At 48.1% G+C, this 68,843-nt stretch overlaps 8 protein-coding genes across 9 annotated transcripts in view; 3 read left to right on the top strand and 5 right to left on the bottom strand.

Annotated features, from left to right (window-relative positions):
- LOC120641941 (ABC transporter B family member 19-like) overlaps positions 1-9,209 on the top strand; it is a 10,905-nt gene extending 1,696 nt beyond the window's left edge. Inside the window, exons 4-9 of the mRNA XM_039918276.1 lie at positions 5,303-5,562; positions 5,654-5,970; positions 6,057-6,280; positions 6,366-7,191; positions 7,273-7,514; positions 7,761-9,209. Of these exons, the coding sequence (XP_039774210.1) occupies positions 5,303-5,562; positions 5,654-5,970; positions 6,057-6,280; positions 6,366-7,191; positions 7,273-7,514; positions 7,761-8,969 (3,078 nt within the window). The 3' untranslated portion in view covers positions 8,970-9,209. The remainder of the gene's footprint in view (positions 1-5,302; positions 5,563-5,653; positions 5,971-6,056; positions 6,281-6,365; positions 7,192-7,272; positions 7,515-7,760) is intronic.
- An 8,858-nt stretch (positions 9,210-18,067) lies between these two features.
- On the top strand, positions 18,068-19,329 carry LOC120643142 (transcription factor ILI1-like). Its single transcript, XM_039919663.1, has 3 exons — positions 18,068-18,269; positions 18,529-18,700; positions 18,803-19,329. Exons 2-3 carry the CDS (start codon positions 18,542-18,544, stop codon positions 18,953-18,955), a joined length of 312 nt encoding a protein of 103 aa, XP_039775597.1. The 5' UTR covers positions 18,068-18,269; positions 18,529-18,541; the 3' UTR covers positions 18,956-19,329.
- Positions 19,330-21,149: 1,820 nt separating this feature from the next.
- LOC120640362 lies at positions 21,150-22,126 on the bottom strand. The gene is made up of 4 exons (XM_039916195.1): positions 22,004-22,126; positions 21,713-21,910; positions 21,465-21,638; positions 21,150-21,386 (listed from the first exon to the last, which is right to left on the bottom strand). The coding sequence occupies exons 1-4, from the start codon at positions 22,124-22,126 to the stop codon at positions 21,150-21,152; spliced, it is 732 nt and encodes a 243-aa protein (XP_039772129.1).
- An 11,589-nt stretch (positions 22,127-33,715) lies between these two features.
- On the top strand, positions 33,716-37,869 carry LOC120641940 (binding partner of ACD11 1-like). Of its 2 annotated transcripts, XM_039918274.1 has the most exons (6): positions 33,716-34,071; positions 34,699-34,766; positions 35,524-35,643; positions 35,971-36,046; positions 36,635-36,748; positions 37,235-37,869. In XM_039918274.1, the coding sequence occupies exons 3-6, from the start codon at positions 35,528-35,530 to the stop codon at positions 37,682-37,684; spliced, it is 756 nt and encodes a 251-aa protein (XP_039774208.1). In that variant the 5' UTR covers positions 33,716-34,071; positions 34,699-34,766; positions 35,524-35,527; the 3' UTR covers positions 37,685-37,869. The 2 variants fall into 2 exon arrangements, with proteins under 2 accessions (XP_039774208.1, XP_039774209.1); XM_039918275.1 differs by lacking the exons at positions 33,716-34,071; positions 34,699-34,766 and having other exon boundaries at positions 35,498-35,643.
- Positions 37,870-38,418: 549 nt separating this feature from the next.
- LOC120643141 (uncharacterized protein At3g28850-like) lies at positions 38,419-39,675 on the bottom strand. The gene has a single exon (XM_039919661.1). The coding sequence runs from the start codon at positions 39,673-39,675 to the stop codon at positions 38,419-38,421; it is 1,257 nt and encodes a 418-aa protein (XP_039775595.1).
- A 2,530-nt stretch (positions 39,676-42,205) lies between these two features.
- On the bottom strand, positions 42,206-46,372 carry LOC120641939 (probable pectinesterase/pectinesterase inhibitor 58). Its single transcript, XM_039918273.1, has 2 exons — positions 43,401-46,372; positions 42,206-43,218 (listed from the first exon to the last, which is right to left on the bottom strand). Exons 1-2 carry the CDS (start codon positions 45,085-45,087, stop codon positions 42,521-42,523), a joined length of 2,385 nt encoding a protein of 794 aa, XP_039774207.1. The 5' UTR covers positions 45,088-46,372; the 3' UTR covers positions 42,206-42,520.
- Positions 46,373-51,204: 4,832 nt separating this feature from the next.
- On the bottom strand, positions 51,205-63,169 carry LOC120641938 (DNA-directed RNA polymerases IV and V subunit 2-like). The gene is made up of 8 exons (XM_039918272.1): positions 62,910-63,169; positions 60,517-61,150; positions 59,750-59,950; positions 57,107-57,987; positions 56,714-57,005; positions 55,155-56,093; positions 54,652-54,923; positions 51,205-51,957 (listed from the first exon to the last, which is right to left on the bottom strand). The coding sequence occupies exons 2-8, from the start codon at positions 61,123-61,125 to the stop codon at positions 51,456-51,458; spliced, it is 3,696 nt and encodes a 1,231-aa protein (XP_039774206.1). The 5' UTR covers positions 61,126-61,150; positions 62,910-63,169; the 3' UTR covers positions 51,205-51,455.
- Positions 63,170-64,188: 1,019 nt separating this feature from the next.
- LOC120641937 (loricrin-like) lies at positions 64,189-68,501 on the bottom strand. Its single transcript, XM_039918271.1, has 2 exons — positions 68,010-68,501; positions 64,189-66,726 (listed from the first exon to the last, which is right to left on the bottom strand). Exon 2 carries the CDS (start codon positions 66,385-66,387, stop codon positions 64,387-64,389), a length of 2,001 nt encoding a protein of 666 aa, XP_039774205.1. The 5' UTR covers positions 66,388-66,726; positions 68,010-68,501; the 3' UTR covers positions 64,189-64,386.
- Between the last annotated feature and the right edge of the window lie 342 nt (positions 68,502-68,843).

Genomic DNA, 68,843 nt, shown 5'->3' with positions numbered 1-68,843 from the left:
AGGTAGTCTTTATTGGTTCTGTCTGCTGATTAGGAGCCAAAAATCTTGTATTTTATGCTGCAAGACACTGACCAACATGCGATTTGTTCTTTTTCAACTTTGTATGCTTTGGGAATCCTATGAGCCATTCGAATAATTGGTCGGGGCATTGCTTGCGGCTTTCTCCTTTCCACGGGACTTGTGTGCTCAACTTTTGGTGTAGTGGTGCTGCCGCCCCATTTTCTACGTCTCTGTGTATGGATTTTGATCAGGACTGGCTATTTGCACTAGGCTGATGGCTCAGTAAAAATAGCAAAAAGATTTTTTTTTTCCTGACTAATTTATTACTAAGCAAGTAGGTTTGGCAGGCTATGCCTAAGCCTAACAAAATGACTATTAAGTTGTTGTGTGAAGAACACACTGTTGACCTACTTGTTAGTATTAGTAGATTAGATTGTTGGAAAATTATGCGTAATAGTTCTGCGTGCAGTTTGAACTGCGATATCTCTTATGCAGGTTGTCAATTATGGTGCACTGTGTGAATAAAATTTAGTGATGCAACTTTTTTTGGATAATATCGTCTAATTCTGTTTTGGGTAACAGACAATCACTGGAAAACATGTAGCATGCAGTGTGTCGTGGGATTTTTAGGGTACCCACAGTCGGGTGGCGGAGCGCACCCGCCTATTCTCGGTGAGGGAGGACTCGGGGAAGTACTAGGCGGTTAGGCTAATCTAGCACGGAGGCAAGCACACATGAACTCACGATCTAGAGTGGTTCGGGCCGCCGGAGCGTAATACCCTACATCCACTGGGAGAAGTATTGTTCTTGGTTGTGTATGAACCTATCCTCTGCCGGGCCTTGGCCTTTTTTCAGCCTGAGACTCCTTCTAGCGGGCGCCCTCCCTTTTATAGATTAAGGGGTGCGGATACATTGGTCGTTGAGGCCCCGACAGGTGGGTCCAATGTGACTATGTAGCATACTGCGCAGAGTACTTAAATGTCTACAGTAGTTGTGAATCTTTTCTCTGATATGCTTCCATGCCCTGCTGGCGTTCTGACTCAGGGAGGTCTTCTCTTGTCCCGTCAGCAAGGTGCCCGTTGGGGAAACGTAGCTTGCGGCGTGGCCTGTTGAGGCTATTATGTAGGCGTCATAATGGGTGAAGCCGAGCCGTCGTGTCCATCTGTCATGGCAGATTGACAGGCGCGGCATGGGCGGCGCCAGCGGCTCCACTACACGTCTTGGTAATACACGATCAATAGTGTCCCTTGGTCAAAGACTTGCCTCGGCTTCTGCTATATCAATGCGGACGTCCACCTACCACAATGAATGCAGTTGAAGGTGAACCTTTAGTATGGGGACCAAGTGGCCTTATATACGTATATACGTGTCTGTGCTTGCAGACACGTGGCAGCTCCGGACCTCCCCGGGGCGGGGTGTCAATTCCTTCCCTTAGTGAGGGGTTCGGTTACTATACAGGCGGTCCGGGACCCCATGGGGGGTCCGGGACTCCACGGAAGGTCCGGAGCTCCCGGCTGTTCGGGCTGAGCGCCTGCTTTTCCCGAAACACGTGGTGCTCCCAGACCCTTCCCAGCCGGGGGACGGGTCCGGGACCGTTGTTGGGTGAACAGGGCTCCGGACCGCGGGGATCCGGCTGTTTGGACGTAGTCAAGGATAACCACAAGGCTCCTGCCTAGACACAGCAAGAGGGGGTACCCCAGTCCTGGGGTACCGACAGTGGCTCCCGGGCCCTCCTCGGGAGAGGTACGAACCCGCGGGTGGGGCCTACTATCGTGATGTGTTTTCACACAAACTTGATTGCGTCGGTGTGCTCATGCAGAGAGCGGGCACTCCGGACCCCTGAGGCCGGTACATCGGTTGCCAGGTTCAGGTACTAGAACGCTCTCCACAGGGCGACAAAGGTGTAGGCTTAGGGTGCGGAACCAAGCTAAGCGGCTACACAGACCTCGGATCACCCAGGGAGCAAGCACCACTTCCCGGACCCGGCTCTTGGCGAGCGGTCTCCGCCGGAGCGGGCCACCGGAGTGGACTTGAGTCGACCGTAGCGAGCGGTCTCCGCCGGAGCGGGCCACCGGAGTGGGCTTGAGTCGACCGTAGCGAGCGGTCTCCGCCGGAGCGGGCCACCGGAGTAGACTTGAGTCGACCGTAGCGAGCGGTCTCCGCCGGAGCGGGCCACCGGAGTGGACTTGAGACGACCGTGACGAGCGGTCTCCGCCGGAGCGGGCCACCGGAGTGGACTTGAGACGACCGTGGCGAGCGGTCTCCACCGGAGCGGGCCACCGGAGTGGACTTGAGTCGACCGTAGCGAGCGGTCTCCGCCGGAGCGGGCCACCGGAGTGGACTTGAGTCGTTGCTGACGATCCGATGAAATATGTCACCGGCCCTCAAAGTAAGGTGCGAGAAACCAAGCCTTATACTAGAAGGGTGCCCGGGACTTCTAAAGACAGCAGTCTCGGATACTAGAGTACTTGTAACAGGGTAGTGAAGTACGTAAACTTAGGGTACATTACCAGGCTAAGCTACGCGGAGCTTCTCTACCCCAGGATACGAATACTACTTCTCCGGAGCAGGTCCTTAGGGGTCCGAACTGCCTTCCAGCTAGAAGGGGTGTCCCTACCTGGCCACAAGCCAGCAACTTAACTTGGATTGTTAGCAATAAAAGGAAGATTCTGCTTAAGATGAAAGAATAGTTAAATCAAGGCGAATAAATGTAATCACAGTGGAGCCTAGATAAAACTGAGAAAGAAAATCCCCATTTATTATTGTGGTTGTCATGGTATACATCAGAGGTCGGGATTACGAGGTCGGACCTCTACCGCTCCGGACCGTCTTTTTTGCCTGTTTGTGTGATAGGGCCAGAGGTCGGGTTTACAAGGTCGGACCTTGACCGCTCTGGACTCACACGTAGGCGCCACGTTATTACAAAGGAGGAATTCTCTTAGTCTTATTTTAATAGTAACCTTCGGCTGCATCCCATACAGCATGTCCTTCTCTGATTGGAAGTGGTACCGCTACTCCTGGATTCTTCATAGTCGTCGGAGGTGAAGGCGCCCCGGATGTGTCTGAACTGCATCATCCAGCATCACCTCAGGAGCTCGGGCGACCATTCCTTGTCTAAGAGCTGTCATATGCTTGGGTAGCATGAGACAAATTCTTTGGCTTTGAATGGGAGAGGCCCCCCTGCCGTCGTCGTCTGCCACCGGGAGCCAGCCCGCCTGCCGCTTGCTGGGGCAGAACCTGGTCTTCCGGCCTGGCGCAGTAGGAGAACGGGTGCTCGTATGGACGAGCACGGGGCGTGGAGAAGGGCGGTCGTTCGCCGGCTTGTCCTTGGCGCTAGCGCCAGGGGCCCCGCGCCTGGTGGCGGGGTCCTGTCTGCGGCAGCACCAAGCACCTCGTGTGGTGCCGGAGACGGCACGACGACACGGCCAACTTCCTCCAGGATGGCCGTTGGCTCCAGGCTCCATGTTGAGAGAAAGCCTTGAGCCGACGCCATGCCTCCGCAGAGGAAGCGTGGCCGTTGCTTGAGAGAAAACCTTGAGCCGACACTGGGATGGCGCGGGGCGGCACGCAACAGGCGTCGCCCCCGCGCACCACCGTGCCGGCTCTGAGGCGTCGCAGTGGCGACGCACAGCAGGCGCCGCTGCCGTGCACCGCCGCACCGAGGGCGCTGGTGCCTCAATGTAGTGACATGCGGCGTAGGTGTCACCATGCCTCTCTTCATCTTCTCGCTGCTGTTGTAGAGGATGAGCTCAGCCTCGAAAGCTTGGAGATCTAGCCAACGCCTGCATCTTTCCCACGGACGGCGTCAAATGTCGTGGGATTTTTAGGGTACCCACAGCCGGGTGGCGGAGCGCACCCGCCTATTCCCGGTGAGGGAGGACTCGGGGAAGTACTAGGCAGTTAGGCTAATCTAGCACGAAGGCAAGCACACATGAACTCACGATCTAGAGTGGTTCGGGCCGCCAGAGCGTAATACCCTGCATCCACTGGGAGAAATATTGTTCTTGGTTGTGTATGAACCTATCCTCTGCCGGGCCTTGGCCTTTTTTCAGCCTGAGACTTCTTCTAGCGAGCGCCCTCCCTTTTATAGATCAAGGGGTGCGGATACATTGGTCGTTGAGGTCCCGACAGATGGGCCCAACGTGACTATGTAGCATACTACGCAGAGTACTTAAATGTCTACAGTAGTTGTGAATCTTTTCTCTGATATGCTTCCATGCCCTGCTGGCGTTCCGACTCAGGGAGGTCTTCTCTTGTCCCGTCAGCAAGGTGCCTGTTGGGGAAACGTAGCTTGCGGCGTGGCCTGTTGAGGCTATTATGTAGGCGTCATAATGGGTGAAGCCGAGCCGTCGTGTCCATCTGTCATGACAGACTGACAGGCGCGGCGTGGGCGGCGCCAGCGGCTCCACTACACGTCTTGGTAATACGCGATCAATAGTGTCCCTTGATCCAAGACTTGCCTCGGCTTCTGCTATATCAATGCGGACGTCCACCTACCGCAATGAATGCAGTGGAAGGTGAACCTTTAGTATGGGGACCAAGTGGCCTTATATACGTGTCTGTGCTTGCAGACACGTGGCAGCTCCGGACCTCCCCGGGGCGGGGTGTCAATTCCTTCCCTTAGTGAGGGGTCCGGTTAATATACAGGGTGGTCCGGGACCCCATGGGGGGTCCGGGACTCCGCGGGGGTCCGGAGCTCCCGGCTGTTCGGGCTGAGCGTCTGCTTTTCCCGAAACACGTGGTGCTCCCAGACCCTTCCCAGCCGGGGGACGGGTCCGGGACCGTTGTTGGGTGAACAGGGCTCCGGACCGCGGGGATCCGGCTGTTTGGACGTAGTCAAGGATGACCACAAGGCTCCTGCCTAGACACAGCAAGAGGGGGTACCCCAGTCATGGGGTACCGACACAGTGTTAGAGGAATATGGGAGTTGAGTTACCATTTTTAGCCATATGATGCAGATGATCAACTGTTAATAACACAAAGCATGCGCATGCTTTTGTTTCTTTGATTCTTTCCATATGGGAACCACATATGTAGCTTTTATAGAACAAAACTACATATATGTTCATATGCAAATCCCAATTGCCTTAGGATTTGTGCAATTTCACTTTTATTTATAATGATGGAGTACTTCTCTCTACTATGTTGCTACCAACAATAGGTGGAATAAACAATTTTGATTTGGTTATCGAATAACATTCAAATTATTTTGCTTGACGCTGCCTTTTGAACCATCTTGCAATTTATAAAAAATTAGTTGCTTGTAATCTACTAAAATGCTGACTGAAACATCCTTGAACAGGCAATTGCCCAAGTAAGAACAGTTTACTCTTTTGTTGGAGAGAGCAAAGCACTCAATTCCTATTCTGAGGCGATTCAGAACACACTGAAGCTCGGTTACAAAGCTGGGATGGCTAAAGGTCTTGGAATCGGATGTACTTATGGGATAGCATGCATGTCTTGGGCTCTGGTATTCTGGTATGCTGGTGTTTTCATCAGGAATGGGCAGACTGATGGTGGAAAGGCTTTTACGGCAATCTTTTCTGCAATCGTTGGTGGCATGTAAGTGAAAAAAAAGATGATGTTATGATAATTCTGTTCCATTTGTTTTCCCCTGTCCATGAGCTGATAACTGCTTAATTTTTTTCTGCAGGAGCCTTGGGCAGGCTTTCTCAAATCTTGGAGCCTTCAGCAAAGGGAAAATTGCTGGTTACAAACTGCTTGAGGTCATTCGCCAGAAACCGTCTATAGTCAACGATCACAAGGATGGAAAGTGGTTGGCTGAGGTCCATGGAAACATAGAATTTAAGGAAGTTACTTTCAGTTATCCTTCAAGGCCTGATGTGATGATCTTTCGGGACTTCTCTCTTTTCTTTCCTGCTGGTAAAACTGTCGCGGTCGTTGGAGGCAGTGGATCCGGAAAAAGCACTGTTGTTGCTTTGATAGAAAGGTTTTATGATCCTAATGAAGGTAACAAATGCTTTGCCTCAGAGGGCTGGTTTTCACATTTTGTGAATGTATAGATCCTTCTAATCTTAAACTTCACTGCATTGCAGGCCAGGTTTTGCTTGACAATGTTGACATAAAAACACTCCAATTAAGGTGGCTGAGAGATCAGATCGGTCTAGTAAACCAAGAACCTGCTCTTTTTGCAACCACTATCCTAGAGAATATACTGTACGGAAAGCCAGATGCCACTATTTCAGAAGTTGAGGCTGCAGCAACTGCATCCAATGCTCATAGTTTTATTTCTCTTCTTCCAAATGGCTACAACACAATGGTGCGTGTATATTTTCCCTCTGTCCCTCTTGCATGCAGTTGAGTGTAATCAACAAATATTAACTTTATCATATTATTGTTCACAGGTGGGTGAGCGAGGCACCCAACTTTCTGGTGGTCAGAAGCAACGTATAGCGATAGCTCGTGCTATGCTGAAGAACCCGAAGATTCTGCTCCTTGATGAAGCTACCAGTGCTTTAGATGCAGACTCAGAAAGCATTGTGCAAGAAGCTCTTGACCGTTTAATGGTTGGGAGGACGACTGTAGTTGTTGCCCACCGTCTGTCCACTATAAGAAATGTGAACATGATTGCTGTGATCCAACAAGGCCAAGTTGTCGAGACTGGGACACATGATGAACTCCTAGCAAAAGGAAGCACTGGAGCATATGCCTCGCTGGTCCGTTTTCAGGAATCAATGCGGAATAGGGATCTTGGAGGTGCATCTACCCGCAGGTCACGATCAATGCACTTGACAAGCTCACTTTCCACAAAATCTCTTAGCCTGAGGTCGGGAAGTCTAAGGAACTTGAGCTATCAGTACAGTACTGGAGCAGATGGACGCATCGAGATGATCTCCAATGCAGATAATGACCGCAAATACCCAGCACCACGTGGTTACTTCTTGAAGCTCCTGAAATTGAATGCTCCTGAGTGGCCTTATGCTGTGTTGGGCGCCATTGGTTCTGTCCTTTCGGGATTTATTGGTCCAACATTTGCAATTGTTATGGGTGAAATGCTTGATGTGTTCTACTACAGGGACCCCAATGAAATGGAGAAGAAAACAAAGCTATATGTGTTCATCTATATTGGCACAGGTATATATGCCGTTGTTGCTTATCTTGTGCAGCATTACTTCTTCAGCATCATGGGAGAAAATCTTACAACCAGGGTTAGGAGGATGATGTTATCTGGTATGTATTATCTCCATTCCACAATCAGTTTTTGTGGTGCCAACTTGAGTATAGTATGAATATCGACTCTGTTTACTGCAGCAATACTTAGGAATGAAGTGGGCTGGTTTGACGAAGAAGAAAACAACTCAAGTCTTGTGGCTGCTCGCCTAGCAGTCGATGCAGCAGATGTGAAGTCGGCTATAGCTGAGAGAATATCAGTCATCCTGCAGAACATGACGTCCCTTATGACTTCATTTGTTGTCGGTTTTATCATTGAATGGAGAGTGGCACTCCTTATTCTGGCTACTTTCCCGCTTCTTGTGCTTGCCAACTTTGCCCAGGTAATTTCTTGGCCTACTCTTAAGCGATCTATCTCTTCCATTCACTGTTAACTTAATATACTAGTACATCTATACTTAGTCCATGCACCCAATATACTAAGTCCATCTATAAGAACATATATTAGCTAATTTAGAAAAATCTGTCAAAATGAGAATAATCCTTAGATTCGCTCAGCTGTGTAGGAAATATAGAATGAATGCAACTTCATGTGTCTAAAATAACAATGTTTGTTTTTATGCTTTCAGCAAATTTCAATGAAGGGCTTTGCTGGTGACACAGCAAAGGCGCATGCCAAGAGCAGTATGGTCGCAGGTGAAGGAGTGAGCAATATCCGCACCGTGGCTGCCTTCAACGCTCAAAGCAAGATCTTGTCACTCTTCAGCCATGAACTGCGCATACCAGAGCAGCAAATCCTTCGACGTAGCCAGACATCAGGTCTTCTGTTTGGCCTTTCACAGCTCTGCCTGTACTCCTCAGAAGCACTCATTCTCTGGTATGGTTCTCATCTGGTCCGGTCACATGGATCCACCTTCTCCAAGGTCATCAAGGTTTTTGTTGTCCTTGTGGTGACTGCTAACTCCGTAGCTGAGACAGTGAGCCTAGCCCCAGAGATCGTCCGCGGAGGTGAATCGATCCGATCCATCTTTGGCATCCTCAACAGGGCAACAAGAATTGAGCCTGATGATCCAGAGTCGGAGCGTGTTACCACCATCCGAGGGGACATTGAGTTGCGGCATGTGGACTTTGCCTATCCATCACGCCCAGACATTCAGATCTTCAAGGATTTCAACCTGAAAATTCAAGCTGGGCGCAGCCAGGCTCTAGTCGGAGCCAGCGGTTCAGGGAAGAGCACTGTCATTGCTCTCATTGAGCGATTCTATGATCCGACTGGGGGAAAAGTTAGTATTGATGGAAAGGACATCAGGAGGCTGAACTTGAAGTCCTTGCGGCTCAAGATTGGCCTGGTGCAGCAGGAGCCGGTCCTCTTCGCAGCGAGCATACTAGAAAACATTGCATACGGCAAGGATGGTGCAACAGAGGAGGAAGTGATCGAGGCGGCAAAGACAGCAAACGTCCATGGCTTCGTCAGCCAGCTTCCTGACGGCTACAAGACAGCAGTCGGCGAGCGTGGCGTGCAGCTCTCGGGTGGGCAGAAGCAGCGGATCGCCATCGCCAGGGCAGTGCTCAAGGACCCGGCCATCCTGCTGCTGGACGAGGCAACAAGCGCCCTGGACGCGGAGTCCGAGTGCGTGCTGCAGGAGGCGCTGGAGCGGCTGATGAAGGGGCGAACCACCGTCCTGGTGGCGCACCGCCTCTCCACGATCCGAGGGGTGGACCGCATCGCGGTGGTGCAGGACGGGCGGATCGTGGAGCACGGCAGCCACTCGGAGCTCCTGACCCGGCCGGAGGGCGCGTACTCGCGGCTGCTGCAGTTGCAGCACCACCGTGTCTGACGGCGCTGTGCAGGAGCATCCTCTGATTAAAATACCTGATGACACCTTCATTTTGGAGGCTGGGATGGCCGGAATTTTTTTTTCGGTTGGCGGTGGTCGTACGGATGTAGATACTAGGGCAATCGTGTATGTGTTAATGCTGTCAATCGCAAGATTAAACTTGGAACCTGTGATCTGTATCTTCTCCCCGGAATGTACGGTGCGACTCTTCTTTTTATTAACGTCCCCCCTTTCTGTTCTCGCATTCTTCTTCAGTTCTTTGGGTTTACGTGCGTCGTGAAATGAATGGTTATGTGATTCTGAAGAGGAATCGATCAAGATGCCCCACAGCCAAGCGCATTCTATGTTCCAGGGGACCCAGCGTTGGTTGATTCCTCACCTGCACGGAGGCCGCAGGTCGTATGATCCCCGAGAACTGTCGCAGTCGGAGTCGGAGCCGAGCCAACATCAGCGTCCCCGGCGGGCATGGCGCGGTGGCGACGGTCCTCCTGGCGGTCATGGCAGCTCCGGAAATGGGACGGAGAGGAGGCAGCAGCTGAGGCTACCCGCACTGGGGGACGGTAAACCGTCCGCCAGTATCATTTACCGGACCGGAGGGCTGCAGCGGGGCACGGTAAAAGCTACGCAAGCGTCCCGGATGAGCGCCCCTACGCTATTCCTACCGCACTCCCAGGGCAACGCCATCACGTGGGCCCCTTCCTCCGCCGCAGCATCTTCCAACCACCGCTCACTCACGCGGTCGCGCCAACCCGCGGACCTCGCTGGAGACAAGGAGGGAGACAAGGGCGAGGCCACCCGGAGGACCCGCCGCCGCCGCCGCTCGGGGTGCCGCGCCGACCTCCGCCGCAGCAGGGGCGCCGCCGCAGGAGTCTCCGCGGGGCTCGCGGCCGCGGCCGCGTGCGGGATGGGGAGCAGGGGCGGCGGCTCGCGGACAGAAGGAGTAGAGGAGGTGCGGCGCAGCTTGCTCCCGGAGCCCTCCGCCCCGCCGGCTGCCTCGTCCTCGCCGGAATCAAGCCGCCCTCCGCTCCGCCATGCGCCGCCTCCGCCCTCCGCGCTCCGAGCAGAGCCGAGGAGCCCCACCGAGGCCCGCCCCGCCGTCGCCGCGCAGGCCGCCCCGCCGCGCGCGGGGCTCGAGCAGAGCCGAGGAGCCCCGCCGGCGCGCACAGGGCTGCCCCGCCGCCCCGCAGGCCGCGGTCCCCTTCGACCGCGCGCTCGCCCGCGGAGACGCGGCTCGCCCCGCGGCCCCCGCTCGCGGAGGCGCAGCTCGCCGGCGGGTTAGGGAGGCGCGGAGTTGGCCGGAGGAGAGGGCCAGAGAGAGCGGGGCGAAGAGATGGGCGAGCTCAGCCATGGAGGAGAGAGGAGAGGGAGATGGTGCCGAGGTAAAAGAAAAAAGAAAAAATCTGACGCGTGGTCCCATCTGCCGGTAGTTGATATAGAGTATACATATAGAGTATGAACGAGTGTAGCAAAATTGAATATAAAGAAGAGAATCTTGTTGACTAGGATGAGAATAATTTTTTAGGAGATGAATTTAAAGGATGACGAGCGCGGATAGCCTGAGGGGCGCTCCTGTATAACTCGTGGAGGATGTATAAGCTATATATATATAAAGTCTATTTGGATCAAATTAGTTTCAACATTTTGAAAAAATAATTCAACATTTGAAAATAGTACATTCAACATTCTTTAACTATTTCAATATCTCAAAAAAGTAGATTCAACAAACTAAAATCTAGATCAATATTTTTTTTCAATCCATCTTCTCCGACGCGGACACGGAGAGGGCGACGGCGGAGGCGCATGAGAGGAAGGAGGAAGAAGGTTAAGGTTGAGTAGAGCTAACAGATGAGATGGTCTGTACGAATCTCAAACACTGAAAGATGGAGAAGAAAAAATCTTTTAGAAAAATTTCCGACAGCTGAGAGAGTCAAGTTCGGCCCACACATTGTGTTTTCCTAGAGGCCCCGCTCGGGCCATACGCTGAAAGGTTGCTGTTTCTTAGGCCTATGCAGCCTGTTGGCCTAATGTAGAGTCCAAGCTGATTTTTTTTTTGAACGGGCAAGAGCACTGCCTTTCAATTAGAGCAACTACAATATATATAGACTAAGTAGGATAGTTTTTGTATAAGTAGTCTATAGCTATTGTTGTTACCATAATATATATGGATCTGTCATGATAGAATCTGAAATGAGAGAGAAAAAGATGGAAGAGAGAGTAATATTTGTTTATTCTTTATGGGTATATGGGTACCTTTTGCTATGGACTGCTATATGAACCACTTCTACAATATTTCAACTAACCTGTAGTGAATATTTTAATGCTATGGACTGCCTTATGACAAACATTGTGGTTGCTCTTAAGAGGAAAGGAGTTTAAAAGTACAAGAACAAAAATAGAAAAGGGGCCGGGTACCCCTGCTGTGCAGCCTGGACAAGAGTCCTAGGTGCAACACACAAGCACGGACGCAAAGTAACACAAGGACTCAGACCGGTATTAAAGAATGTGCCCGCTTAAATTATTCTAAGCACTCTTTTGTCCTTTCAGCTACCTGTCGTGCCGAGTGGATGTTGTCGAAGATACAGTAGTTTCGCTCTTTCCACAAATTCCACATGATGTAGATGGCTATTCCATTGAAGTCTCGCCTCCGATCGGTCGGCACCCTCGAAGTTGTCGTCTCCCACCATTCAGCGATGCCAATATGGTCACTTGGTGGATTTGTTCTGGACAATCGTGAAGTTCTCCCAAGTGGCAACCCGAGTCCAAACCATCTTGGCGAAGGGGCAGAGCAAACAGAGGTGTTGTCCAGTTTTCAAGGGCCCGTTACAAAGCGCACATGAATTTTGATGGGGCCATTCACGTCGCGCCAAGTTATCTACCGTGAGAATTTTGTTTTGGGTGAGGATCCAAGTGAAAACTTTGCACTTATTTTCTGCTTTAGCTTGCCAAATGAGTTGATTTTGAAGGGTGCTGTAGGAGCCTAGAAATTGTGCACGGTATGCTGATTTTGTTGAAAATTGTCTATTGCTCGTCCATTTTGAGGTGATTTTATCGGGGACCTCTGGCAGCAAATGCACATCCTGCACATGAATCCAAAGTGAGACAAATTCTTCAACATGTGTGGCAGATGTGATCTTACCCCGCAGTGCCTTGATCCATGCATTGTTGCTCAATTCTTGCTTCGCCGTTCTGTTTTTTTCTTTTCACTAGCGCAAATAAGTGTGGCGCAAGGTTCCTCGATGCCTCTCCACCCAACCAGCTGTTGTGCCAAAATTGCGACTTATGACCATTTCCGATGGTAACAATAGTGGAGGCGTTGAAAAGGTTCCTCGGTCCAAGCTGATTTGTCCGTTTCCGGTCTTTGTACACCGTCAACAAAAATCGTAGCTTAGCTTAATTTTCCCTTGATCACTGTCCGTCCTCGTCCATAATCATTGAGCACAGCACAATTAGGCCCGCAATTAATGAAGGGTTCGGTGGGCCCACCTGCACTTTGCGTGCCAGCCAAACTAGGCGTCTTCGGCCGCTGGCACGTCGAGCTCCTCCGGCCCGGCCGCAGGGGGGCGCCGGTCGTAGCAGCCGTACATACACACCCTGCCGGTACACCTGGTTCCTCCGGTAGGTGGCACGTAACGTAACCTGGCGCGCGCGCTGTGCGTGGGGCTCCTCCGATCCGTCGCCTCGCCCGCCGCAAGACGACGCCGGGTGAGCGCCATGGATTGGTTTCCCGGTTTCCCCTGCGCGCGGCGTACGTACTTGCAGATGCAGCGGCGGCCGCTCTCCGGCCGTACGCACGGAATGCGCATGGCGGAGCAGCGCGCGGTCGGGCTCAGCGCAATGATGGGGGCGGGCTCCGGCGGCCGCTTGACCGGCCGGTTGGCGGCGGGTTGCTGGGCGGCGACTGTTTCGGCCGATCCGCGGGGTATCCGGCGCACTGTGGCGGCGCAGGTCGGCGACGCGGCCGCCGCGGCTGGACGGGGACGGGGAGGCCGGAAGTGGAGGCCTCCCGAGCAACGCGCAGGCGCGTGGGCACTGGTCCCCCCGGCGGTGGTTGAGACGGGTGTGGACTCAGCGCCGCGGCCTGCTACGTGCTACTCCTACAAGCTACGCCGCTACGGCACGGTACCTGTGCGCCAATAAGTTGGCGACGCTTTCGTTGGGCACACGCGCTTTGTTTTAATTTGCTCCATCCAGCTAACGCGCCCGGCACGGTATCTTGGTCGTCCCCATCGGTGAGCACGGCGCCGATGCCGAACCGAGTCGAGCGCGCAAGGCAGAGCAGGGACACTGTGCCCCGGGTGGACGGGGCGGAGCCGCGCACAGCGGCGCGAGTCAATGCGCCAGCACGCTCGCAGCAAGTTGGGTGGTTGTCCCGTGGCCTGGAAGAAGCCAGCCAGCCAGCCCGCCCGCTCGATCGGGCGGCCGGTTCCAGTTTCTCCGAGTGACCGCGATCGCCACGTGGACGCTTAATTCTCAGCTCTCGCAGACCACGGTATCGGTCGGTGGCGACATGCATGGGTATGCTGCAGCAGGTTCCTGATCCGTATCCTTTATTAGCTAGTACAAAAGCAACGTACGTGATGGGCCTGAGAGAACCAGCCGTAGTCCACCCGGTTGGAAAGCCTGCACATCATGGAGGTCGACGTCGATCGGTGTCGACACGCTCTCAGGCCCCAGCCGAGACCGCCGGCCGGGCCGGCCTCCGTTTCCAAACCGACGCGTGATCGGGTGGCACGGCACGCGGCACGACGTGGCGGACTAGCTAGTAGCTCGCAACAAAAGGTACATACACTTGGGCGGCTAGGCCGAGCGCCGACTGCATGCTGCTGCTCTGGGTACGGCGAGCGACCCGTGACGGTACATGCCGGGCACGGCGAATCAGCCGAGACCGACCAGCCCGTGCGTGCGGTACGAGCCAAGACGCCGCGGATGTATCGGGCTCCGGCAGAATCGTTAGATATTTGTCAGCTGTTTTCTAAGCTATTAAAGGTTCAATCAAATTTATAGAAAAGAAGTACAATATGTTAGTTTAGGTCTTGTTTAGTTGGAGCGCAAAATTTTTTTGCGTTGGAATCTTGCTAATTTGAAATACTAAATAAAGTCTATTTACACAACTTTTTGCACAGATGGGTTGTAAATCACGAGACGAATCTAATGATGCTAATTAATTCATGATTAATCAATAATCAGCGGATGGTTACTGTAGCATCACTGTTGCAAATCATGGATTAAGTATGCTCATTAGATTCGTCTCGCGATTTACAGCTCATCTATTCAAAAAGTTTTGTAAATAGACTTCATTTAGTACTCTATGCATATGTCAAAATATTTGATGTGACGATTTTTTTGCGTTTACGGGTTTATGGGGTGGGAACTAAATAGGGTCTTAAAGCAAGACTTATAATAACACCGGTTGCCGGCTAAAAGAACTACCATATCATACAACGTCTATAATTCAGCTGGCTCATATTATGATTTGGCTGAAAGAGGTGAACTGTATTTAATATAGAAATACTTAATGCTTGTATATGCATACGATCTATTGTGTTCAACATCTATGTGGTCAGCACACATATATACCTGGCACACGGATAAATCAGCACACGGGATCGGAGGATGACAAGACACATCTAGCGCATGTACCCATACGTTTTCGTCTCGAGCCGCGTGATTCAGCCAGCAAAGAGCCGGCGAGTAGTGGAGCGCCCGTTCCTCTTTCTCTCTCCACTTCTCTCTCCACTTCTCTCTGCCAGCAGAGATTTTTCTGACGTGGATGCTCATTTCGCCCGTCTCGTTGGCACCATAATATTTGCTACTTCACGACCGACCGGCTCAATCAGAAGAGAGACAAAATCGATGTACCTGCACTGCAAAATTTGACTCGCAGTAACTCACTGGTCAGAAGTCATCAAAGCCGATCTCCCTCGATCCGTGGCACATGGATACGGACTGCCCAGGGTATGGCCTCAATCAGAAGCTCCACCTCCAGCGCGCTATGGGAGCCAAGTACTCTCTTCGTTTTAAAATATAGATCATTTATTTTTTGTAGGTCAAATTTAATCACTCATCTTATTCTAAAATTTATACAAAATATTACTTTTTTGTTGTGCTTACTTTATCAATGCAAAGTTTCCAAAAATAATTTAAATTTGACTATATTTATATAATTTTTTTGAATAAGTTGAGTGATCAAAATTACTATCGAAAAAATCAAATAATCTATAATTTGAAATGGAAGGAGCAGACACACCTGTGTGCCCCGCAGCCGCGCGATTAATAAACGAGATGGGCTCGATCGACTTCACTGGATCCGGGCTCGTCGGTAGGTACGTACGCACGGCACACATGGTCGGCGCGCTGCCGCACGCCGTGGCCGGCGTTCGCCCAGCGCTCTCTCCGAGGTGGCGAGGCCCACCACCACCACCACCGACGGCCGACGACGCCGCGCTAGATCTTGCGGAGTTCGTTACCGGCTAGCAGAAGAAACGATCGAACCCAACCCAACCGCCGGCCGCGCCGCGCCGGCATGTGCCGTGATGCGCTGCCCGCAAGACAGACAGGGTGCAGACGAGATGCGTCATGCTCCATCCAGAGGGCACGGGGTGCCGTGGGGATGGGGAATTCGGGATCGGATCGCCAGATGCCATCAGCCCCAATCACATCAGGAGGCGGGGGGCGGCCATCTCGGAGAGAGCGTTAGGTTCTGTCCTGCAGCCAGCGTGGTCCTTGGCTTGGAGAGATTCTGCCGCTCTGGTTCGTTGGTCTTTGTCTTGACCGAGCTGGGGACAAAGCGTCGTCCTGTGCCATGTTGTGGGCTGGGTGCGTGCGTGCCGTGGCCGTGGCCGGGCTCGCGCTTTGTTTAGCTTCGTCCTCGCTTGCTCGAGAGAGGTGCGTGCGGTCGCAAACAAATCATGGCGCCATGATTGCCGTTCAAACGTCGTCGCCGGACGAGAATCACCCAATAATTCCTTTTCTTACTACTGTAGTAGCTAGCTTAGCACTGTGACCACTCTCTCTGTTGTCCTAGCTCATTTCATCTCTAGGAGCCGACGGCCGACCGATCCTAGCTAGAGGTCAAAAAACAGAACCTCCCGCTGACAAAAAGTGACTGCACTGTGAATGTTATTCAGCTTCAGCAGAAGCTCACTGCACCTCTCTGGCTTCTCTGCACATATACCTTCTGAACACGAGTGGCTTCTCTGCATACAAGAAGACTGATAGCGGCGCATTCAGGTGTTCGCCATCAGGCAGGGACCCCCCTGGACTCTTCCAAGTAGCACACCGTGTGCGTGGGGTCGCGTACACACGGACAGCAACACACAATCACTTTCTTTTAACTGATGTTAAGTTGTTAACCTGTCAGGCCGGGGGTTTCGTTTCCACATATATACGGTTCACACTTTCAGACAAGGCCTAGGCAAGACACAACTACTGCATCACGAAACAAAACGCGAGACCGACCGGTCGAGCAGCCTTTTTAACTTTACACACACCCTGAGGATTGGACTGACTGACGAGTGACGACTGATGCAGTTCACCTAGGCCGCTACAGACCAGCAGCAGGTTCTTCCTCCGGACCCCATTTCGCACGCCGAGAGCTCCTCTCCCTGTCATCAGTCATCAGTTGTCGCTGTTGTTATGGTTTCAGGTCGCCATTCCGGGGGGAAAAGTTTAAGGCTACCCATAAGGCTCTGCTGGGCACACTGCACTGAATTCACATACAGCATCAGGCAGGAGCCTCCGAGATCACTGAAACAATGCATGTTGTTGACTAGCTAGCTCCAATGATTCCAGGACCATCTGGTATGGTATCCAGTATCCACTACTCTGCCGATCACTATGCAGCGACGTGTTCCGCTGGGTGATCGTCACCCGGAGCGAAAGCTCTAAAGAAAAACTGGTCAAACTTGTATAATTGGGATCTATATCATGAGGCGGTGGACGGATCGGATCCGAAGGTGGTAGTTGGTAGATTTCTATAAGCCCAACTGTTGCCCGGGACTGTTCCAGACAGTTGAGGTGTTGGGAGATCTTGCTGTGACGATCGACCACTAGTATATAGCTAGCTGCTAGTAGCCATGAACACATACGTGGAGTCAGTTCGTGGCACCAGCATGTATGGCCAACCCCACATCTCGATCGGCCGGGCTCGGGCATTTGGCAGTAGTTCTGCAGGAATCCACGCACGAGGCAAGCAAGGACTTTTGCAGGGAACGTTTTGTACTCTTTCCGTTCTAAAAGAATGTAAATCTCGTTTTTCGAAAAGTCAAACAATTCTAACTTTGACCGAATTTATACAAAATAGTACTAATATATGTATTACAACATAAGTATCTTTAGATTAATCATGTAATATATTTCTATACTACATCAACTCGGAGACATAAATGTTAGTAATTTTTTTTGTATAAATTTAGTCAAAATTAGAAGTGTTTGACTCCTCGGAAAACGAGATTTATATTCTTTTTAGGATGGAGGGAGTAATCACCAATTCACCACCACGCAGCTTCAATTCAGACAACCCTGAGTACAAATTTTCCAGCATCCCTAGATGTTCCAACTGTTTACAGAGCAAATCATCATCAGTAAATAGTCGTAAACAGTGTACTAGAGTGGTACTAGTAGTACTTGGAGTTGCTTAATAAACCCTCGAAAATAAAGCAGTTTTTATTTTTTTCCTGGTTTATTTTACATTTCCGTTCAACAACAAACAGGATGCTGCTGCTAGCACCGATCGTGACTAATAATCTAATGAATTGAATTCAGGGGTCGATGCCCTGCTGCTGCATGGATGCTCGGCAGATCCAGGAGATGGTGCCACACAGGCGCTCATGGATAGTATTATACAAAAGAAAACCCACACATAGTACTAGCTAGAGACAGTATTTTCAAAAAAAAAAGTACAAGAGACAAATCCGGAGGCCGGATTAATAAAAAGTGGAGGAGCCAAATCACTTGGTTGCTCCTCCATGCTCACACACAGCAGTAGCCATCCCCATGCATCCGCCACTCCTTAGCTTCCTCTCCGGTCATACCTCAGCACGTCTTGCTCGCACATTATAACTCTCGCTTTCTCCCTCCGGCCTGCCCCCCTCTCTCGATTGCTTCCCCCCATCCTCCATCACGGACCGCAGCCCGCCGGCCATCTCCTCATTATATATAGCTAGCTCTGCGCTCTGCTACCGCCACTCACCTGCCATAAAAGCAGAAGCAGCTACTCTAGCTAGTCAGCGAGCTCTCTAGCTGCATCTTCTACCTGCTTCCACTCCACTAGCTAGCTAGATAGCTCTCTAGCTAGATATATACTCCCTCCTTCCCCGTTTATAAGGCATACACGTATATCAAGATTCAAACCTTCTCATCTTTGACCAATAATTTAACTATTAAATTTTTGTTTTTATAATGCAAATTTCATATGATTGGATTCATAATCAAATATAGTTTACAATGATTATAAGCTTATAATCAAAAGTGATATAATATATGATAAATAAATGGTCAAAGTGTTGTTTAGAAGACCGTGTCATGTTCCACCATGCCTTATAAACGGGGAAGGAGGGAGTAATCGGTTGAGTATGTCCAGCAGCAGCCGCAGGTCACGCACGCGGCGTGCGGGGAGCTCGCTGTCGTCGTCGTCGTCGTCGAGGTCCATATCGGAGGACCAGATCTCGGAGCTCCTGTCCAAGCTTCAGGCGCTGCTCCCGGAGTCTCAAACTCGCAATGGCGCGCATAGGGTAAGCACGCTCTGCTGCAGATTTGCTAATTTGCCATCTGATTAAGGTAGCTGGAGCCCTCGAGCTTACTCGTGGAAACAAATGATCATCTCTCGAATGCAGGGCTCGGCGGCGAGGGTGCTGCAGGATACGTGCAGCTACATCAGGAGCCTGCACCAGGAGGTGGACAACCTCAGCGAGACGCTCGCCGAGCTGCTCTCCTCCGCCGACGTCACCAGCGACCAGGCCGCCATCATCAGGAGCCTCCTCATGTGATGTGATCTCCCCCGGTGGCAAAGCTCGGTGTATGTGCGCGCTCATGCACGGCCGCTCGTTAGATCTCCAGGCGTGCCTAGCTAGCTAGCTACCTTACCTTCGCAACTGCTCATTAGCTGCCCTGGCGCTTTCTAGCTACTAAAACTAGCTACTACTGCTCAAGCACGCACATCTGTAACTAGTGAGCTATACTCATTATTAGCAGCTTATAGCAGTGTGTGATTCTTGTACTTTGATGTAAGCTTGCATGCATTGTGGTCATCGTCTCTACCTCGCTCGCTCGCGATTGGTTTGGCTGTTAATCCAAGTTGGATGTGATGTGAGAGGTTTTGCAAATAATGGGAGACGGACAAACAGGCAAGATGTTTCAATTATGGAAGATATACATATATACTACTACTAGCAGGCCGGCTAGAGGTTCATGTGTGTTGATGTACTTTGGGGTGGCTAATTGGCTTTGTTTAATGCAGTGGTGCTTTAATTAAGTTTGCTAGTACTTGGCTCTGATGCACGGGCGGTTGTTTTCTTGATGGGCCACATACTAAAATTATTGCGACTCTTGGACTTGATTGCGTGAGGTTGCAGTGCCCTGCGTTTTTCTAATAATGTTGGAGTTTACAGTTACAGGGGAGGGAAGATTGGTGCCCCATCCTCGTTTTTCAGCTACTTTAGCGTACTAATACTATGTATGCTGAAAATGAAATTGTTCAAGTAAAATGGATGGATGCATGTTTTTTCTTCCTACAAAACATAGTACTAGTATCACTACCGGATTCAGCCGCTTTGCCGAGTGCCGGTTACACTCGGCAAAGGCCAGTTTCCACTCGGCAAACTCTTTGCCGAGTGTAACACTCGGCAAAGCCTCCCACGGCACAGTGGTCTTTGCCGAGTGTCGGATTTCGGGCACTCGGCAAAGACTTTGCCGAGAGCCTTGGCACTCGGCATAGGAGCCACGTGGCACGACCCTGGGCGGCATCTTTGTCGAGTGCCTAACGGCAGGCACTCGGTAAAACGGCCGCCCAGAGTCCCGCCACGTGGTCGATTTGCCGAGTGCTGGGTCTGGCACTCGGCAAACTTTCAAATCTTTGCCGAGTGCCTAACGCCAGGCACTTGGCAAAACGGCCGCGCAGGGTCCCTCCATGTGGTCTCTTTGCCGAGTGCTGGGTCCTGGCACTCGGCAAACTTTCAAATCTTTGCCGAGTGTCAGGACTTTAGCACTCGGCAAAGTGGATGTTCTGCTGACATGTGAAGACCACTTTGCCGAGTGTTTTTGCATAAGCACTCGGCAAAGTTGGCACATTTTTTTTTTCAATATAAATACAACAACAATATATATAAATGCAGGGACATTACAAGCAGTTATAACAATAAATATATAATCGACAAATACGAGAATAGCATTGATACAAATAACGAGTCCATCACATATATCACAAGTCCGATAGACAATACATCACATAGAACGAGTCCATCACATATATAAAGTCCAATACATAAAATATGTCCACAAGCTAAGAGTCCATCGACGCGCCAAGTCCACTAGTGTACAAGCTACGAGCAGGTGTCACTCACGGTCAGGTGGGGGGGGGGCAAGATTGCCACGGAGCCGCCGGCGAGTTCTGGTCCAGAGGAGGGTCGTTCGATGCGTTCCATGACTGATTCTGCAAATAGAAACACATAATTTGAGTAATAATAACAAAGATATAATAATTAATATCTACAAACAAAGCATACTCACGGGAGTGTCAGAAGGTCCTGCAGTAAAGTAAGGCTGAGCCGGTAAGGTGAAGGGAGGAGGCGGCATCGCATAGTTCATCGACGCGCCAAGTCCTTGCATCCAGGTGACCATGCTGTGCAACATAACCGACTGCTCCTCCCTCAGCTTCCGCTCCTGCTCCAGCTTGGCCTCGATCTCCTTTCGGCACCTCCTCTCCTCCTCAAACTTAGCCTCCATCTCGACCTACAAGATTTAAACCTCCATGTTACAATAAGAAGCAAAGTTTCATTTTAATCATAGAACGGCAACTAAATCTAAACTAACCTGTCTCTGGTGCACGCTGGCCACTGAAGTCTCAGGCCGTGGGCGTATGGGCGGGGTCGAGTCGGTGGTACTTGCCCTAAGATGCGAGAGACTGGGCGTACTCGCCGTGTCGACCAAGCTGTTGGCGATCAAGTACCGCCCGTGCTTCTTCCCTTATCCCGCCCTCATGATGGCTTCTCCGGAGTGTGGCGCGGTGGTCGGATCCCAAGTCTCCCCGTGGAGCGCCCTTTCCACCTCCTTGTATGCATTGATGCGCGCGTGGATGCTTGGGTTTGTGTAGGCCTCTGGTGGAGCCGCCGGGTTGTAGGCCACGTCCGACGTCGCCCTTCCCATGTGAGACATGGCGTACGCTATGAAGTCGTTGCAAGACTGGCCTGGATGAGACTCCGACTGCCAAGAAGTCAACAAGATGATTAGTAAGAATTAAAAATATAGCTTTAGAAAGAATGAAGAAATTAGTGAACTTACCCAAGTATTCTTGTACTCGCCGAGGCTAAGGCTCCCTTGATGATGTGCCGGACCCGGCATCATCAAGCGGCGCTCCCGGCATAAGGCGTGCTGGCGGGCCCAATCCTCGCTGATCCACTTGTCCACCATCATAGACCAGCACTCGGCCTTGTTTGCGCACCAGTTCGGAGGCACCTAAACGTAATGAAGTGCATGACATATTGTAATAACAAATACAGGATAAATGAGTAGATATGACATTTATTTACCCTTAAGTACTGGTCTCGCGTGAGAAAGATGTCCCTTGCGGCTGGTTTCTTGACACTCCTCTTCTCGAACTCGGCGCAGTACACAATGACGGCCTGGACACGCGTCTCGTAGTGCATGTCATTCACCAGCTTGTAGCAAGCCTGGTGAGCCCGCTCGTTCACCCGGGCCTCATAGCCTTCCTCGCACCTGTAGAAATGCTGCATATATACCCACAAGATAATTGCAATCATTATTCCAAAAATTGAAACATAATGTGATATTTCTAACAATTTAGTGCGAGGATGACTTACCCACAACTCCCCGACCACCCGCCTCGCTTTGGTGGTAAAGTTCCTTCCTTCGCGATCAGTAGCGTCCGGGCTGGCCATGTAGTGGTCCCACGTGTATGCCGGCTCCAGCACCCCAGCATGCATCACGAGCCCGAGGAAGTGCAGCCGCACAAAAGACCCAAGATACCATTGGGCTTCCGTTTGTGCTCACCAGGCTGCACAAAAAACAACCCCCTGCAAGAGTGTTTAAGGTAAAATTTTAGTTAGTATTGCAATTTTAAATATATGTAATGCATAATAAATAAGTACTAACATACTTACTTAGGCTCTAGTGACCGAATCATCGGGCGTCTCACTAGAGGTATCGGACGTCGCGGGAGTTGCGACGGTCCACGCAACCACACCACCCGCTCATCTCCTGCCGCCCCCTCCTCGGCCTCCTCCTCGTCCCCCTCCACGTGCTCCTCCTCCTCCTCGCTCCCCTGGTCCTCCAACCTCTCCTCCTCCTCCTCCTCCTCGTCCTCTACAGGAGAAGGGGTCCTCTCCCTCCTCCCCCTCCTCACCTTACCTCCTCCACCACTCCCACTACCTCCTCCTCCACCCCTCCCTCTCCGTCTCCCTTTCCCTCCCCCTCCTCCACCACCTTTGTGAACACTACGGCTCCCGAACCCCTCGGGTGCGTCGGACCCACTACCGCCTCCGCCACCACTGCCTCTGTACAAGGAGCTCAGCCAAGTCATCTTGTGACCGCCTGGCATCTTTGTTTAGTTATCCGAAATCAAAAGGAGTGAACGAATTAGTCAGGATAAACAATACTTGCAAATAAATGAAAATAAAGAAAATATAACTATAAATTAGCATAATACATATTAAATATTGCGAGTCCTACATGTTTTAGAAGTAGTCATCATAATCGGGATTAGCTGGATCGTAATCCTCATCATCACTATCAGCTATGTCAACATAACCAGCAGAATCCGAAGGAGGAATGTCGTCTTCACTGTCTCTGGCTAAATGTAGTCGCTCTAGTAATTGTAAGTCCTGAATATTTTGAACCTCATCTCCACCTTCCTCGTCAACTTCCCTTTCATTGTCGACTTCCATTCCAATCTCGTCGGACAAGTCTATCTCAAAACTCCCTTGTGGCCCCTCTTCTTGAAAAAACTCTCTATCATTGTTGTAATCTTCGTTGTTTGGGAGAGGTAGTTTGCCGTGTGGCGATACTTTATACACAACATCCCAACCCCGAAGACGGTGGTCGGTTTGGCACGGGTATGAGAGATAATAAACTTGTATGTCTTGTTGAGCCACAATGTACACATCTTCACCTTGTAACGTTGAATCCTGTCGAATTTCGACTAGACCAACACTAGGGGTATGTCTTGTTAATGTTGGATCAAACCAATGGCATTTGAAAATGACTGGAGTGAGCGGTACAGAACCATGAAACTTGAGTTCGTATATTTTTTCAACTCTTCCGTAATACTCGACTCCGTCTTGACCTGGCGTAAAAACGCCGGTATTAGTGGTTCTTCGATTGGGTCGACTCTGCTCGTATGTCATTGTGTGAAAGCGATATCCATTCACGTCATAAACATTAAACGACTTGACCCTGTAGCTAAAACCATCGGCAACCTGTCTCAACTCGGCACTCATGGACGAATCAGTTTGGCCCTGCAAGCGTATGCAGGATAGTTTGTCATATAGTTCGAGGACAACGAAATGGAATAGAACTATGAATTCAAGACTACCTTCTGTTGAAACCAATAAATGAAATCGGGTTGTGAATTCCCCGCGCCATTTTTAAGAAGACTCTCCATTTCCATCGGGGTTGGAGCCCTTGAGCGACGCCAAAATAGTTGTTGAAATTCCCTGTATCAAAAATGACAAAGAGGGTTGGATGCTAAGTAGTGAAAACTTGTGAAACGGAAACTCGTGAATTGGGCACCATGTTGAGTACTTACACAATATACGGCTCCACCTCGGAAAGGTTGGTCAACACGTATAGCATGATACGGCGCCACTCTTCATGGTTCAAGGTCTTGTACCTCGCATCACTTGCACTTCCAAGTTGTCCTCGGAAGATGCTGAGACTCGATTCATTATCGCCATCATTGTAACGAGGGGGTGGATTATGCACGCTGGGAAGATTGTCACCATAGTATTTGGTTGTGAAGTTTGACACCTCCTCCAAAATATATGACAGCAATAGAAGCTTCAATTTTACATTTATTTTTGCATTTCGTTCGAATGACCTTCTGACATCTCTCAATTGGATAGCACCAACGGTACTGCACAGGCCCCCCCATCCATGCCTCGTACGGAAGATGTAGAAGCAAATGCTGCATCGGATTGAAGAAGGCGGGTGGAAAGATCTTCTCCAGCTTACATAGCAACACAGGGGCCACTTTTTCCATGTCCAAAATGACGACCCGAGATAACTCCTTGGCACACAGCTGGTGGAAGAAATTGCTCAACTCTACCAACACTCGCCATATATTATCAGGGAGATAGCCTCGAACCATTACAGGAAGAAGCCGCTCAATCCATATGTGGTAGTCATGACTCTTCATCCCGTTGATTCGCATCGTAGTCAAATTAACTCCCCTCCTCAGATTCGCTGCATACCCATCTGGAAATTGTAACTTTTGGATCCACTCTAGTGCTTCTTTTTTTTGGGGCCTCGTTAGGACGAAATCTGCCGGAGTCTTCCTCCATTGTCTCCCTGGTCTCGGAGTCTTCATTTCGTATCTTGGTCTATCGCACAATGTTGCAAGATCCACTCGAGCCTTGACGTTGTCCTTCGTCTTATCAGGAATGTCCATGACAGTTCCAAAAAGAGCCTCGCCCCAATTCTTTTCAGTGTGCATGGCATCAATATTGTGTGGAAGGAGGAGATCATTAATATAGGGAAGCCTCCACAAGCCAGAGACCTGAGTCCAGGAATGTTCTTCGCCATATCCCACAAAACCACCTGCATCATTGACCTGGAGAGCATCTATCTGAGCATGAAGCACGACACCTGTCAGCATCTGCGGTGCAGATTGTGTAACTACGACACCTTTCGTGAAGTTCTTAATGTCTCTTCTAAATGGATGGTCAGCAGAAAGGAATTGTCGATGTTTGTCAAACGACGAATACTTGCCCCCCTTTCTCAACCAAATGAACTGCAGAGTTGCCTGCATGTTGGGCATGGGAACTTTCCATGTGTACACCACCCGCAGAAAATGCCATACGCTGGGAGGTCATGCAGAGAGTAGTGGTACCACACATACATTCTGAAGTTTGTCTTTGTCGCTCGGTCGTACGTCCACACCCCTTCCTCCCATGCTTTGATCAACTCATCGATTAGAGGCTCCATGTAAACACTCATTTTATTCCCTGGGTGCTCAGGAATAATCAACGACACAAATATGGTTTGTCGTTGAAAGAGAACGCCGGGGGGGAGGAGATTCAAGGGAATAATGAACACGGGCCAACATGAGTACGATGCGGCCATCATACCATAAGGATTGAACCCATCGGTTGCCAGCGCAACACGTACATTACGAGCTTCTTTAGCTTTCTCATGATGAATCTCATCAAAATGAGTCCATGACTCACCGTCGGAGGGGTGCATCATCTTATCTGGGTTGTATCGAACACCTTTTTTGTGCCATGTCATCTATTTCGCGGTTTCCTCGGTCATATAGAGTCTTTGGATCCTCTGAATGAACGGAAGGTAACGTACGATTTTCACAGGAATCGTGAGCTGCCTCTTAGGCTGACCGTCACCAGCATCCACCTCCAGGAATCTTGAGGCTTTGCATTTTGGACAGTAAGTTTCAGCCTCGTGCTCTTTTCTAAATAAGATGCACCCATTAGGATAAGAATGTATCTGCTCATATGACATCTTCAGTGCACTAAGGATTTTCGTCGCCTGATACATTGTCTTGGGCAGAATGTGATCTTCCGGAAGCATGCTCCCAAAAACGGTCAACATACTATCAAAGGCATCTCGGCTCAGGCCAAACTGGGACTTTAAGGCCATAAGGCGTCCAATGCCGTCTAGCTGAGAAACCTTTGTTTGGCCGTGAAGAGATTTCTGTGCCGCCTCCAATATCTCGTAAAACGCCTTTGTGCTTGCCTCTGGCTCCTCCTCCTGCGGTCCTTCACCGAAATGTGCCCCCTCATAGTCGTCTAACATGTCTCCAATCCCACCAGCAGCATCGCATTCATCGATGCGTTGCCTCACGACCTCGTCCCTCATACGATGGGCTTCACCGTGAAAGATCCACCGGATATAGTCTAGCGTAAATCCATAATTGACAAGATGTTCGCCCATGACCTTCTTTGTCTTTCGTTTCTGGTTTCCACAACTCTTGCAGGGACACCACATGAATCTCGACCCTTCAGCTTGCGCCCATGCCCCTTCCAAGAACTCATTAGTCTTCTCAATCCATTCATTGGTCATGCTAGCTCGAGTTACCCGGCCGGTATACATCCACTCACGGTCATCCATCTTCCAAGATATCAGCGACTACTATCAAATTTAAATGCATGTAGACGTTCGGCTTAGACTCTAGTAGGTAAAGATAGGTCCTAATCCCACTCGACCATGCGTAGATGAGGTCAGTTTATATGATCCACTCCTATCCAAGACAGAATTTCGGCAGCACCTCCCCGCTGTTCTCCAGATACACGTCCCGAAAGAGAGATTGTGTATCCAAAGAACAACAGGGAGATGATGCCAAAACTCTGCCTCGGATCGAAGTGGACCATATAAACTAACCCCATCTACGCATACTCGGGCTGTCCAAAAACGTGGACAATTCGAAACAGATACGGCCATCAATATGCAAATATCTGCATACTTCCAACCGTATCTTTTTCGAACGGGAGACGCCTAACTTGTGTACGTTGATTTTCATTTCGTTATAAAAAAACTAAATTGGTCATAAAAACTAAATAAACATTTAACACCTACAATCCGCCCTCACAAATTAAACCAGTATACGTAAGCTAAAAAAGTCTAAATAAACTAAATAAACAATTAATCTCTAAATAAATTAACTAAACAATTTACAATTAATATGTACCTAAACTAAACAAGTCTAAATAAACTAAATAAACAATTAATCTCTAATTATATGTACCTAAACTAAATAAACTAAATCATTCTAAATAAACTAAATAAACAATATGCATATCTACCTAAAAATCTACATAAAGAATATAATCCTAGTCTAATATACAAGATCAAATTCAACTTAATAATTTACTTAAAAATTAAAAAAAAACACCTTAACCTGCTGGGAGGCTCAATGGCGGTGGGGAGGCAGCCGTCGGCGCTCAATGGCGCGCCCTCGGGCGCCGAGGAGCGGCAGACCCGGAGGCTGCGGGCGGCGTGGAGGCGTGGAGGCGCCGGGCGGAGTGGAGGCGCAGAGGCCGCGGGCCTCGGCCGCCGGGCGGCGCGGACCGGCCGCACTCGGCGCGGGAGGCTTGACGCGGTGGGGAGCCGGCGAGGAGAAGTGCCGCCGGCGACGGGGGGTGCGGGGAGGCGGTGAGACGAGGCGGCGACGGGATGCGTGGACGAGGGCGACGGCAGGCGTGGAGGAGGGCGGCAGCAAGGGTGCAGGAGGACGGCGACGTGGAGGAGGGCGGCGGCGTCGCGAGCGGCGGTGGCGCGCGCGGGGAGGCGGCGGTGCGGGCGGGGAAGAAACACAAGTGTGAGAGAGTGGTCGGAGCGCCGCGTCTATTTTACTCCTGATGCGCTCTTTGCCTAGTGTCGGATCGGCTCTTTATTCGTCCCTTTGCCGAGTGCCAGATCGGCAGGCACTTGGCAAAGCCAGAGTTTGCCGAGTGCCTAGCACTCGGCAAAATTTTTTTGTACCACTACTTGCAAAAAACAAAATAAATAAGATATGAATTAAAAATAAACATTATTCATGCATAATTATTTCAAACTCAAATTAAAATAATTTGAAATTCAAGTTTCATGATTTTTTGCAAGAAAACCTATTATTTCATGTGTTTCTAAAGTCAAATTGAATTTATATCAACAAATTCGTTTTGATGAGGTATGTATAAAAAATTTAGTGACTACCAACTAAATAATTTGCCAAAATAATGCAACAATTTATGGTTCATGAATTTCATGCAAAAAACCCTATTATTTCATGTGTTTAAAGAGCAAGTTAAAACTAAATATATTGATTTCCAATGTGTGCCAAAAATAATTTCATATATAGATAAGAAAATAAAAAATTAACCAAATCTTCACAGGACACATGTTTTGTTGTTATTTCTCTATATAAAAAGTTTCACAATGAAAGTCATATGCAACTTTCATTTCAAACACAAATCCAACCGGATACTACACATCTCTCTGAAACTTGTTCGGAAATCCTCCGGCTTGTAAGCAGTGTACCTTGACACGTGTCCGAAACGCTATCAATTTTTTTCCACTCTATCCTCGTATGAAATCAAGAGATTTGCACAAGTACCATAATTTTTGGACATTGTATGCTATTTTTGGTTTTTTCCGAACGTCCGTGCACACTGTTGTGATCAAGTTTCCTGATAAAGATGCTTCAACTTTTAAGTTGTTTCGCGCATACGGCATCAGTTTTAATTCACGTACATAAATATCAAATTTGCATTCATTGATTTCGAAATTTCGACCCACTTCTAATTTTAAATTAACTTCGACTGATTATTCCCAGCAAACAAAATAATTTACAGAATATAGTAAACCATTCAATAAAAATATTTTATATTACTAGGGGATTAAATTCTTATATTTAAGTAGAGAACAAAAAAATTTGAAGGCCAAAATTTTTTTAACAAAGTTTGCCGAGTGCTGGAGCCAGGCACTCAGCGAAAGTAGATTTGCCGAGTGCTGCATGCAGCCACTTGGCAAAATTGGGGCTTTGCCGAGTGCCAGGTAGAGGCACTCGGCAAAGAGTTAACGCCGTCAGCCACGCTAACGGGCGGCGCACGGCGAGCGCGCGTGCTGGGCACGTGCTAGGGCTTTGCCGAGTGCCGCCGGGCCAGCACTCGGCAAAGATCAATCTTTGCCGAGTGCAGGACGTTGCCGACGGCCGACACTCGGCAACGCACGGGCATGCCGTGTGCCTGGTTTTTGCCGAGTGCTCGCGGCCTGGCACTCGGCAAACCACATCTTTGCCGAGTGCCCGTGGTCTGGCACTCGGCAAAGACCGAGACACTCGGCAACTATCGGTTTTCCGGTAGTGTATGTACAATTGTGACTATCTCATCAAGTCCAATTTTCGGAGTCCACTCAGTACGTTCATTCCTCCATGCATATACGTGCATAGTTAAAGATTGAAAAATAATAATGTTGTTATTTTTATTTTTTTATTACTACCATTAGCTCCTATACTAAACTTATGTGAAAGTTCACCATATATATAACAGTAGAAAAAACATTATACATACTAAGCAGAATAATACAGTACATATATGTACGTCGAATATACTAGTACTATGAACTCACAAGAGTACAATAAAAATAATTTATTGCTAATTTGAAAAGTTTCTGATGCACTTAGGTTCAGATATATATGCATGCTCCTCCAAAGTATTTTAGTTTAAGCTTGGCGCATCAAGTATTTTAGTTTAATTTCTGGTAGTTTCCTTTTTGCAAACGTGCCTTTTCATTAAAAGGACGTTTATGATAAAACTATATCAAACAGAGAAATATTTTGGACGCAATCGAGTAAGTACGTCGTGCAAAATTATGCATATGTGGGTGCATGGACCATGCATGCATACAATCATATATATTATCTAAGTGGGGCGACAGGAGGCAGGAAATCAAAGATACACCGTACGACCATGACTGCAACCGTGCAACTAATCTCGTAATAGTACCTAATCGTGTAATCCACGGCCAAAATCTGGTTTGCCTGATTAATTAGAGACATACAAACGTTGCAGAAGAATAGGGGATTCACTGTTGTTGACGAGCTCTGAATTGCACACAGGCGTTCGTTTAGTTAATTAGTGCTGCGGTATCGGATACTGCGACTGTTTTTTTTATCTAGCTACTACAAAAGCACTCAACTGTATATAGGCCGACAATAACGAGAAATTTAACATGATGGGGAAAAGGCAACACTAGCCGTTGTTAGCCTGCTAATGTGGGAGGAAAATTTGGTTTGGTAGCATTGAGAGATCCGTAAAATACCACTAAAAGTGTTCGCTTTTGTAAAATATCATTGAAAGATAGAAATGTTACCGGAAAGTACCATTCTATTATATTTGTTCACCGAAAATCTTGTTTCAATTCTTTTCAACGCAAATGAAAGAAATGAAATGACTTTTTTTATCTCGGAATCATGGATATCCACTCCAATCCCTCCTCCTCTGAGCAAGTATAATGAAAGGATGTAAGCTGACTAAACGCTGAGGTGGAGAATAGAGAAGAGCAGAAAGAAGGGAAGCAGGTTGTAAGCTTACAGCCAGCTCGGACATAGGAACTAAGAAATTTTGTGAGAGAGACAAATAGATCATGTATTAATGGTGGAGAGCTAAACCACTGTATAAGTAGATTAAGAGACGAACTGTAAAGATTCTTACAGTCAGCAGTGAGCTAAATCATTAAGCCTGCTCTGAATCCTACCGCTGTCTAGCTCTCGATCCCGCCGCTCTCCCCCACGGGCAGCGCTGCCTCCTCCCAATGAGCAACGATGCCCCGCCCATCCCTCCTGGCGTGCCGTACAAGACCGGCAGGTCCAGCGTCACACCATGACCGGCGCTAGCCGCAAGCCCCGGTGCATCGGTTATCAGTTAAGCGTGTTTAATTTGGAGCAATTTCGGAATGGGTAACTGACAATGAAATTCTTCCTGTGTGCGTATGAATGAGAATAAAATGTGCAAAAAAAGTTGAGTGCGCATAAATGAGGATAAAATATGTAGAAAAAATATATTATTTTGTGAAGACAATCTATATCCTAGATAATCTGCGAGGGTTCGAGAGAGCGGAGATGGCAATCGAATTTCCTTCCCATCGGATTCACAATGCATCCCACTCCGATCCGACCAATATCAGCCATGTCCACGTCTTTCTTACCATCTCTGTTCCGCTGAGGGCTCCCACGTATACAAAGTCAAAAAGCCTGTCGCCCTTTTTGTGACAAGTTGGACGAGGAAACCGCGGACACAAGTCGTGACCGGGACGGACAAGCAGCATGCGTGCGTACCGTGTTGGGCCACGAGATCCCATGGGCCTTTTAGCTCGCTGTCTTCGGTCTTCCCCGGACCTGTCCCGATTCGGTCCACACGATGCAATCTCGCGGCGGCCGGGGGCCTCGCCACGAAGAAATCGCACGCACGCCGCGCAGATCGCGCAGGTAATTTGGAGACACTTCGTCGAATTAGGAATCGACCGGAAGCTTCATTCTGGATCTTCTTCATTGCGGAGAGATAGGAGAATCAGGCGATGGCAGCGATGGTCGGCGACGGCGACGGGCACCGGAGGCTCCTATACTGAACTTATGTGTAATTTTTTTCTTTCAGGGGTACCTAGTCAGGGGGTTTGGTTGTAAAAGTTCTGTATAAATAAAATCCAACCCTTTCTAAAAAAACTGAAGACGAACGCGCGGCGCGAGCCGGATGGAGAACGACGTCGTCTCACCTCCACGTTCCGGCGACCACCATCCATGGGCGCGACGCCGGGGCGAGAGCGTGTCGGCCGGCCGGCCATTTTTTTCAACGTATAGATACAGCTGGTTGACTTGTGTGCGCTAGTGTTACTAGATATGCAGCACACGTAGTATAGGCTGTTGGCTGCGTATCGATGTTGTACAAATTAACTGGCTAGCAGTGTTTCTCCTTTTCCTAATAAAAGCTTCTTTCCATTTAATTTGAGAAGACGGCGCCGCACATGCATACAATGCGTCTTATAATTTTATTATATATATATATCAAGCTTCTCTCATTTTTTTCGAGAACTTATGAGGAGGAGAACAATATTTTACTAAGAAGATGCAAGAACTTTACAGCACAAATTAAGTTGAACCGACCTAAAGCCGACGTACGTAGACAAATTACAACACCGCAAAGGATCGAGTTTATTCTCTCATTGTGACTAAGTTCAGTTTTATTCTCCGCAGGTGCTAGCAGATCGAGAGCATATATACATCTGGGATTGTGAGGGGCAACGTGTGATGGGTCCATGTACGTATATTTATTCATCGCGCAGGTGTTTGGCCGGGAGTAGTGGTAGACTGGTAGTTGCATGGACCCGTCAGTACGTCGGAGACAGGCCACCGAACCAAACACATGCATAATAAGGCCGGTCTCGGTCTCCAGACAATTTCGCCTTTTTTTGGTGGTTCATACTACTTTCAGACTCACGTACATACTTATCCGGCAAAAAGCATCATACGTCTGTCCTGGCACCCTGCTTTCGGCGCCATTCTACCTGCATGCATGCATGTACTCCCACAAAAAACCCCACGAAATGTACATTCAAGCCAACTGAAGAGCTTAATTAATTCAGCTGATGAGGCGACAATTTAGGCTTTATATAAATGGCTTCGTACGCCTTCAGTTCATGGGTCATTCCATGATCCTTGTCGGTCGGGTGGCCCGTCTCGATCTCTCTCCTTTTTAAGAACTCCTTGTTCCCTGTGTGGAAGGCAATGGAAGAGCAGGGTCGTCTTAGCCCGGATGCGTTTGCACACAATGTGCTTAATTATTGATGCATCACTGCAAATTAAAAGGTGTGGTGGATTTGGCTAGGAAGTACTATGACGAGGAAATTAAATGCTTGCCAAGGGACTCTCACCCTAAGCCAATGAAAGAGCTGGCAGCTTAGTTGCCGGCGCGGAAGCGGAGTCTGACAGTGATAATGTACTGAACGGTGTGTTTTAATTAATTTGATTTCTGAGCGTTAGAAAGGGATATCGGCTTTATCGTGTTCTTTCTACCCATATGTTGATCACGTGACCATGCATTGGAATGAAGCTGAGTAAAACAATGGTGTGATGATGCTTTGCTGCCTTTGCGTTGAAGATCTAATGTTAATTCTGGGATTTTACACTGAATTAATAGGATGGATCATATTGCATTGCCGTCAGTTATAACGAGGTTATCAAATACTCCCTCTGTTCCAAATTGTAGGTCGTTTTGGCAAATTTAGATACATAGTTTGTGTTATGTATCTAGACATAGCACATATCTAGGTGCATAGCAAAATCTACGTATCTAGATTTGCCAAAACAACCTACAATTTGGGACGGAGGGAGTAATATTTGGTTGTTCCATGGGACATATGTGAAGTAGCTGGGGGCGCTTATCACTGATTTTCTATATGGATTGCTGGAAAAGCATTGGTAAACATGGTTCTGTAAAAAAGGGTTATGAGATGCTCAAGGGGCTCCATGTAGGCACCACCCCTGACCCCTCAACTGTGATATACGAATAACTATGCATGTCCTTGGTTTCTATAGCACTTGAACATTATGAATGAAATATATAAAACCGTGCTTTTTCGGAAGACTTTTCATATATGCTCACGGTATTTTGCTCTGACGAGCCAGTGTAATCGAAGCCCATCCGCAGCCCAGCCCAGAGCCGAATTCGGGACACGTCTCTCGGCCCAATAAAAGCCCTTTCCCTTTGACGAGAAGTCGAAGCCGCGCGCCGCCGACGCGGGGACGCACACAGTCCAAACGCGGGAGCCCAAACCATGGTCCATGAAACCAGTCAACCACTACTGCCAGCCAATCCCCTCACTCCACACTGGCCCCAATCTCGAGAAGACGAAAACGCCGCCGCCCTTCGACACCCTTCCCCGTCACCTCTCCGCCCAACCGCCGACGTGAATCCCGGTGCGCGCGCGCGTGGGCGGAAGCCGCTTGCTTCGGTTTGGTGGGAGATCGAGGTCGCTCCCGTGTCCCACACGCTACCAAACGCCGCCCCGACGGGTTCCGCCGCTTTGGACTGGCTCGGCCTGGCCACTACCGCCCCATCTCTGCGCCTGTGCGGTGGGTGGAGTGCGGGTGCTGGTGCTGGTTGCTACAAGGATCGTCAAGCCTGCCCGGATTGAGGGGAAGTAGTAAGGGGTGTGTCCGAGCAGGGTAAGGTCTCCTGAGCTCGTTTCCCCCCACTTAATCGCGTGATGCTTGCTTCATTTCTAGTTAGGTCTGTGGTGATTTGCCGCGGGGGAACTGGGATTTCTGTTTCTGCTTGTCACCGGCGAGCCTAGATTGAATGATTGATGGGATTGTGTGGATACTGTATCGTTTTCTAGGTTGTTTGTGACATGCTTCGATCTCCCCTCTCTATATCGAGTTAGTTTGTGCCCGAATTTCCTTCAGACCTGTTCAATTCAGTTTCCGTTGCATATTCTGTAACCTTTGTTCTCTCTGTTTTCTTTAGTTTATCCATTTAATACGGATCAGCTGTGTGCTAGTGCCGCCAATATTTGCAGGAAAAATGTGAATATCGGTTGGTCTAGGGTGCATAGTTTAGTAGCTGAGGTTCTAGAGAGTGCTGAATGAATGTTTAAGGACTTTGGGCTGTAAAATATGGCGAGTGGTTAAGTTCTGAAAAAAGGAGTGGTAGTAGAAGGTAACATGTCTTAATATTTTGGTGTAGTAGGTTTACTGAAATGCTGCTGCATTGATGGTTGCAAGTTCACCTAATTGATGCTTCTCCGACAGTGGTGTTTGATTATTCAATGTAACAATGTTCTCCTATTTCAGGCTTTCCCTGTTAGCAGGAAGTACAACAGTCAAGACAGTACCAAGGTTGTGCTAATTCCCTTCAATAGGTAACTGTCACCTCTTATTGTTTATGCCTTCCTTGTTTTTGGGCTACTTAGGGAACCAATCTTGCCTCAGCATTGATCTTGTCATCAGATTTTTTTCCTTGCTGGCCAATTATAACAAGTTCAGTTTCATGGAACCAAATAATTAAGAACGAGAGTGGTTTCCCTTCTGTCAATGGCCATGTAGCATAAGGCGATCACAGTGAAATTCACACTTTAACTCATTGATCCCCATCCGAAAAGAAAAAAAAAGAGAGAATGTATGCACTGTTAAGAACAAATGTATGCGCTGTTAAGGTGCAATAGGTCACCTTGTGCTTGCATATTGTTTGCATTAGACTGTATAATATATGTCAATATATTGGTGATGCTATCACTTAGTTTTGTAAAGATTCTAATAGAAAGATGGACTTTTGAGTGGGCCAGCGATCTGCTGATGGGTGTATGACATATCCTTTCTGTTTCATTAGTATTGATCGTCGTGTAATATTTTCTACTACTGGTGGAAAGCAACCTATATCCATTTAAATTTTAGTTTTGAAGGAGACCAAACACTTAACTATTCTTTAGGACAGACAGATAGGATACAATAAGGTTAAGCAAAAGGTTCTTTCGTATGAGATACACAAGCTAAAACTTCTTCGTGCTTCTATTGATGTTATGTAATATACTGATTTGAGTCCGAAACTACCACACTTTTCGAATTTCACAAGTGTATCACAGGAAATACTAATGTTCTTTTCTGTTTGATGACCTCCAGAATCATGAGTGAAACAGGGTACACAGTACAAGTCACTAACCTCTCTAGCAGGGTATCTGAAAACGATCTTCATGAATTCTTTTCGTTCTCTGGTCCTATTGAGTATATAGAACTTATCAGGTGATTCTTTTTTACTTTTTTTTTTCTCAGAGAAAGCAAATCTGATGTATCTCGCCCATTTTTCATACTAGACAAATGTCATATTGATTTTCTTATTAAAAAGGATAATTGTTACCTGCGACATGTTCTATCCAGTCAAACACGACAGTCAAAATGCATTTGGTCCAAAAAAAAACCCATTGCATTCAGTTATTTGATATTATTTGATATACATGCACTGAACAGTTGTTTAAATTCACCATGCTTATTGTATCCTGATCTCACAATTCAAAATTTTGTTTAATGACATACCATGGTCATCTATTTCATGATGAGTTAATTTTACAGATCGGGAGAATATGGCTCTACTGCTTATGTGACATTCAAGGAACGCTATGCCTTGGAAACTGCAGCATTGCTTAGTGTAAGTTTTCTCTTTTTTTGACAACAACATTCTCCACAGAATTAACTATCTTGAATGTCTGATTCCTATCTTGATGTGTCTATTTGTTATGACTGCTTCGTGTTCCCTCGGTTGATTTACTGAGAAATTAACTTTCCTATAACATAAAACAGTTCCTGGATCTTTCTTTAGTGCATACGCCATTCAGATGAATTTTTCTTTCAGATTAAGTTTCTCTGAAATTTGTTTATACCGAAGAGCCCCAAAGCTTGATGTACACAAATAATTTTACCTTGCTGTCCTAGAGACCTAGACATCAACTGCAAGTAAATGTCATATGTGGATTAGTAGGGGTGGGTTAGGTCCTTATAACTGTAAACTGTTACCAGTAACAAATGTGCAGTGTCAGTCAAGATTGTGTATACACTATACATCTTTGGGCAGTAAACCCCCATCCTTTCAGTTTGATATAATCCTTTTTCTGCTTCACTTTTGAGTGATCTGGAAGCTTGCCACATGCCCATGTTTCTTTGCCGACCACTTTCATCAATGCTTTGTCTACATGTCTCCTGGGTTGTGCCCTTGACAATACTTCACCATTTTCAACAGGGGGCTACTATTGTGGATCAGCCAGTATGCATAACTTATTGGGGACAACCTGAGGAGAGTTTTAATTTCTGGGATAGGCCAAGTTGGGAGGTTGAGGAGGAAATCGAATACAGGGTATGCATCTCTCATTCTACCAATTTTCCCATAGTTATTAGTTAAAATAGTATTCAAGTACGACAAGGGAATATTATTTTGAAGATAGAATTAATTTGTGCCTTGAGACAACCAATTTATCTCTAATCATACACATCTGTGTCATATCAATCATGTTGATTTTAGAGAAGCTTGTTGTGGCAGAGTTGGTGGTGATAAGCTTAGATGCTCTTTTGCACAAATGGTGATATAACTTCATGTGCCATGTAACTGACCAATGCACCTGGTTATGCTCATTTCATTTGTGTGAAGGATAAGTTGGAATGCTGTTTTCACACTGTAGAGATGGATAGTAATAACAATAGAGAAAAAAGAAGAAGGAAACACTCCTGCTTGGCTATTTTAAGATAAACTAGTCTAATAAAAATAATCCTATTTGATGTCTAAATAGCAATTCACTCTCTTGAATTCCCAAATGTAGGGGCTAACATTTGATTTTATGAACAGAACTACCAAGCATGCCAGTTCAACACTACTCCACAGGAAGCTTTGACAGTGGCTCAAGATGTTGTGAAGACGATGTTAGCAAGGGGATATGTGCTAAGCAAGGATGCTTTGGCTAAGGCTAGAGCCTTCGATGAGTCCCGTGGGTTAACAGCATCAGCTGCAGCCAAGGCCGCAGAGCTGAGCAAGAGATTTGGTTTAACTGACAGGGTCAATGCTGGTGTTAGTGCAATCAATGCTGGTGTTGGTGCAATGCGATCAGTGGACGAGACATACCGCGTATCTGAGACGACGAAGACTGTTGCGACTGCCACCGGAAGAACAGCAGCTAAGGTGGCAAACAGCATCGTCACTAGCAGCTACTTCTCTGCAGGAGCCATGATGGTGTCTGACGCTTTTACTAGGGCTGCCAAGGCGGCAGCAGATTTGGCTGCTCATGGTAGGCAGAGTTAAGTGAAAATAAACAGTCAATGCATCCTTTCAGTTATTAAACATGTGGACAAACACCAAAATATGATGCTTCAAATGTTCGATGTATATTATAACAGACAACAATATTGTAAAAGGAGACGAACATGTTTGTGACCGTGCAGTCATGTTTGTGATCGTGCAACATGTTAGTGACTTGTGCTCATTTCGTATTCTTTCTGATAAGTCCTGTCTCCCCTTGCCTTGCTGGCCGAATTCCTTTGACTTTATGTTCGTATTGGCGTATGTCTATTTATTTGTTTATCTACTATATGTTCTGGTCATCAGATGTTGTGCATATTTCATTTATCTATTAACAATCTCTGTAGCCATTGAACATGTTCCGTTTCTCAACAAAAGGCAACTTTCAGTTGACTGCAGCTAGAGAAATCTGTTATCTGGAGGACTGGATTGTACAGGTAGAGTATTACTCCTCCCTTGACAAATGTTTCATTTTACGAATCTTATGCTTCTGAAGCCTCATCAGAATGATTCTCTCTGATTCAGCCGTCTTGCATGATCATCAACAGGAAGAGCAGCTTCTGTTGAAATTCTTTTATTTTCATAACAGTAAAGGCACAAAGAGTTGTAAGGATCCTATCAAATCTCTGTCATAATGCTCTTCACACTGTACAAACTACAAAAAGCAGAGACAAATAAGCAGCTAATCCCTTTTCGAAAAAAACAACTAATCTACCACAGCAGACGCCGTACAAGCATCAGCAGCAACAGACGGGGCATCTGACGAGGCCGTTCTCATTGCAGTCGGGGCACCGCCGGAACTCGCCGACGTCGTGATACCTGTCGCCGGCGTCGTCATTCTCGACGAAGATCTTGCAGCTGCCGTAGCACGTCTCGCACGGCACGAACCGGACGTCGCCGCAGGCGGCGCACGCCTCCATGTACCCGAGCTTCCGCTGGGGCGCGGCCTCGCACCCGCCCAGGGCGCTCCCGAGCTCACCCGCCTCGTGCAAGTACTGCACGTCCTCCGTGCCGCCGATGTACTGCCCGTCGACAAACACCCGAGGCAGCGTGGCGCCGGCGAAGCCCTGGCCGAGGAGCTCCGCGAGCTCGGCCTTGAAGACGGCGTGCATGGAGACGTCGCGCTCGTCCACGCGCACGCCGTAGCTGCGCAGGATGCTGCGCACGGCGCAGCAGTCCACGAACGTCTTGCGCACGCCGCGGAGGCTCGTGAAGTACACCACCGCCTTCCGCTCGCCCCCCGGCGGCCACAGAGGCGACACCTTGTTGTCGCAGCCCTTGCTTCGCCGCCGTTCGATCTTCTCTTGGAACGCGTTGATGCGGGTACGGACGATGCCGGAAAGCTCCGGCATGTCGCCGGTGGCCGGTGACATTGGCTTGTCAAGGCACTTGTGCTGCCTTGGTGTCTCGTCCTCCGCGGAGGAGATAACTGTAGGCTGCGACGGCGGCGTGTCCTCTAGAGCCTCCCGGAATCCGGACAGTATCTCCGGATCAAAGTCCAAGGCGACGGGTGGCATGTCCATGTCAGCCTGCATCCACTGCGGCGGCGGCGGCTCCGCCACGACGCACCCGTGCAGCGACTCGTCGAACGACAAGCTCTGGTGCACGGCGCGCGGCGTCGGCGCCGGCGCCGCGTCGTCCTCGAGCCCTGCCATCAGCTCCCACGCGTTGATCACCTCGGGCTCGTTGGGCGGCGTCAGCGTCGGCGTCCTGGGCTTCGCGAGCCGCTTCGCCGAGACCTCGCCGGGGAGCGCGTCGTCCTTGGCGCGGTCATTGACGCCCTTCATCATCTCCTCCACCGAGAGGGTCGCGTACTTGTACGAGCCGGAGTGCCGGGCGCTGCCGGCGAGGCCGAGGGTGCCCAGCATCGACACGGCCCTTGATCGCAGCCGCTGCCGGTCGACGGAGGGCAGCGAGAAGCTCCGGCGCGCCCGGGGTTCGGCGCCGACCCATACCATGTCGCGCCGCGCCTCGACGGAGGTTACGCACCCCATCGCTGACGGGACACGGCGCGACGGCGTGGACGCGCGCTAGCCTGCGTCGTGCGCGCTGCTCACGTACACATGCACGCGCGGCTAGATCAACGGCACCGCGGCGCAATTGCAAGCAAGGATCTAGAGCTCTCGGTGCTGGACAATGGCGGGGCAAAGAATGGGTTCTTGGTGGTGCAGGAACCTGAAGGTGATGCGGTTTTCAAGGAAGGAATGGATCCAACAGTTTGGCTTAGCTTAATTAGTCTCCATGAAACGCCGGGAAACAAGAACGGAAGTGACAAGAATAGGAGGTTGAGGAGAGAGAGGCCAGCTGCAGGCTGGGACTTCAATTTCTGGACCTTCTTTCGTTTTCTTTATTTTTGTTGACATTATTGAAGTATTGAATATAGCTTGTTGGAGATGGCTACGGATGATGGCTTGCACGAATGGAGCTGATGAATGGAAGAAAGACACGTATGTTTTTAATAATCCTGTCATTAATAAATATATGTGTAACTGAAATTAATCTACATGAATTGGATTATTTCCTTTGAAATAAAAAGAAATGAGACTCACAAAAACATTTTCGTGATTATTATTATTTGCAGCCTATGGGCGCCATTGGTCACCTTTAGGATAGCTAGGTATTAATTTGTAAAATTCACTACAAGATCAAGATCAATGACCTTTTCCCGAGGTTTTTAAAGAAATGTCCAACAACTTTTTGTACATTTTATTAACAAGCTAAAAATCTATGGGTAATGAGTTTCTGGGGGATTATGATGTTGGCACTTAGCCAAACCTTCTGAGAATGTTAGAAATCATACTAGAAAATTGTCGACCCCACTCCACTAATATTGTTACCCACTTATAAAAAACTGTTAGCGGAGATGAAAAACTCTTGCAATGGTTTGACAATCTCTCAAAATATATGTATATGTTCGCTTGCAAAGTTGGCCTTATGAAAATTCAATAGATGTTATTTGACATGATAAGATTTATCATTGTTGGGTCCAAGGCGTGTACAATTCCCTTGTATAGATAGGAAAGTCAAATCCAGTTACCGTTTTGTTTTTCTTTGTTACTTCCAGAATAAAAATGCATGAAAAACTATGTAATTTTGGTGGAAGAAGTCACAAGGTTAGTTCATACAATTGGAGCATTTACATTAAAAAATGAACTCCATACAAAGTTGAATGTATACTACCTGATGTAATATTTCCATTTCCTACTTGGATCAATTAAATTGTTTTTTAGTTTATCTAAATCTAAGGTATTTGATAAATAATGACGCCTCTGGAAATTAGAAAAATAATTCATTTCCAGGAAGATCCATAGGCATGTGATTATCTTTTATATGTTGTTATATATATATTTTTAGGCTTAGAGATGCGCGCGCCTCTACGAGTTGATAAAGAAGATCTTCAAACTTACTCCCTTCGTCTCATAAATAGTGCAATTCTAACTTTTTCAGATAGATTAGTGGTCGTGTGACAAGACTCTAATGCATGCTCTCATTTTTTGCCATATGTGGTTAGTTTGGACATGTAAATTAAATCTGACCACTTAATTAGGAAGGTAATTGAGATCTAATCTCTAGAATTGCATTTTTTATGAGATTTTTTTAAAATTCAGAATTATACTTTTTATGTGACGGAGGGAGTATGAAGTTACCATTAATGCCTTGTTGTAGAGGCGGGAATAACCCTATTTGCTCAGTCTACGACAGGTGTCTCAGACCAACGCTCATTCAGTTTTATGTCATTTAACGAAGTACTCCCTCCGTCCTGAAATGTAGGCCATTCTAGGATTTTTCCAACAGATTATGGAGATGGAGAAAAGACTCTCCCACCCCTAACTATTAAGCATTGAGACTCTATTTGGGTAACTAAATATGTGTTGATTGAAATAGAATGCCCTTTCCCATGCATCTCCCCCTACATAGCTGCATGCACATCTTTTTATTGGAAAAGACCCAGAAACGATGCACAATTAAGACGGTTTGATCCATTCTCAATCTAGAATGCCTTACATTTGAGTACAAAATTTGAACTCTAGAATGCTCTACATTTCAGGACAGAGGCAGTATGGCCTAGTAGCTATAAGTTTCTTCCCTGTTTTATAACAAACTTTTTCTCTATTTATTTGTTAATTTTTTTTCTTTAATGGATGTTCAGTCAGATTCTATCGTCTCCCTGTTGTTGAGCATGTCATCTAGAAAAGAATTGTAATACTCAAAACCATTTGTATTATTTTTAAAATAAGGTAGAATTGGATACTTTTTGTGTGTCTTACCAAAATTTTATAATGTTAACTTTCGTGTTCAATCAAATTTCGGTTAACTCAAATGACATTTAACTCTAAATAATCTCTGTTTCTGAATATACGACATTTAATTAAAACTTAACATATGTAGAAACGAAGGGGAGTATTAACACTGTCATTGGTTGAATCTGTTTAGAAGACAATATAAGTTCAGGGATCAAGAGCTGTTTTTTAGTGTGAGGCAGGCTTAGGAAAGGTAAATCCTGAAATGGCAAACATAGCATTGTGGCAAATCATGATTTTTTCCCTCCATAATAATATAGTTACAAAGTTAGTCTTGCAAAACAAACTAGACGACATTTATGAACAACCCGGCAGATTGATTGCTGCTGTCAACATTCTAATAGATACAAAAAGGTGATTCTAAATCTGTTGCTTAATTGTTGCTTTAATTTTTTGAGCTGCTGCTGCCTTTCTCTCTCGCTCTCACCTGCTGCTGCTTGTATATACTATATGCACGTGCATCATCGATTCGATTGTATATACATAATCTGGATCGTCTTTATCTGCTTTCTCCCCTCGATCGATCGGACATGTGCAGTCATTTGGTGAAGCCCATGACGTTGGGCGTGCCGGTGGCCTTGAGCCAGGTCATGGCGTCGATGAAGACGCCGGCGGTGAACTGCGTGGCCTCGGCCTGGCCGATGACGCCGCGGTAGCCTGGCCAGTTGACCCTCTTGCTGGTGCCGGCGCCGGGGCCGGTGTTGCCGTACTCGGCGTAGTAGAGCGTCTTGAGGCCGATGTCCCCCATCCACTCGGACCAGCCCTCCGGCTTGATGAGGTCGCCGATGGTGCTCTCCATGATCACCGTCCTGGCGTACTCCTTCCATGGCCGCCCGAGGTAGCTGGCGACCTTGAGGCGGTCGGGGAAGAGCGCCTGCTCCGGCACGATGCGGCAGCTCTGGAGCACGATGCCGGTGGGCATGTTGGGGTCGGTGCGCCCCTGCGCCGTCACCATGTTGGACTGGCTGATCCCGGGCTTGCGCACCGTCATGAGGCAGTTCTGGAACAGCGCCGCCGAGTTGCCGAAGATGAAGTCGATGGTGCCCAGGACCTCGCAGTTGCGGAAGAACTGCCGGTTGGCGTGCACGTACAGCGTGTCCTGGTACCCCTCGAACCGGCAGTTGAAGAACACCGACATGTCGCCCTGCACGTGCAGCGCCACCGCCTGGTGACCGTCCGGCCCCGCCGTGTTCACGAACCCCATGTTCTTGCAGATGAACCCGTTGCCCTCCGCCGCTGCATGCACGGATCCAGGCATCAAAATTGATGATCATGCGTGGGTGCATTTGGCAGAGCTCCTAGAGATGATTCTCTGCTGAATCGACAGCAAGAGCTCTGCCAAACAATTTTTCAGAGAGAAGTGATTCTCTGCCGATTCCGTGAAGTGATTAAGTGAAATGAATCTCCTAATTCCTTACAGAAGGTGCGTGTGGCGATGGTGGCGAAGCCGCCGGTGTTGCTCTTGTCGCCGGTGACCACCGTCTTGGTCGGCCCGTCGCCGTACATGAAGATGTTGGCCATGTTCTTGGGGATGGTCACGTACTCCTTGTACGTGCCGGCCTTCACGTAGATGACGTAGCGCCCCTGGTAGGTCTTGGGCACCGCGTTGATGGCCGCGGTGATGGTCTTGAAGCCGCCGCTCCCGTCCTGGGCGACCACCGCGTTGGGCTTCTGGATCTGCAGCAGCAGCCTCCGCAGGTCGCCCGGCACCCACTTGGGGGCGTCGTCGCCGGACTGCTCCTTCCACCCGCTGCGGCTGCGCGCGCCGTCCTCGATCTCGTCAGGCGTGCCGATCACGTCCGTCGTCAGTAACCTGTTCCTGCTGGGCTGCTTCCGGCCGCCGGGCAGCTGCATCAGCCGCCTCCGCTGGTTCGCCGGCGCCGACTTGGGGAGGTCGCTGGACTTCAGCCCGCTGCGCCCGTCCTCGATCTCGTCGAACGTGCCGACGAGGTTCGTGGTCATCAGTACCCTGTGGTGGTCATCAGCAGGTTGGTCCATCGCCTCGAGCTGCCGCTTGGCCTCGCCGGCGACCTCGCTGATCCCCACGAGCCTCCTGGAGAGCAGCTGCCGCCTGCCATCGAGATCGTCGGGGAGCTCCTCCGCGAGAAGCTGGCGGTTGGTCTCCGTGGACATGTTCGCGATGGCGTCCAGGTGATGGTTCATATGGATGCGCTGCTCCTCGCCCTCATCGGTCATGACGGAGAGCGACATGGTCAGCAGATGGCGGCGGCGCCAGAGGAGGTCGCCTTTGGCTCCTCTGCTGTATAGCTTGGCGAACATGAGGCCGAGCTGGCGGCGGCTCGCGTCGTCGGACAGCGCCGAGATCTCGTCCAGCGTGTCCGCCAGGAGCTGCCGGCTTGCATCCGTCACGTCCGCGATCTCGTTCAGCTTGCCATCAGCAGCCGGAACCCCTCGGCCGCTGGTCTTCTCCTCGGCCTCGCGCATCCGCCAGCCGAGAAGCCGGCGGCCGTGACCGGCGGCGGCGGCAGCGGTGGCGTTCACCTTTTTTGCTTCTTCCGGCAGGAGCTCGCCGAGGCGGGTGATGATGGCGAGGGCGTTGCTGCTGAGCTCGGTGGAGTTCTGCAGAACCTTGTCCATGGCCTCCTTAAGCTCGGGCATCTCGAAGCCGTCGGCGCAGGTGTAGACGTAGGTCATGACGCCCGAGAGCCAGACCCGGAGGTCCTTGACGTGGTCCAGCACCTCCACGGGCTTGAGCCTGGCCATGTCCCTGAGGTCCTCGGTGGCGTCGTCGAGGAGCTTCTTGCACACGTCCATGGCGTTCCTGGTGATGTTGTCCTTGGCACCCTTGCCGATGTGCTCGGACCGCTCGAACGCGGCGGCGACCTCGTCCAGCGCCACGTTGAGCGCCGCCCGGAGGACGTCCTCCGGGTTGGAGGTGTCGTTCACGACGGGCTTGAGGCTCTGCTCGCACTTCTCCGGGTACAGCGTGGAGGCGCACACCGTCGAGAGCTTGACGCCGGCCGACATGCCCCCGCCGTCCTTGTCGCCCCCTTTCTTGGAGGCGGTGACCGCGGCGATCGTGCCGATCACGGCCACGATGCCCACCGCGGCGATGACGCTGGCGACGGCGATCTTGTTGGCCATTGCTGATCACGCGCTGCGGGGGGTGGTGGCGCCGGCCACGCGGCGGAGAGAGCCTCTCGGGGGGTGAGGGTACCTGAGAGGACGAGCCACGAGGCGTCGCGGCGAGGTTTATATGATATGAGCGGCCACGGGGCTCGCGCGGCGTCTCCGGCGTAGCGTGTGGACATGAGGAGTTCTCTGCTCGCTCGTCTTATAATTAGGGCCCTGCTTTGGGTTAGGCATCGATCGACTGGACTGTTTTAGGCTATCGGATGGGAATGGTTTGCATGAGAATCTCCCACAGAATTATAATTAAGGAACACAGCAGGGTTAGTGAGCATTAGTGCATCACAATCAGCAGCAAACACAACGGGCAAACCCATGTCCAGAATTACAGGAGAAGAGACCATCCAACGACAGTACACGAGAGCAACACTTTCTGTCCTTCGTCTTGAGTTGAATGAAGACTCGAAGTTGATGCAGTCATCGCCCATCTTCTCTGATCGCTTGTTGCAGGAAGCCTTCAGCAAAGCATGGCGGTCAGAGACGATGGGCTTGCAACAAGCGCTTACTGAAAGCGTTCTCAAGTAGTCGCGGGCTGGCCGCGCTCTCCCCTTTGAATCGATGGCCTTTTGTCGCCTGATTTGGGCTGCGGCCCTTTCTCCCGCGGTGGGCCAGCCCGTTAGATGTTGAAGCATGCAATTGATCATATGGATGGAATTAATCTATGGCTAAGGTCACGTTTGGATCCATCAACAGTCTTTTTGGAGCAAACGGTTAAATATTCTCCTATTCCTTCTAATTTCAACTCATTGTATTCCATATGGAATAAGAGGAGAAGAAAAGCATTCCACGCTGAAAAAGGAACTCTTTCTTGAATTTACTTTATTTTTATTCATTTTTTAAGCCCAACCAAAGTTGATTCGAAGTTACTTCAATTATTCTTTTCTTTTGAGTTCTTTTTGTAAAGTTCCATGCAGTTTGGTCAAGAAAGTTAGACCTAATCCAACAAACAAGACAACGATTGATTACAAATCTTGATTCTTTAAAGAATGTATTCTATTTCTTTCATAATGGATTATCCAAACTTTAGGTCTAAAGTTTAGTCTATTAAAATGATCCAAACAGGTGGACTAAAATTTAGTTCCACATTAACTAAAGTTTAGTCCATCAGTTCTCAAAACCCATCTAATTTGGACTAACCAACCTACGAACTACGAAAAGACCAAACTACCCCTCACTATGCACATGTAGGCACAACAACACTATAATCCAAGGGTGCAAATGCCATTTCTATATTTCTATACTCCCTCCATACCCATAATTCTTGACGTTCTAGCCTACATGCGTGTTTTCTCAAAAGTTGACGTTCTAGCCGCGCGGGAGACTGGTTTGACGCGATTGCCCCTGTCCATTCGGGTCCACTCCCGCATGCATGCCGTCCGCTCCACTCCCGCATGGCAGTAGCATTGATATCGCGCGTGGGCCGGCTCTCCTCGTTTCTCTCCCGCGCGCATTGATCGCGCGCCTCCCTCGTGCTCCGTCTCCACGCGCAGCCAGGAATATCCCTCGCTCCATCTCATTTGGCCAAGCGCCGCCATGGATTCCAGCCGGAAGATCGATCACGGCTCGGCGTCGGTGTCCGCAGACTCGGATGAGACATTCGCCAAGGACGTGTTCGTCGCCGAGGAGGTCCAGCCGGTCCCCGCGGACGTCGAGGTCGCCGCGGACTCCGTGGAGCTCGTCGCGGACTCCGTCGAGTCACCGCCGTCGTCATCAACTTCATCGATGCCGCCGCCGTCGTCTTCCAGCGCCGGCAAGGGTGCGGTGTCGTCGTCATCTACAACATGTTCTACTTACCGATCGAAAAGCAAGGAAGCAAGGATGCAAGGAAACAAGAAAGCAAAGAAGCAAGAAAAGAAGCAAACTTACTGATGTCCTCCAGTAGAGGCTCGTTGAGGTCCATTACAGGCACGTTTAGATCGAAGGCCATTTGTGCGGGTGTTTTGTTTGTGTTGCAATCCGGCCAGGCGTATAAATATACGGACCCAATCGTCGTCCAAGCCGAAAACAAGGAGCGGCACCAAAAACTTCCAGCGAAAACGCGAGCGCGAAAACATCCACCGAGCAAAAATCGCGAAAACAAGGAGCGGCAAATCGTCCAGCGAGTGCCACACCGAAAATGTGAGCGCGAACGGCAAAAATCGCAGGTCCAGCGACAGCCCCGCACAGAGCCATGCAGTCCCATGAAAATCCCAAGCTGCAAAATTTTTTGAGGCCGCGGGGAATCGAACCTGTGCGACGCCGGTGACAGAAGCCACCACGCTGGGCTAGCCAGTCCGCCCTTGGTTTGTTTCTCGGGTGAAGCATACCACAACTATATTTAATAGGGGTAGACAGGGAAAAATTACTTCTAATTAATGACTCCTTGGTTACTACAATCATGTCCTAAACGTCAAGAATTGTGGGTATGGAGGGAGTATATGTCCCACTTAAAGTTTAATCCATAAGGATTCAAACAGGTATGGACTAAAGTTTAGTTACCTAATGTTTAGTCACCTAAAGTTTAGCCCGGACTCATGTTTAATTTAGTCCTAGCCAGAAATTCAAGGAATACAACAACTTTTAGCAGAACTTACTCATACTGATCTTACCTGATCCATGGGGTCATCCCCTGTGAGCTTTGCATGTTTTGTATAGATCAACATGAATGTCTAATACTCTCATGCAAAGAGCTGGGATCTTGAAAACTTACATGAGTGTTTACTGTTAGTATCACCAACTTCTCACGGATTCATGTCGAGTATCACCAAGAGTTCCCCCAAACACTTCACATTGTACCTAATAATACTCCTAAAGGGAATATGAATGGCACTTCACGCGAAGTGCTTGAAGGGAACTCATGGTAACACCGGACGACATTATTGTTCATTGACGCATATATGACGTTATCCACATGACCATCATATTTGCATACTTGGTGACACTTGGAGTTCCCCCAAACACTTCACAAAAGCCTTATTAAGCCATCCAAGGCCCTGTGAAGTGCTTCTAGGGAACTCCTAGTAGCACCAAACGTTGTTGCTGTTAACTCATCACGCACGCTGTGGCATGCATGTGACCAATATAGAGTATCTAGCAAATGCTTAGTGAAACCAAGAGTTCCCCCAAACACTTCACAAATTAAAGCTCTCAAAGAGTGCCTCGTGAAGTGCTTGGGGAGAACTCCTGGGGACACCAAACCTACTCACTTAGTCACTTCCCACTATGTTAGTACATCACATGATGGTCGATCTAGTACAACCTACAAAGTACATGCAGCACCTAGCAAAAAGTGCATGCATGCTGCCGAACTTACAGACCTAACACATCATACTGTTGATTGCCACCCAGAGTTCCCCCAAACACTTCACTATGCACACAATTCCGGCCCCATGAGCGCACACAAACATGCAAACATTGCCATGAAACGTGTGTAGCAACTGAAGTGGTTTGAGGAGAACTCCAGGTGACAACCAACCAATTATCTAGCGAGGACTCTTAATTACTTACTCCACTCCCCATGGACCACTTGACTTGTTTAATCCGCCACTGATGGTGAGCTCAGAGCTGGATGCTATTTATAAGTCTAGCTGCCAGACTGATGAGCTACTGAAGAGTACTCTTCGTAGTAGCTAGATAGGCTGCTCCCACCTGTACGTGGACTTCGGCGCAGTGTGGATGGAGTTGGCAATGCACCTGGCCGTGATGCAGCCTAGGTTAACTAGCTAGCAGCTTAGAAGCCGGCCGGGGAGCCAAGGGAATAATCTCGTGAGGCTTTTGGTCGATCTGCGCGCGGCGCGAGCTCGGAATCGCAGAAAGCGCATGGAGCAAAAAGCGCCCGCCCTGCAAATTCCCTTATCTCCAGCAGAGCAGAGCGCTGCATGCCGTGCATGTGTCGTCGCTCGGTTCCTGGCCACCCACATTTCTTTCAGCTCAAAACAACATGCAGACCTTGTCAAACTTGTGCGTTAATCACACTGATCGAGTAGTAGCTGCCAGCAAAAACCTGACACTCTGTGATTGCCTCGTGTGAATATTTGGTTCAGTCATTCAGATGTGGCACAACAGCAACAGGCGCATTGAGGCATTTTAGCTGATAGTGCTCTCTGGACCATTAATTGTTAGTCTTGAAGAAGCAATTGTCAAATAAATTCAGTTATAAAGGCAGAAGAGAAATTCATCTGTTACAGCTTAGCCTAATTACAGTTACAGGCATATAGCTAGTTCCCTGAGATGTGCGTGCGACTAATGATGAAACAATAAGCTAAACATGATGAAACAAAACTTTTTTGCATCTATTATTGATGTCTTATGAACATGATCAGGCTGATGTGAATTTTGAATTGAGGATATCAAATAATACAGTTGCAGGATATTGGCATGACGCGCGAAGTATTCCCTGTCCTACATGGTGGTTGTCGGTGGGACTTCCAGGTTCACCAATATTAAACAGATGATGACAGCGATCATGCAATAAACTAAACATATTACCTAATCAGGAATTTCCTAGTATAGTCTAGCTGTTAGAGCAACTGAGTAAGCACCTGCAGGTTCGAGTTCGAATCCTAGTTGGGCCGAATTTACGGGACTGGTGTAAAAAAAAATCCTATTGCCGGCAAAAGCTGGAGTTCAAATGTTTTCTCAATCTGTGGTGGAGGTTGTCATCTTCTACCTTAATCACAGTACCTCCGGGGACATCTTCTCCGACGGGTCTGAGTTTTTCTTTTTCTAGTATAAAATCTGCCCAATGAAAAAGAAAAAAAAAACCCAGTGGGCTAGTTGTGTCATTGTGCGCTACTGAATGGGCATGACAGCATAAAGGCAGAACAAGAGCTGGGACGGGACGACACCAGAGAATCAATGACTCGTACTCCCAAATCCCAAAAGGCCAAAAACCATATGCCCAAACGCAAAAGCTAAAGAAGGGGCGTCCAGGTTCAATGTATGTGACCTCCCCTGTGACCGTCACTGCAAGACATGTTTCAAAGCCAGGTCCAAGTCCAATTGTTCCAGCAGCCATGAGAAAGACTTTGGGGGCGATGGAGGGCGGGGTGTTTGCAGTATAAGTACCTTTGGATCGAGGAGCATCACTCGTAAAAGCTAGGCAAAGATGCATCGGGCACTGTTCTTCTTCCTCAAGCTGTAGCCCGTGGGAGGAGAGGCCTCGCATGGAGTTCCCCCATTCACTTCTTGGTCCCCTGCTCGTTCCCTCAGGTAGAGAGGATCTGGTTTCCGTGCTGGTTTATCGCTCATCCAAGTTCATGGGGAGGCGGATTCGTCTCTGATCATCCTCATGCGTTCTGTACCTTAGTTTGTATCAATGCAATTGTGCAAATAAATCGTTGATGAGTAACGATCGATCCAAGCTCTCTCATGATATACTTATTTACTTTATCCCAGTTTCATGTGTGTATGCTTGTGAATTGTGATGGATTCGCCTGCAGAAATGCAAAGTGTACAGTGTACCTTCCATCATGCAGCTTTTTCTTGATGATCATAGATGATAAGGGAAGATGATGCTCGTTTTTCTTTAGGGCAAAGGCCAAAAAAAAAAGACGAAGCTTTCATCCTAGTTTTAGGTTGAATGGTGACGAGTATGTATTTTACAGGCAGCAGCAGAGCTAATCATTTAGATTGCAGATTAGAAACAAGTAAAGACTCACTAGCTAACAGCAGAACATTTTCTGTATTTTGCCCCCCTCCAAACCCTAGGATTAAGATGAACTCGAACTAGTAATTATTCCGTCAATCCAAACAACACGGCTCCCAGATCAACGATCCCAGTGCAGACTACATGTGCAGTTTCACTGAGTCTATTGACAATTTTAGCTCGCTCAATTTGCAGACTGGAGTCTGTAGAGTGTAGACTCAAACCATCAAACGTCTAAAAGCCTATTGGCACCTACGATTCTCAAGGCAAGCATACCCTTTGCTTCTTAAACTTCAGTATGTCATGAATCATGCTGCAGACCTACGAACCATCGCACCATTAGCTCAGCAGTCTGCACCAGGCCGCAATGGACACATTTCCAAATCCCCACGGAGCACCAACATAAAAAACAAAATCTCCAAATTTGAAGGCACGCAACAGAGAAATTCAGTCAGGAAACAGGACACGAGTGTTCATTCACTTGGGCATAGTTTACCAGATGGGCGGAGTAATAAACGCTACAGGGTTTAGTTTCAACAGGGTTTCTTCTGATACTTGAGACAGACGCCCCCTACCCACTGGAAATATCCTGCTGCCACAGCCAGTGCAATTCACTCCACAGGGTTCGCCCATCCTTGCTATGCCAGCATCACACAGGTTTATGTACATGACTGGATAGCAAATAGGTTTAGGAGTTCTAGCAGACTTCTGTCTCGAACTTGAGGCAGATCCCCATGCTGAAGAGTTCCTGGTAGAGAAGCTTTGCACCATAGGGCACATTGATCCTCACTATGTTCTCGGAAGACTTGCAAAAGCCGCAGTACGGGCCCCTGATCTTTTTCCCTCCTGGGACACACCTCATGATAACATTAGCCACCCGCTCACATGTCTGGCAGATGTGCAACTGGGAGAAATCACTAAGCATGAACAGCCGCTCATGCAGGTTGGCAGCTGCTCCATGGGCGAGGAGGCAATCACGCTCCATTTCTCCAAACTTAACTCCACCAAACCTTTTCCTGTCAGCGACAGGCTGCCTTGTGAGGGGGTGCACTGGTCCAGTGTTGCGAAACTTCACCTTATCTTCGGACATGTGAATCAGCCTTTGGTAAAATGTAGGGCCCATGAATACCAAGGACTGCATCCTTTCACCAGTTCGGCCATTTATAACGCTCTCGGCTCCCCATTTTGAAAATCCAAACCTGCAATGCAACGAGATACATAGACTTTGGAAATTGACTAAACAAGTCTACACCTCAGATCTATCCCCTGCAAAATATGCTTGATCATCTAAAGTAAGATGCTCATTGATACCAACAAGTCAATGTATGGGTACACTCAGAGCTTGATATCTTCTAGTAGCACTGCTATGTATGTGTCGGTTAAGAAAATGACAAGCATCAACTGATACATAATATAAGATAAACAAAAGGACAGCTGCACACTCTCACAATTTGGAGAAAAAACTATAAAAAGGTATGTGCATATGAAATGTCTATGAAATAACAATTGTAAACCATGAGCAAGATGAACACTGCAGTGAATGTTTTGCCAATTTTACCAATATATAAAATATGAGGTTACCACCTGATCTATGCAATTGATTCTGTTATGGTAGATCTAGAGATAGCACGAAGAACTTGTTCGTCGCCCTCCCTTGGAGGCTCTGACTACTTTTAGGGTTCTTCTTGCTTGCCTCTAACTGATACATGATAGTCTCTTTTATAGAGACGACTGACTTGACCCCTAAGCAATATCCTAACCGAATCAGTCTATCTTATCTCTTTCCTAATAAACCAAATTAACCTAATCAAATATGATTCAGCATTGTTCACGCACGCGCTACAGTACTCGTGGGCCTAGGTCGGCCCATTTACCATAACACTTCTCCACCCCTCGAAGACAGCTCGTCCTCGAGCTGCAATAGTGCTCAGACTAAAGGCAGAGGATTGAAGTAGCCTGTTATTGATGAAGATGTCCATCTGGATCTCGACGGCTGCCTGCTTGATGTGTTGGGTGAGTAACGTGATGTTCGTGATGGTGGTGCTGAACGGGTAGTCGCCGCCGATGCCGAAGCCGAGCCAGAAGCGGAAGAAGCCGAGGATGGCAATGACGCCGGCGGGGGAGCTCCTAAACGTGAGCCCGACGCGAGGGAGCAGATGGCCATGAGCAGCACTGACCTGCTTGTGCGGCCAAGCCTGTCGCCGAGCTAGCCGAGGAAGAACTGCCCGGCGAGCACGCCGCAGAACACGACGCCGTTCACGGCTGCGGCGGCGTTGGGCGGCAGCATGCCGTGGTCGGGCCTGGCGATGTCGGTGTAGTAGATGCAGCCGAGCAGCTCGGGGACGACCAGCACCTGCAGCTGCTGGCGTGCCATGGCGCCTCGCGGGGTGTCGATGCGCCTCTGCTGCTGCTTCTACCGCTGCCGTCAGAGCTGTTGGCGTGCGAGCGGTCGCGGACGGAGGTGCGCGGACTGAGCGCGGCCGGCCGCGGATGGAGGCGCGCAGACGTGGCGGACATGGGCCGCGCGATGGGGGAGCGCGGACGAGGCGGACTGGTGCCGCGCGACGGACGCGGATAGGCACGGACAGCCGTGGACGGGGGCGCGATGGGCGGGGATGGATCCACCGTGATGGAGGATGGCCATCTCGACGGACGGCCCGAGGAGTGCGGACGGCACCGCGACGGGCGGGGCAACCGAATCCATAGCGGGCGGAGATGCCGCCGGCGAAGATCCGCGCCGACGAGAGCGGCCTCGACAGGCGGCGACGGGCCGGCGGTGACGGATCCTTGACTGGCAGTGGCTGCTGCTCCCCTTCCACGAGCGGATCGACGACGGCGGGCGGCGCAGCTGGTGTCGTCGGTGGCTGGTCCGGCGGTGGCGTTGGTCCTGCTGACGAGGTGGTTAGCGGTGAAGGTGCCGCGGCCGTCGAGGTGATGGATGATGTTGCTGCTGCAATCGTTGGGGCCGAAGTCGAGGCAGAGGATGTTGCAAATGCAGATGTAGCCAACGCTGTCTCCGGCGCCGGTGAAAGTGCCGATGCAGGAAGTGGTGTAGGCGCCTGAGATTGCGCTGATGCTGGTGCAGCTGTCGTTGGTGCCGTCGTCGTGGGTGACGTCGAGATGGATGCGATGACGGACTCGATCGCAGCGAGGATCTTGTCAACCCCGGCTTGAAGGTCAGCTCTGGTGATGGGTTCACCCATGATCGGCAAGAGATGGGCGAACAGATGCAATCTGGGGTGGGATTGGGTGAGATTTTTTTTTGGGAGTGAAATCAATCTAATGCGCAGGGGGAAAAATTGGTGATGGCAGGGGTCGCAGGATCTAAGGCTCTGAATACCAAATGTTATGGTAGATCTAGGGATAGCACGAAGAACCTGTTCGTCGCCCTCCCTTGGAGGCTCTGACTACTTTTAGGGTTCTTCTTGCTTGCCTCTAACTGATACATGATAGTCTCTTTTATAGAGACGACTGACTTGACCCCTAAGCAATATCCTAACCGAATCAGTCTATCTTATCTCTTTCCTAATAAACCAAATTAACCTAATCAAATATGATTCAGCATTGTTCACGCACGCGCTACAGTACTCGTGGGCCTAGGTCGGCCCATTTACCATAACAGATTCTGTGCATGTGTCTTTTCTTTCCCTTGTTTTCTTTTTCTTCTGCACTACCTAAGTAGAACGTACTAGGTAACAGAGCATAGGGTGCACTAATGAGCACAAGATCCTTATCAGATGTAACAAACTTACTAATCACAAAGTTCAACTAAAAGATGCTCACTAAAATGCTCAATCATTTCAAATCATTTCATCTATTTGTTTAGAGCGCAATAGTCTGGTGACTGAATTAAGGAATGCACCTATTCATCCATCAGAACAAGAAACACTTACTTGTGCAACTGCTCTGCGATAACATCAACTGATGCTGTGGTGAATGGTGTAGCATATCTCATTGTACCTCCGAGGGCAATTCCCTTCCCCAAAGCAGCTTCAAGCAATTGGCCGGGAGTTTGACGTGTTGGGAAGGCATGCGGATTTATCACAATATCAGGGACTATTCCTTGGTGAGTAAATGGGAAGTTCTCCTGAGATTCTAGAAAGCCAATAACACCTTTCTGGCCATGCATGCTAGAAAACTTATCTCCAAGGCACGGTGTTCGAACCTGAAATCAGATCAGCCAAAAAACTTTATATATGGCCATCAAAAACTAAGAATCATTGCCGATGCCGATGGTTTCTATCAATCCTAGTCCTAGAAACACAGAGAGGTCAAGAGAAAAATGCAGCATTATTCTGTCTAATAAGTAAGGTTAGTATACCCGCAAGTTGAGGTCAAAATTCAAGGAATGTGCTACAGGATTAATAGTTCTCTGCTAAGACAATCAACATTTTACCTGTCTTAAAGTAACAACAGCAAAATTCTTCCCTTCGTCATTTGCGGAAAGCAATACTTTCTGAACCATTCCCTTTTCAGTATGCTTCAGCTTAATACTGTGGTCTTCTCCAGATTCCGAAACTTTCCCAATAATAATGTCATTGGTCTGAAGACTTGCACCAACGTAAGGTAAGCCATCATCATCAAGATTGTCAACACACCCTCTTTTGCTTTCCATTTTTCCAAAGTCTATCTTTTCCTTCTTCAGTCGTTTGGTTCCATCTTTGTTTTCAACATCTGCCTTATAGCTCCTGAGGTGCTCAGTCCGAAACATACCACGTTCAAGAGAAGCTCTATTCATAACCAGCGAATCCTCTTGGTTAAATCCCTGATGAACATTGACTGCTACAATCGCATTTTGACCGTTGAAATATTCTGGTCTAGAAAAGTCATCTCTTCTTCCAATAGTACAATCTGATCGGCCAAGACAGTCAGCTACAACTGTTTTGAAAAGAGGCCTCTGAGGATAATATAGTTGATGAGAAAGAGTATCAACTCTGATGTGTGGGTTTGTCGTGGAGTACCCAATAGCTTGCTGTGAGTGTTTTTCAGATTGGTATAGTACCCTCCGAGCAAAATTGTGGTTTGCAAAAGGAATGATACCACAACTTAGTCCCAGCAGAAAAGAAGGATCCAGCTCACAGTGAGTATAACTAGATATCTCTCCTTTACTCCCAAACAAATGTCTGATTCCCCAGGCACATTGTATATCCTCCTCCTCCTCAACACCAATGAACTCAATTATTTCTTGTTGCATTAATTCCTGGAAAGAGTATCGGCGGCTCTTTGGTTTTCTGATTTTATTGAGATTTTCAACAACAAGAAGGGGTCTGAGAAGTCGCCCTGCATCAGAAAACACACGAACTTCCTTTTGGTGCTTGTCCCTTTTGATTTCAACCTAATTAGATCGAACAGGAAACATAGGAAACATTATAAGGAACATCTTGGTGTCAAATAATCTTACAAGTTACAATAAAATTGAGGTGTAAAAAATAAAATCAACCAATCACGTTTGTGCACTGACAAAAGGATGCAATCTGAAATTACACAACACTCAAGGCAGATAAGATCACAAGAAATGCTCACAGTTAACTGGAACAGAAAAGGCAACACACAAAACAATTTGGGAAACTGGTAATAAACAAACCAAGATAACAACTTGATCACTTCACCGGAAAAGATTTTAACCTATTTATTTCATTGACCAAAATGTGAAAAAAAAAACTAATTCTCAGGAAATAGATAACATATATAAGACAGCATCAAGATTCTCAACAGGATTGGAAAGTTTAAATAAGAAGACAAGAAGTGATCTAAGGTAAACCATTGTCAAACAAGCAGGTTGTACAAGTTATATGGATGCATGAAGATTGGCCTTTGTACAAAGCTATGACAAGTCACTAGGAAAGAGAAACTCTTCCGCAACAAAAACGTTATACAGACATGGAACCAGCAACCCAAGCAACTTAGTAAAATCAGAAAGAGTGTAGCAATCTAACCATGGGAAAGAGAGCAAACCTGTGGATCGATCAGACTGCTGCGTCTCATGCACCTTAATCGCAATACAAATGAAGCTGAATCAGTACAAGATCCTACCCAATTGCCATTCAGAAAAATCTTATCCATTCTTTGAATGTTCTCAGTAGGAATTTCATTCAGCTTACTCATTCCACAAGAAATGAAACTCTCAATCAAAGGCTGCACCACTCTAGAGCTAACAATAGCAGTAACAGCTAGATTTTTCACAAGTCCACAGTTTTCACCATCAGGAGTGGACATAAAACACAGCTTTCCCCAGTAGGATGGATTCCTGTACGTAAGGGTTTTCAATAGGATGGAATTTACACTAAAACGTACAAAATCATAAGATAGAAAATGCAACACTTGGTTCATGAAAATAATGTTACTTACGGATATCTAGCGTCACCAGCTTTCCCAGCATAAGCAACCCGCTGACGGGTTTTTCTCAAGTCAGACATCATTTGAAGAGGATTTGTTCTCCTTAGAGTCGCAACAATTCCTGAGCACCGTTCAGTTCTTTTGTAGGGATGACACCAAGAACCAGTGGCAAAGGCACGATTTAGACCATTAGTGACAATCGATGCATCAATATAATGTGCAAGATCTTGTAACTCGCGGTCACTATTCAAATCCCTTTGAATAGCCTTAACCATGCGTCTCTCTGCATGCCTAATATGTGCCCGAAGTTCCCTTCCAAGCAATTCACCAGCCAGGTCCAACCTCTTATTCCGGAAATCATCCTTATTGTCACATTTGCGCTTTCCAATAAAAGCCATTAGCAGGCATTTCACCATGTAACCTAAGAAAAGTGCTTTGTTCCTATATCCACTAATATCAGGAAAGAGAAACTTATTAATATAGTCATCAAAGGACTCTGCTGGAGGAAATCTTGATTTTTTTACCAACTCGTCAACATATTGACGTGCTTTATCTGATTTACGAAAACCTTCACACAGTTCATCAGATTCTTTGATAGTTGCAGATATTGTGTTGATAACAGAAGCATCACAATCATGCATATCTATCACATCAAAAGCTTCCTTGTCTGATGATATTCCTAGTGCAAAAAACATCAACCAAATTGGCATTGTCGCATATAGAAAGGAAATGGAAATGATTTTGCTCCTGCTGAAATCTTCGCTCTTTGTAGATTCCACTAGTTTAATATATATGCGCCTTCGCTTCATTTCAGACATAAAAGAGACAGTCCAGCAAGGTCGATCAACAATCCAAAGCCTGCTCAGGCATCTTTGCTCTTGAGCAATGAATACCTGGATGTTTCACAAAATGGAAGCATAGTTAGATAGAAGAAATATGCTATATAGGGTGCAACGTTTTCTTTGCAGTAAAGAGCTGTTGCTCTGACAGAGTCACATCCCAAAAGGAAACTCCAAATGAACTTAGCAAATACTCCCTCCATCCCGTAATATAGGGCATCCTAGCATTTTCATGACAGATTAAGGAGATGAGGAAATGATGCATGTACCCCTGTTTAATGCCTTGTTTGGTTGTCATTTTGTTGATTTCATGGCTGGCTGGGAATAATTAGTTTCCAAAACACCCTAGGATGCCTTATATTTGGGTACAAATTTTAAACCCTTCAATGCCTTATGTTTCAAGACGGAGGGAGTAATCAGCTCTTCAGTTCTATAATCATGAAATGATGTCAGAGTATGTCATCAACAAACCTCATTATTCCTATAAATAATCTTCATTAAATTTTCCATAAGCTATTAGAATCTACATGGTATGCCTATTAATATGTTGCCGCACAATTAGAACATATCTCTACTATTTGTAAAGCAGGCAATGATTCTGGCCTGATTTTTGGTCCGTCAAACCATTTCCAACTGAGCACCTGTGTCGGTCTGTCTGGGCCCGTGTATCCATGCTGCATGTGCATCAATCCCGTCCACCTGGCTTCCCTGTGTGGATGCCAGCTAGGTCCCACCTGGCCACTTTCTGTGCACACGGCATGCAGCAGGCTATGCGTAAGTGCATACACGGCCGTGCGGTCCATATTTTACCCTGCATACATGTTGGAGTGCATAGTACAGCTGGAGTGCTGGACAATTCCAAGAAAGGACCGAAATGGGCCAGGCCCATACAGCCTTTGCTTGTTGTGTTGGCAATTTAAATACCAAAAGCAAAGGTTCGATTTCAAATGGTTGGTGAAATGATTATCAATCAAGCTATAGCTTAATCTTTTACTCTTTGCTTTTGTATTGGCAATCCCTAGCTACTATTTGACTTATTGTTCGATTCAATATTCTATCCTTCCATGGTCTATTCCTCTTCTACTACTAGCAATGCCCATGACCTTCTTTGTTCATCCAGCAATGACGCACAGGAAAAGGCCATACACAAAGATGTGACATCAATCTCTATCATATGGATGATAATTTAGTCCCACATGGAGACTTTGCAACATTGAGACCTGCATAAAACATGGTAAGCTCACACCGCTCTTTTTTGGCACGGCAAGCTCGTGGAAGATGCAATCCTGGCATAGTGACCGGTGCCTCCGAAGGAGGCAGATCGAGGTTCGGCAACATGGGGTGAAGCCTTGTGTGGAGTTGTGCCAAAGATAGTTCCTTTGATAGCACCCCATGTTTATATAACTACAATTCATGACATTGCAAATATAGTCATTATACTACTAGTGCTTTTGAAAAATACATGCGGACCTCTTTTCCACCTTAAGAACTGCCAGTAATGCATATAAGATTTTTCTGACTGGGCTCTAAGAAAGTTTGCCCTATAGTCTAATCTCAGACAACAAATGGGCCACTTGAAACATGTGACGATTCAATCATCTTGCATACGCCCCCCACCCCCCAAAGGACACACACACACACACCAAAAAAAAAACCTCAGCCACAGAGAGAAGATGAACACCTGGCTTTGTCTTAAGAGAGAGGAGTGGAGTACCAAACCCTCTGGGAGGTACTCACATTACCTGCCAACCTAGGTACTGATTGGTTCTCATGCATTAACAAAAAAGGAAAAGGCAAACAGAGATCAGAGTTATACCTTCTCCATTCCCTTAACCAAAAAGTATCCGCCGACATCGAACAGGCAGTCACTTTCCTTGTGAAGCAAGCACAAATCTGATTTCACCATAACCGGAAGGCGACCAATATATATCGAATGAGTTTCATTCATAAAGTCCCTTCTTTGAACAAAACCGTCAGTCCCTGTTTTAGACTTGTCACTTTTCTCTAAAGAATAAACCTGATACAATTAAAAACAGATCAGATAATCATGTCACTGTGACACCTAAGAAAATCTGAGTAACAGTGCGTGTGATACCAAAATCAGTGGCATGAATTCATGCCTCTAGCTTCATTGAGCACAGCGAATAAGTAAATTTGAAGGCCTAATTCTTCAATTGCAATCCAGTGTGCAGAAAAAGAAAGAACTAATGGTGTTCTGAAAAGACCAATCATGCATCCAGTACTAGGCTCCTCCACATGGTGTTCAATCACAGACAAATTCAATACATTGATTAGGGTACCAGGGGAATACTCCAATCAAATGCAGGCGAGTCAATATTGCTCAGTAGCAAAATAATAGCCAAGGCATTGGTTTGTAAGTTTACTTATGAGAACTGAACAGAACTTCTTGTTGCCTGCAATGTATTATTCTGATCATGACATCCATAGCGAAGCAGTTTATAATTTATTCATTTTTCTCGCCATGGATTCTATATCTTGTATGAATGTGTGGCTCATTTTCGGGGGAATTATGGCAGAACGAACAAATGATTGACATATATAAAGCGTGGAAATATTTTGGACCTGAATCGTCACTTCTACTTTAATTTTGGAAGCATATGTCATATTCTGGAGGCGAGCATGCCTCGGTTTCAAATCAATATCAACTTCGTCATTGCCAGACAAGAATACAGGCTTTTCAAGCTTCACTCTCCCAAACTTGATGATGGCATGCTTCCAGGCACCTGACACTTTCTTTGAAGGATCATAACCAGGATCAACAATGATTTCGCCCAGTGAATTAAAAAGCTCCTGGAGCCCATGCGAGACAAACTCATTGTAGGAATTTATCTGATGGCTAATCAGACCAATTTCATCAAAGAAAGACCTTGATGCTTCTTTGCAAAACTTCTCTAGGCTTTCTACACTCATGTCGATTGGAACATTTGAGCATGGCTCGGAAGAAGACTTTCCATTAGCACCATCATCACAGGATTCATCAGCAAGGGATGTTTTTCCCTTCACATCCACATCCATAGAGGACTGTCCTTCATCAACATGTATAGGAGAATCATTGCTTCCCTCATCCATGTTATGGAACTTCTCCGCTCCATCTTCATCCACTACCATAAGTTCTAGCTCAGAATCAGAGCAGTTTGGTGATTGCCCACCATCCTTCTGTAGCTCTTCCATTGCACAAACACTGGCAGCTTATACCCTATCAAGTATAACAAATTCACCAAATCAGTCAATTCGAAATGAACCGTTTCAACAGAAAACATGCCATATAGAGTGCATTGTTGACATCCAGAAACTGAAAACATTAATGATTTATGGAAAACACGCTCACGAGGCGCACATGGCATGAGCGGTTGCATGCCTGCAGGATCTTCCCACAAAGTTGTGTGCCTCAACCTCAGTATGGTGCTAAATCATTTATACGGCTTACAGTTTGCACAAAACATAAGGAGCGAGCGGTAGCACAAATCAGATAAATCCACCCCAGTGTTTTCAAATCGCGCGACTAATCGCGATTAATCGACCTTATCGGTCCAGCGTGCTCGACTAGGCTCCACGACTCGATCAGGCACCCTGATCGACCGGTCGACCGACTAATCGGCGACTAGAAGCGATTAATCGTCCGACTAGGCGTGATCTCGACTAGGTTTGTGTAGCTGGTTTGCTTGTGGGCTGGACTGGAGAGTGAGAGGCCCAAGCCCACTTGGTTAGAAACAAAACTGGAGGGGCACGACCGCGTCTAGGGTTGTCGGCAGCCACTCGTCTCGACAGGGGGGCGGCTCCCGCGACCTCCCGCTGCTTGCCAACGGGGAGCTCCACCCCGCGCTGCCGTTCCCTCACCTTCTAGCTCAGATCAGCCGGACAATCCAATGCGCCTCGCTCTGCTCTCGCCACTCATCCAATTCCCTAGCACAAAACCTCAAAGCTCAGCGCGTATTAATTGATTTTCTTGAGCACAGGTTGCTGCCGGCCGTCGAACCCTCCTCTCCAGGCCGCTGTCCGGCCCCTCATCTCCTGGCCTTCGCAACCTCCTTCCCTCCTTTCCCTCCGGCGAGCTCCCTTCTTCCCTCTGTTCTCTCCGGTGAGCTACCCCAACTGGCGACCTCCTTCTGCCGGCGCGCGAGCGTGAGCACGGGTGACTGGTCTGGCGAGCTCCAGATAAGCAAGGAGCAATAAGAGATAGAGATAGAAAAAATCCTAGTAAGTTTTCAGAAATTGTCTCCTTCCTTTCCTTTGTCCTTCTTTGTTGAAGCTAATGAATATTATATATATATATATATATATGGATCCTAAATGTCCTGGACGACTAGTGGACGACTAGGGTCGATCAGACCCGACTAATCGACCCTAGTCGACGACTAATCACGATTAGTCGTCTGGTCCACCCATTGTTCGATCAGACGATTAGGCGATTTAAAAACATTGATCCACCCTAACATACAGCCCAAAAAATCAGAAAATAATGATATACAAACGACAACCATCGCTTATCAACACCTTGCCAATCCATCAATGGGTCACAAACTTAAGAAACTGGACAGGTGTCACACGTAAATCGTTTACACAAGCAAGTCAGAACCGAAAACCCCCTCTACTCCACTGCGGCATTATCTTATTTCACAATAACGAATTATCACCAGGGGGATGAACTTGACATGGGGGTTTGGGTGGGTCATATACTCGTATGGATTCAGTTTAACCATCAAACGACACGGAAAATAAACTGCATTCGCTCCTTGGGTAGTGAGAACCTCCGCGGTGTAAACTAGTGTCAGTATTGCACGCTGAAGAGACAAATCTAGTTGAATCACTAACGAATGCGGTGGATTAACCTCGCACCAACGCAGCAATCTAATCCCCAACTAAATGAAAACCAAAACCAACGCTCAGAACAGGGGAATCCATCCAATCAAAGTTGGAATGACATGGCAACAAACCCAGAGGATCGATCCACGCACCTGAATGGATGTCCCCTGCACTAGAGCACTGGGGAGTGGTGGGTCGAGGATCCGGCGCCCGGCGGCGGGAAAGGGAGCTGCGGAGGCCGTACGCGCACCCGACCCTGGGGGCGCGCGCGGTGGCCTCGCCGGAGCCGAACCCTAGCTCGCCGGGACCACGAGTCCGTCGCGCGATGGGGTCGATGCTCCCGAGCGTGAGGGGGGGAGGGAGAGGGAGGGATTTCCTTTCCTGTGCCTCTGCGGGAGAAGCGCCTCGGGACGGGGAGGGAGCCAGGGAGGGGGTTTAGTGAAATGTTGCGTCGCCGTCACCGATGCCCCGAGCTTTGACAGGCTGGCCCACCGGACGGGATTGGTCTGTGGGGCCCGGCGTCTGTGTGAAACGGACTCTCACCCCTATTCGCTTGGCTTGTCCAGTCTGACCAGCGCTACAGTACCACCGTTGCTACAGTATCGCTGTATGTGGTCAGATTCTCGATATTTGGAACTCTACGGTAACCAGCTGCTACAGTACTACCAGCGTTACAATACTTCTTCCTCACATAAATCAGCTCCAGCCAACCGCTCCAGCCCAGCGAATAGGGTGTCTATCTGCAGAGAAAGATCCGCCGTCCATGGTGCGCTGCAGGGCATCCAACGGGCAGGCAGTCATCCAGGGAAGAGGGGTGCCGTGTGGGATCTTCTGTGCGCGATCACGGTTCATCGCCGTTTCGCAGGTTTACAATACAGGAACGGATGTGTGAACGCCACAAGTCAAAAATCACTCTCTTTGGCTAGCTATGGCTGATGTTGATTTGCTATGAGAAAAAAAATACTACTAGACTGTTAGCTAGTGCTAATTGGTGTGGAAAAAAAAAACAGTTGCTGGTTGCCAGGCAAGTGAAACTCAACCGACGGCCAGGACAATGGTAAGCGCGCTTCGTATTCCCACGTCATTTCGCCCCAGCAAATTCCAACAAATCGTCCGTGGATATGGGTTTCAATTTAGCTCTCACAGAGAGTCACACACTCTGACACTCCCCACTGTTCGAGGAGCACTGCATTCTGCATCAGGCTAAAAGGCTTGCAAAAATTCAGAGAGACAACGTTACAAGCTTTCATATACTTCCTGAACCCAGGGCCGTCACGGTTCAGCAGCTTTCATTCCTGTTAAACAGAATTTCAACTTCAAGGGTGTTCTGCATGTGTATCATATACTCGGTTTGTAGCTGAATGAAAAGGCAGAACCCTGCTTCTGAACCCAGCTTCAGGCAATAAAACTCCTGGCTCTATACACAAGGACTGAATGATGCAAGCACTCTTGTAAATACTAAATAGAAAGTATGTGTTACACAGAGGGCCAATTGGCACATAATTATCCAGTTCTACTTAAGCTTGACAGAAAAGGCGCAATGGCCAAATCAAAATCATGCATATGTTACATGCAAGAATTATAGCAGAGAGGCACACAAAATAGCCTCAGTACTTTGCGTTGCGCTCACTACGTGGCATGCTCAGTATTGTAGGCTTTCGAACCATCAGGATTGCTCCCCAGGTTGCCCCCAACTCCGAGCATGGACATCAGGCCCCCACCGTGCACCCTTCCCTCAGGCACAACGAGCCCGAAGCCCTGGCTCCGGCTCCCTCCATCTTCATGGCTGTTGCCGGCCAGGCCGCACGAAGACGCAGCCTTCAATGAGCCAGGTACCAGCACCTTATGCGGTATCAGGAGCCTGCCGCCGCTCTGCATGTCTCCCGACGAGTCGACGCAGTCCGACCAAGTGGCCTGGCCAGAGGACGAGATGGCATGATCCATGCTGCTACCAGCTGCTGAAGAACCAGAGATAATGCCACTGAAGAGGCCTGGCCCGGCCATGCTTCGACCCTGCCCAGGATCATGCTCTGCCTTGGAAGCCATCTGGGTCGCATGGGCAGCACACAGACCACTCCTTCCCCTGGCGAACTTGTCGCAGCCAGTGTTCCACGCACATCGCTTTCCCCCGCCATGGGCCTTGCAGAAGTCTGTGCTCCCCTGCGCGCTCTTGTTGCACCCATCGAACTTGCAGCGCTTGCCGCCACCGTGCTTCACACAGCAATCAGAACGACCACGAGCGCTCTTGGTGCACCCAAGAGCATTGCAGCGTTTCCCCCCTCCATGCGCAACACAGAAGCTAGTCCCGCCGTGAACACTCTTTGGGCACACCCCACCTCCCTCAAAGAGGCACCTCTTCCCGCCACCATGCCCTTTGCAGAAGGGCGTGCTGCCCTCAGCACCTCTGGTACAGCCTTCAAACATGCACCTCTTGCCTCCACCATGGGACTTGCAGTAGATAGTGCTTCCTTGCGCCCCCTTACCACAGTTTGGGTACTGGCACCTGCGACCTCCTCCATGCGCGATACACAGCCCAGGGTATCCTTCAGCACTACGAGTGCAGCCCTCAATCCTGCACCTCTTCCCTCCACCATGCTTTATGCAGAATCCTGATCTCCCTCTTGCTGCTCTTGTGCATCCCTCAATCCCACACCGGCGCCCACCACCATGAGCAATACAGAACTCTGTCTTACCCTCGGCACTTTTGGTGCAGCCTAACTCTTGACACCGTTTCCCTCCTCCATGAGCTTTGCAATATGCTGTGCGGCTCTCAGCACCTTTGTTGCAACCTGGCTTTTGGCACCTCTGGCCACCACCATGTGAAATACATAGTCCTGATGCACCTCTGGCACCTTTTGAGCACCCATTGAACCTGCACTTCTTTGGATGGCGCTGATGACTTCTCTGCTCCCCACTAGTTGTACCAACTACCACATCGGAAGTTGTAGCAAAAGAACAATCAGTTGTTATGGACAAATCAGGGCTAGGCTGAACCTCATGATGATTAAGAGATATATCATGATCACTTTCAGTATCATATTCAATTCCATCATGCTGTTGGATATCGGCGTCTGGAGATGTTCCATTAAGACAAAGATCATCTGATGTTGGCGCAAACAGAAGTGGTAGCATATAACCACCTGGTTTCCTTTTGGCTGAAGTTGATCCCTCATCAATAATTGGGAAGATGATACCAGTTTTTCTTGCATGTGAATAATTCTTGCTGCTACTCGCTGTTGCATGTTGTAAATTTCTTGAATAGCATCTTGAAAGACCCAACATTGAACCAGGATTGGTTGTGGCACAATGTTGAGTGAGCAAAGTAGCAGATTCATAAGCTTTATTTCCACGAAATGAGTGACTATCAGCAGAATATAGATTTGGCGTTGGCCCGAGTCCAAGGACCAGTCTGCAGCCATCATCAGGAACAGCCAAGCTTTGATCTCCATGTTGAAATGATTTTCTAGAGTTCTCTGCTATTTCTGTGCTCCCAATGCAACCCAAGTTCACAGCTGAAGCAGCTAGTTCTTCATTCCTGCAATTTATTGCAGTCGGTTGAGCCTGGGAGAATGAAGCAGCAGCTATATGTTCTTTCCCATGAAACCAAAGATTTGTCATATTGAGGTCCATCCTGCTTAATATGAATAAGGTAGGATTATGATAGAATAATATTTAAGTGCTGTTTAGAGACCAGATGCTTCAATCCAACTAACAGAACTCAGGATCCCAGCTTTACAACTTCACCACTGAGGAAGCACATAGTATACACGAAATGAAAATACACATGGATGTTCATGTAATGTATACCACCACTGACAAAACCTGATGTATCAGCTCTGTCCATGAGCATGAAGCTTACTGATCCCAAATGGCAAAGGATGAGGTTGCAGGACTATGGACACAAATCATATGCACACTATCTTATGCGTCCAGAACCACAAACGGACTTCATACAATGTCCTCCAAGATCTGCAGGTGAAGCAAGTTAAGGTCATAAATGGAATTTAACAAACAAGATTGAATCATAACAAGACTACTGTTTGAAGTTGATGTGAACAATGTGAGAGAAGAAACTAAAAGGTGGAAATATCAAGCAATTCAATGGTATCTGAAATCTACAAACAAGCAAAGGGGTACCACAAGACCTGGTATAAAACTATAAATGGATTCGAACAGCCTGAAGAACGTGCCAAAATTTAATGAAAATAGTTTCAACAAGCATGCATAAAAAGTTTCAGATAAGTTGATTTATGCTAACTTTTCCAACTAAAATCCATTCACTGAGACCATAGATAGAGACAATCATTCAAGGCATCAAGGCAACGTCTTAACTTCCGCACATTCAATAACTCCAACAAAGAAGAAACAAGTAGTCATGAAATGATTGCCACACGAAGTCCACTGATAATGAAGCCTCAAATTCTCAAAACATGCGATTAAAAGAGAATAAAATTAAACAAGGAAGAAGGAAAGAACTGTGAACTTTCCAGACAAATTCCGTGAGCTCATGATAATATTACAAAATCTAGAAACCATTAAACAGATATGTGCAAAAATTGTCGTGCAGTACCCTTGACATCCTTGAATTTTTTAGTTTAAAACTCTGGCAGAAATATGCCTCAGAAATCGACAAGTGGTGATAAGTATAGCAAGTCACAGCATATAGCATGAATTTTTCCCCCCAAACTACAGGGTAATTTCTCTACAAAGACATGAATATCAAATGAGGCGGGGTAACCCTATCAAATAAAAAATAAATCATCTATTTAATGAATAGCATAAGATTCATTGAGTTCTCGTCGCACTCTTTTGTGAAAGAGTAGAATGAGAAAGCTAATGAATCTTAAACCCATTGATAAAAGAAAAAAAAGGATAACTACTATGGTTAGGGAATAAAAGAGGGTTTGGGGATAGAGGGGCTTGAACCCTCACGACTTATCAAATTTCCACTAAAAATTCTCAAGAGTTACATCAAAGGCTTCAATTTGCCATGTTTTCGGCTAAAACTCGTTCACTAGGATCATGCAGTCATTTGTCCTTTCACAGCACAGAGCAAACAAGTACTGCAACTAAAAGGACTGCTACACGTACTCCACCCGAAGAAACTCCAATAATCACAGCACGGAACAAACGAGTACTACTACCTCAACAGCCGAAGGAAAGTCCAATTCTCCTCAAAGAACAATCAAAACTGGGGAGAAGGTTTCCTAGCAAGAGAAAGAGAGAAAGAGCTGAGAAGCGGAGATCAGTACCGGCGCAGGGAACCCGGAGGCGGCGAAGCGAAAGGGTGGAGGAGACCAGGCCGGCGCGGAGGCGATGGGGACGGGGGCACGGGAGATAAAAAGAGGCGTGGGGAGGGAAAGCTGGGAGCTTTATGGCATCATGCCGATGCCATAGGGGAATGGAATTTGGCTTTTGGGGGCTCGGGAGGAGCACCACCCACCAAGCCCTCCTACTAGCATCACTGCATCAGCCAACTAACCATGCGCGCGATTAGGGAGAGGAAGGGGGGAACGGTGCCTGGCGCTCGGCTCCGGCCGCAGCCACGGCGCGCGGTCGCGAGGCGACGCGGTGAGCCGGCTGTGGGGCCGGCCGCAACGCACGCCCGCCCGCGCGTGGGCGGCCGGCGCCGCGTCGCGTCGGGGCGAGGCGAGGCGAGGCGAGGCGAGCGGCGGACGGCGGGCGCGCTGCGGTGCGGTGCGGGTGGCCCCTCCAATCAACCTGACGCCACGAACAGCTTCGTTGTTTGTTTTTTTGTCCGGCGCGCGTAAGCTAGCGTCACGTGGGTCAGCGCCTCCTGGCCGTTCGATTGGCCACAATCCCCTGGATCTAGAACGATAATTTTCTAAAAACAGTGTTTGTATGATCTCGCAGAGTAGCTTCTCTGCTGGAATCATGCGATAGCGAAAGGATTTTCTTTCTTTTTGAGACAAATCCAAATCATAACAATTTATGTTTTCAAGTAAGTTATTTTACAAGTTACCGGTAGTCAAACATTCAAAAATTTGACGGGATCGTGTCCCCCGCATAGAACAGCAACAAAGGCGTCTGCTGGAGTCTCCTTTTGCTGTGCCTGAAAGATCATC

Source organism: Panicum virgatum, chromosome 7K (assembly GCF_016808335.1).
Source record: "Panicum virgatum strain AP13 chromosome 7K, P.virgatum_v5, whole genome shotgun sequence".
NCBI classification, from domain to species: Eukaryota; Viridiplantae; Streptophyta; class Magnoliopsida; order Poales; family Poaceae; genus Panicum; species Panicum virgatum.
The sequence above is the reverse complement of the archived record's forward strand: the minus strand, read 5'-3'. Positions and strand labels throughout refer to the sequence as shown.

Bases quoted from the DNA above. Each gene is read 5' to 3' on its own strand.
- LOC120643142 (XM_039919663.1), top strand. From the start codon at position 18,542: ATGTCCAGCAGCAGCCGCAGGTCACGCACGCGGCGTGCGGGGAGCTCG. The intron at 18,701-18,802 runs GTAAGCACGCTC...TCTCGAATGCAG, and splicing joins CTCGCAATGGCGCGCATAGG to GGCTCGGCGGCGAGGGTGCT.
- LOC120640362 (XM_039916195.1), bottom strand. From the start codon at position 22,126: ATGCATGCTGGGGTGCTGGAGCCGGCATACACGTGGGACCACTACATG. The intron at 21,639-21,712 runs GTAAATAAATGT...CATTACGTTTAG, and splicing joins CGCGAGACCAGTACTTAAGG to GTGCCTCCGAACTGGTGCGC. The intron at 21,387-21,464 runs GTAAGTTCACTA...ACTTCTTGGCAG, and splicing joins GCGAGTACAAGAATACTTGG to TCGGAGTCTCATCCAGGCCA.
- LOC120641940 (XM_039918275.1), top strand. From the start codon at position 35,513: ATGACCTCCAGAATCATGAGTGAAACAGGGTACACAGTACAAGTCACT. The intron at 35,644-35,970 runs GTGATTCTTTTT...TTAATTTTACAG, and splicing joins GAGTATATAGAACTTATCAG to ATCGGGAGAATATGGCTCTA. The intron at 36,749-37,234 runs GTATGCATCTCT...TTTTATGAACAG, and splicing joins AGGAGGAAATCGAATACAGG to AACTACCAAGCATGCCAGTT.
- LOC120643141 (XM_039919661.1), bottom strand. From the start codon at position 39,675: ATGGGGTGCGTAACCTCCGTCGAGGCGCGGCGCGACATGGTATGGGTC.
- LOC120641939 (XM_039918273.1), bottom strand. From the start codon at position 45,087: ATGGCCAACAAGATCGCCGTCGCCAGCGTCATCGCCGCGGTGGGCATC. The intron at 43,219-43,400 runs GTAAGGAATTAG...CCGTGCATGCAG, and splicing joins CATCGCCACACGCACCTTCT to CGGCGGAGGGCAACGGGTTC.
- LOC120641938 (XM_039918272.1), bottom strand. From the start codon at position 61,125: ATGGAAGAGCTACAGAAGGATGGTGGGCAATCACCAAACTGCTCTGAT. The intron at 57,988-59,749 runs GTATAACTCTGA...TGAAACATCCAG, and splicing joins TGGTTAAGGGAATGGAGAAG to GTATTCATTGCTCAAGAGCA. The intron at 51,958-54,651 runs GTAAGTGTTTCT...GTTGCATTGCAG, and splicing joins ATCGCAGAGCAGTTGCACAA to GTTTGGATTTTCAAAATGGG.
- LOC120641937 (XM_039918271.1), bottom strand. From the start codon at position 66,387: ATGGACCTCAATATGACAAATCTTTGGTTTCATGGGAAAGAACATATA.